At 42.2% G+C, this 71140-nt stretch overlaps 4 protein-coding genes and 1 pseudogene across 4 annotated transcripts; 2 read left to right on the top strand and 3 right to left on the bottom strand.

Annotated features, from left to right (window-relative positions):
• Window positions 1-4984, bottom strand: part of LOC132880245 (cilia- and flagella-associated protein 206-like) — a 6246-nt pseudogene extending 1262 nt beyond the window's left edge.
• Window positions 4985-17202: 12218 nt separating this feature from the next.
• On the top strand, window positions 17203-21650 carry LOC132880428 (E3 ubiquitin/ISG15 ligase TRIM25-like). Its single transcript, XM_060913785.1, has 6 exons — window positions 17203-17838; window positions 19445-19540; window positions 19695-19928; window positions 20061-20229; window positions 20377-20487; window positions 21085-21650. Exons 1-6 carry the CDS (start codon window positions 17239-17241, stop codon window positions 21624-21626), a joined length of 1752 nt encoding a protein of 583 aa, XP_060769768.1. The 5' UTR covers window positions 17203-17238; the 3' UTR covers window positions 21627-21650.
• A 13640-nt stretch (window positions 21651-35290) lies between these two features.
• On the top strand, window positions 35291-40116 carry LOC132868784 (E3 ubiquitin/ISG15 ligase TRIM25-like). The gene is made up of 4 exons (XM_060901967.1): window positions 35291-35890; window positions 38119-38290; window positions 38489-38548; window positions 39183-40116. Exons 1-4 carry the CDS (start codon window positions 35291-35293, stop codon window positions 39716-39718), a joined length of 1368 nt encoding a protein of 455 aa, XP_060757950.1. The 3' UTR covers window positions 39719-40116.
• Window positions 40117-46419: 6303 nt separating this feature from the next.
• Window positions 46420-53182, bottom strand: LOC132868779 (E3 ubiquitin-protein ligase TRIM7-like). Its single transcript, XM_060901954.1, has 5 exons — window positions 53097-53182; window positions 52717-52962; window positions 52525-52651; window positions 46699-46851; window positions 46420-46436 (listed from the first exon to the last, which is right to left on the bottom strand). Exons 1-5 carry the CDS (start codon window positions 53169-53171, stop codon window positions 46420-46422), a joined length of 618 nt encoding a protein of 205 aa, XP_060757937.1. The 5' UTR covers window positions 53172-53182.
• A 2071-nt stretch (window positions 53183-55253) lies between these two features.
• On the bottom strand, window positions 55254-70026 carry LOC132871869 (cilia- and flagella-associated protein 206-like). The gene is made up of 12 exons (XM_060906453.1): window positions 69919-70026; window positions 68810-68893; window positions 68237-68327; window positions 66789-66977; window positions 59546-59704; window positions 57918-58123; window positions 57627-57746; window positions 57350-57548; window positions 56988-57128; window positions 56040-56233; window positions 55582-55725; window positions 55254-55475 (listed from the first exon to the last, which is right to left on the bottom strand). The coding sequence occupies exons 1-12, from the start codon at window positions 70024-70026 to the stop codon at window positions 55254-55256; spliced, it is 1857 nt and encodes a 618-aa protein (XP_060762436.1).
• Between the last annotated feature and the right edge of the window lie 1114 nt (window positions 70027-71140).

Raw genomic sequence — 71140 nt, 5'->3', positions numbered from 1 at the left:
AGCAACACATTTCAAAAAAGTTGGGACAAGGGCGTGTTTACCACTGTGTATCACCTCTAATTTTAACGAAACTCTATCAATGTTTGGGAACTGAGGAGACCAACCGCTGTAGTTTTGAAAGAGAAACGTTGTCCCATTCTTGCCTGACGTACAATTTCAGTTGCTCAAGAGTTCGGAGTCTCCTTTGTCGTGTTTTGCGCTTCATAATGCACCAACTGTTTTACATGGGAGACAGATCTGGACTGAAGCAGGCCAGTTTAGCACCTGGACTCTTTTCCTACAGAGCCATGCAGTTTTAATATGTGCAGAAAGCAGTCTTGCTGAAATAAGGAAGGCCTTCCCTGAAAAAGATTTCGTCGAACACCAAAAGCAAATATGGAAACAAACAAAGTAGGTCGAATTAATGACTGAAGAACGAGGAGCTTCAACCAGAGATGTTTCACTTTCAGTGTTTTAATGCTGTAGTGTCACTTTACATCACAAATTTGTTTCTTTTGGGGAGCTGAATACGTCTTGGTCTAAACACTGTCTAGTCGTATGAACGCTCTAATATTCGGACTATAAAAAAACCAGAGTGTAAAACTGGAGAAAGAAAAGCTTCGCTATGAACCTGGGAGCAAGAGGCCGTTCTTCTCGACAAGAGTGTATCCACACACCCCTGTACTGCAGGAAGAGCTGCTCAAAGTTCGCCGTGCTCTCGGGCAGAATCCACTCGGACGATTTCATCTCCTCTGGATCAAGCCGCTCCTCTGAAAAAGAGAAAATGAGTGCTACACTACACACTACACATGATGAGTGATAATGTAGAAATGAAATGCGCTCGCTCAAAGACGTAAAGCTGTAATGCTCAAGTTTTTTCCGATGTCTTCAGGCCAGAGGAGTTTACGCTACACTTCTTGGACATAACAAGCTGCCCACTAACAAGATGCTGTTCTGTAATGAATAAAAAGCTCGTGATGTCAGAACGTACCTGAGCTCTCAGCAGCTCTCTCTGCGTCAGATTTGACGGTTTCACCGCGGAGCATCTGATCCAACTGAACGTTCTCGAGAAGTTGCGACTGAGCCGAGAGGAACGGCCTCAGGCTGAGCGCCATGCTCCGGAGCATGTTCAACAAGACCATCTCATCCTGAAGCCCCGCCCACAGCCTGGCCAACGCTGTGAAATGAGGCTAATGGGAGGGATTTAAAATGATCAGACTGAAAATGATGCTAGCAAAGAGTTTTCGACAGAGCAAAGGAACACTTACTGTACGAACAATCTGTGGTTGGTAGAAGAGAGCAACACTTGGGAGGTTGGTACGGCAGTTTTGGCGTGAACTGTGGCCTTCAGCACCTTCATCCTCGACATGAGGTCAGTGTGAAGAGCCTCCACTTGCTTTGCACATGTGATCACATCCGCCTGGTGGAGACAAATGAACTACGTTTTATTACGTTACGTGACTTTTACTCTTAATGATTATTAGCGAAAGTTAGCCATAATAAGAATAAAATAGTAACAGAAATTTAAATGTTTTCCAATAACTTTTATTCTAATCGTTGGCTTGAACATTTAGATGTCTCTGTAACTCACCAGTATGATTTTGAGGAAGGCTTCATGTTGGCGTACATTGTACAGGGCCTGTGTGAGCAGGTCCCTGTTTAGCTCGGCGTCAGTGTCGGATTCAGAGCGTCTCTCCAGCAGAGTGGTGTAGCGCCAAGCCAAACGTTGCGTCCCTTCCAGTTCACGCTCTATATCTGTGCTGACAGCAGGAAGAGCCTCGTTCAGGACGGCCAGCACTTCACGAGAGAGCCACGACGACCAGGATTGCACATCAACAATGTAACACAGAAGACATTACCACGATTACTTCAAAAAAACCTTGCTCTATAAACATGTACAGTTTCTTACAAGCCTGTATTCTGTCAATATGTGTGGATTTCTGAACATTTGTTACAATAATTAAATTAAATCCTACAGTAATTATAAATGTACAGTGTGTCACAAAAATGCATAAACCTGACCGAGTTCCTCTTAGACCTGCGGCAAACTATTAGGGGAGAGCGAGGTAAGATGAGCCACTTTTTACATTTTTCATCATAACTACATTTTAAAGCCATTTTTGCTTCCAGTCTACACACCATACCAAATTTCAAAGTGTACTGTTACTATCTGAGCAAAAAATAATTGATAAGCTCTTATGGTTAGAGTGATATTACCTCTTGAAAAAAAAATGTCAAGTGGCTCAACTTACCCCATGCACGGGGTAAGATGAGCCACTGTGTGGGGTAAATTGAGCCAACACAAAACATGTTAGGTTAACAAAGTAAACAGCTTTTATTATTTGAAGTGCAATCAATGAATCAAGTCAAGTCAAGCAAGTGGGGGATAGGGCCGTTGCATAGAGAAGTGGAGATGAAGAGAGAGGTGATAGAACGAGATGGGATAGGGAGGGATAGATAGATGGACAGAGAGAGAGATATGCGTAGATAGATAGAAAGAGGGATGGTTAGAGAGGGAATGAGAGATATACTATATTATAGAAATTACTAAAACAGTAGAGCAGTGCCAAAAAATCTTATTTCTTTCAGTAGGTTAAAACATTGCTAAAACATGCAGCAATCATTCCATCAATCATTTCATCATTATTCAATGTTCCAAGCATTCAAATTGCAAGGGAACACCATTTGCCTCTCCCTCCGTGCTGTCCCCCCAACAGTAAAGGGGCGGGGCAATTTTTTCACAATATCCTGTCTTGACAGGACAGCCTCATCTTTCTCTTTGAAGACAAAGGTTGGCTTTCTTGCAGAGCCATGGCATGACCGGCTTCTTTTGAGAAATCTTGCCTCTATTTCGAAGACATCCAATTTGATTATCTGGCCAATGAAGTAATGCACTTTCACCAACTTGGTCTCTACCTCTCCATTCTTTATCTTTTCAATGAACCTAGTCAGAGTCATCCTGTCCAAATGCATATCCCTCGCCACAGCCCGAATAGGCCTGCCTTTCCTGACTTCCTCTGCGGCTCTCTCCAAAACTGCACGGGATTGTGCGGCCCTGTCTGTTTTTCTTTTGTATGAGTGTGGCATCATGCACACCTGTAATAACAGAGGGCATTATTTTATTTATTAAAAACCTTTTAAACACATTATTTATATTAACATATTATTTATTTGTTTATTTGTTGTTGTTGTTGTCATATATGACCAGTAAATGTGAAAACTTAAGTGTCATCCATATTGGGTAAGCTCAGCCACCAATGGGGTAAGTTGAGCCAATGGCTCAACTTGCCCCATATCTAATGGCTCATCTTACCCCGTGGCCACCATTTTGTAGAAAAATGCTAATAAAGGGGATTAGGCTAATCAAAATTATTTTTATTAGCATTTATATCATAGCTTAGAAAGCCACTAACTTAACCCTAATGTGTCTAAATATTATTCTACTTTTGTCTTCTCTAAATCATCTTCACTGTGGACAAACATGGAATTGACTTAGAAAGCACAAAAACACATTTTTATAAATATCTCCCTCACCTAGTTTGACATGTGGTGCTCCTCTCCACAAGTGTAAGTAAATGGCCCCGCCCCCCTTTGAATGTGGTCACATGGTCACATTTGTTTACTGTTTCTTAGAAACAGGGGGTGGCTCATCTTACCCCCTGGCTCATCTTACCCCACTCTCCCCTACTATTAGACATGGGACTTGAGCTCAGCCAAAACTTAACCAAACACACCAAAAAAGCAACAGGGCAAAAGATTTTGTAAGGGATTAGTGGCAGGCTGCCAGGTCGCTCCGTTGTGTGTAGCTGTCGATGTTGATTTTAAAAGTAACAAAGTAAATTACACTTAAGTCTGAGTGAAAAATACTGTAGCGAGCGTGCAGCGTGGAAGAAGAGTCTGGAGACAGAAATCTTAGTTTCTCGGTTGTTAGCCTGTAGCTCTCGATAGATAGCACTGGCTTGACTGCTTTATTAGCATTCGCTAACACTACTGATGAACACTATACTGGCTGGAAGGTGACTTCACTGCTGCGCCGACTCACAGTTAAGCTTGCATTGGCCTTCGAGAAGGCTGAGGGTGATACATTTTTAGTCCCTCCAACTATAAATCAAAATCTGATTGGTTAATTGATTCATCTGTCACTTCCTACATAAACATACACTGCCATGGCCTTCTGTCCCAGCAATGAAGTCCTAACCAATGAGTGAGCAGCTCTGAACTGTTCTCAGCCTAGACACAACAAACAAAATCTCATTGGAGAACTCGATTTTAATGTTTTCAGGACAGTAACCCTTTCACTTCTGAAGCAAATGTGATAGAAAATGAGGCCAAATCAGAATTAAGAGAGAATAATTATAATGAAATTATGAAAGAAATTAAACATAACATTTGAAATGCTGATACGTTTAGGCTTCTCTGAACGCCGAGAAGGCCCTGACTGTTCCCTTCTGTCTTACACCACAGCAATTTATTGACGATTACATCAATAAATGTCTTACAGAACAATTCGCCATACTTTCCATCCATTTCTATTTACATTTTTGAACTTGTGGGAAACAAGTGAGTTCCCGTTCTCACTCACATTCCTGCCTTTGCGGTTAATGAACGTCAAAAAACATCATCGTAAACTCTTCTGTCCTGAAGATGAGCGAAAGTTGAATAAATGTCTCCTTACCTTCAAGAACTGTTCAGTGATTTTCAATTTGGTTTACGTAGAGCATCCCGTCATTTAACTGAATGTTAACGTACCAAAACGAGCATGTTAATGTAAATCTGCATGACTGTCAGAGCTGCTGTTATAAAATGAATCACGATGGCGAGCGTTAATTAGAACGCGAGGTGAGATGCACTCACGGTCCTCGATGCTCTCTCCTCCTTTCCCGCTGTCCTTGTTGAAGAGGCGAATCCCGGTGACGATCATGGTGAGCTCATTCAGCTGCTGTTCTTTATCACGCCTGAGCAGAGACATGAAGGCGGCCAGCTCTGATGGAGGGAACACACTCTGCAGTGCGGCTAGAACACACACACAGACGTACCGTAAGAAGAGGAAGGTCTTGTGCTACGGTGAAATGGTGGTCCGAGAAACCAATTTCATAGCTGCCAACATTCCGAAATTGTAAATAGTAATACAAGGTTGGGTACTGAGTCTTGGTGGGGGGTCGGGGGGCTTTGCCCCCCGCCACCAAAGCTTTCTAGCAAAACTACCCTGAAAAAAAAAAAAAAAATCACACAAACAAAATAGTTTGACAAAATTTATTCTACAAACTAAACTATCATCTTACATTAATTTGCAAAGTTCTTTTCAACAATGCATGAAAATAGTCAGTGAATCAGGCAAAAACTTCAAACAATGCAATTAGCAGATATAACTTTTGACAAAGTACACATTAGAGAAATAGACCAGAGCTTACTCAGTCAACAGTTGATGTTATTGCACCACAAACTTGGCAATATCTAACACCATTCATTCATTAGTCACAAACAAAAATGAATTAAGAATATTACATCAATGAAAGTTGATACAAAAAAATATTATGAACTTTGTCATCAAAATTAAATATACAACAAAATGTGAAAATTGGCAATGAATATGGCACTTCAAAGATAAAAAACAAGCTGAGCCCAAAGCAAATTACAGTAGCTAAAAATACTAAGTGAAACAGCTCAAAAAAGTGTCAATTTCAACTTGCTTCTTCACATGACTACAAATCAAAACTGAGCGGGAGCTAGGTTAGAGCAGTCAACGCAAGTTGGCATTTAGAGTGAGGGCACACAATTTTACCTTTCCATCCTTGCTTTAAAATTATGATTTTAGGCATACACAAATAATGATGGCACAAAATCTGGACTGCTTGAGTCAAGTGAGACCTCTCCTACAAACAAAATTGCATGCAAAGGCCAAACAAAATAATGTGTGTTTCCTGGGTTTTCAAAATAGGGTAGGTAGGTAGGGAAAAAAAAATGTGTTTATCCCAAAAGTTTACAACAAATTTTCTAGGGTAGGCAGGAAAAAGTGAGAAGTTTCCTTTGAAAACTTTTTTTTTGCAAAATACTCGTTCAAAACTAAACCTAGTCATCAGATATCGTTGATGATATAAGGATGCACTTGTATATAAATTGTTCTATTAATGATGGCATACTTTCATTTTCCAGGTAAAATGGGAATGTTTTGGTGGATGATCTATTTGGTGGTGGCCAGAGTGGTGGTTGTGGTCCAGTACCTAGATCTATCCCTTCAGTTCTGAACATTTCCAAAATATATTTTTATATACTAGTGGGGACTTTCATGCTTAAAACTGATGTCTTGTGTGTTTATCAAAATTGGGTGCATGCCTAACATCTCGGCCTTAATGACGTTATATTTGCTTCATGTTTTTTCTTATTCTGTCTATGAATGCAATGTTCACTTATGTTGTTCTAATGAATACAGCTGCTCCGTGCCATTTTCTTTTCAAATAAAGAAACTAAAATTTCCTATATTTAAGTTTCCTATTCTGTGTTTGTAAATTGTGTTGCAAAATAAATGCAAATGCTTTCATTTTTCAGCCCTGTTAGTCCATGGTATTTGCTCTAAGGTTTAAATCAGGAGGAAATCAAGGAATGTATCATTTCACTGACACAAACTCCTGCAATTTCAGATTTATCATCAATTCAGATATCTTAAGTTGAGTATAGAATAGCATTGGACGTGTTGAATACCTGATTTATACCCTGAGCAAACAGTTCTTTGTGATGTATGCATTATTTCAATCACTATCTAGCCATATCCACACTAAATTATTTTCCCCGCATGAGACCTCTGCCCTGCCCACAAAGAACCAGCGCGGGCAGGGCGGGCTAGCCCTGCGCCTCGGGACGAAGAGCCACGGTGCTCGGCTTTAGTTTCGTTTTTCTATCGGCGGCTCCTGCCCGACTTTGGACGCTCGTAACTCGGGCAGGGGAGGTCCCAGCCTCTCCAATTTACTCCTGACGGGCCTCGTGTCTTTCAGCAAATACCGAGTGGCTTATATGACATGCCCTAGCGGTTCTCGTTTGACTCGCCAGGTGGCTGCCAAGCAGGTAGGGTTGGGCGCGAGAAATAGTTTGTTTATCATGGTCATAAGCAGTTGAAGGGTCGCAGTGTTTTTACAGGGTCGGTCGGGTAACCGGAAACACATTATTTTGTTTGGCCAAAGCTAAGTTAACATGCTAACAATATTCATTACATTGTGTAACTATGACCCAGCTAATCAGACAAACGTTACCAAAGTATTTTGCTACATCAATAAACGAAGACTAGAAAGAATAAAAAAGAAAGATTTAATAAATAGCCTGATCTTACCTGTGATGAAGTGGGTGCTGCAAACCCACACATTTTTGATAGTGCTTTCATCCCAGTCTACACGTTTGATGGCTTGTAGTCATAGACGTCGGCGATTTTTTTGGAATGGGTGAGATCCTTCTGGAATTCTGTACATTTTAACCCCATCACTGCTACGATTCTGACACCCGACAACACAACAACTAGGCTTTTTTGAGTCCAGGCTGCGCGCGCAATTTCCGCTTACGTAAGAATGACGTTTACTGCGAAGGGGTCTATAGCATCATTGATTGGCTGAGAGAACAAGCAATAGCCAATGAAATTTGGCGTAGTATCTGCCGCTTGGAACGAAGCGGTGTTTTATCAAATACGAATCCCACCGGTGATAGACTTTGAAAATGACCCATGAAAATTGGCAAAATCGTATTTTATTGTAGTAAATTCGTATTTTCGTAATCAAAACGACAAATCGTAATAAATACGATTTATTCGTAGTAGTTGGCAGCTATGCCATTGTAAATACAGAATGTATGTTTACTACTGATGTTGAATAATGGGAAAAAGATCAGTGAAGCTTTTTGGACCTATAGACACTACAGGTAGCCTACAGTGCTGCTTGAAAGTTTGTGAACCCTTTACAATTTTCTATATTTCTGCATAAATATGACTGAAAACATCATCAGATTTCCACACAAGTCCTAAAAGTAGATAAAGAGAACCCACTTAAACAAATGAGACAAAAATATTATACTTGGTCATTTACTTATTGAGGAAAATGATCTAATATTACATATCTGTGAGTGGCAAAAGTATGTGAACCCCTAGGATTAGCAGTTAATTTGAAGGTGAAATTAGAGTCAGGTGTTTTCAATCAGTGGGATGACAATCAGGTGTGAGTGGGCACCCTGTTTTATTTAAAGAACAGGGATCTATCAACATCTGATCTTTACAACACATGTTTGTGGAAGTGTATCATGCCACGAACAAAGGAGAGTTCTGAGGACCTCAGAAAAAGCGTTGTTGATGCTCATCAGGCTGGAAAAGGTTACAAAACCATCTCTAAAGAGTTTGGACTCCACCCATCCACAGTCAGACACATTGTGAACAAAATGGAGGAAATTCAAGACCATTGTTACCCTCCCCAGGAGTGGTCGACCAACAAAGATCACTCCAAGAGCAAGGCGTGTAATAGTCGGCGAGGTCACAAAGGACCCCAGGGTAACTTCTAAGCAACTGAAGGCCTCTCTCACATTGGCTAATGTTAATGTCTGTAGGTACAGTTTGCCACCTACTGTCTAAGAACTACAACTCCCAGCCAACTTCCGCGTTGACCTACGTCACGCCTGGGCGGGATTGCTTGCATCACATCCTCCATGATTCCATAAAGGACCTGGAAGTCCGCCATATCTTTCTCTTTGGCGGCTGAAACCACACGGAACAGACCTAAAAGGAGGCACTCACTATCGGACCGTCCGAAACCATGACTTCTTTCTTGCAAGATCTACATTTCAGCACGTTTTCCTTTTTGTTTACCCTTGATCACGGTAGACTCCGGAAACACGCGATCTTTAACTCAAGTGAGTTATAACCGTTTTTCAGTTATTCCTTATGAGTACGTACGAAACTGCAGCCCAAGGCAGTTTAATTTGTAGTTAAGAAGCGGCTGGACCCTTCTAACTAGTGCACGTTGTTTGATCAGAGTTTTCCTTCCCACGAGCTACGAAGCCTCTTCAAGGATCCTCTGTTTCCCACAGAAGTTTTTCCGAGCTCCTGTGAACTTACCCTCTCCCAGGATTCTCTGCTTTCTACAAAAAGGCGAGATTTTTGAAGTAAGACTGGTGTTTGGGCAAGAAGACTAGTCTTAGGAATTAGTTTGTTTACTTAGTGTGAATTTACACTCAGGGATTGTTTAAGTGTGCACACTGATTTTGGTTTTCTATAATTTGTTCTCTTTTTGGTCTCAATTGTTTAATAGATAGGTTTTGCATGCCCTCTCTTTCTTCCTAACATTTTAATTTCATTATTTACCCATATTTTGACCTCATTAAGATTTCAGTAAATTGAATAATACTATAAAGCTAGTGGGTTAGCTGTCTAGGGAAACCCTTTTTTTCTCCAGGGACCAGGATGCACCACGTGGTCACACACACTAGGCCTCACAAATGCTTTAGCTAGCAAACCAGAGCTAACTCTCTTTGTTCTGTAAGGAGACACGTGGTAACCCCCTTGTTCTTTATCACGAGGTCTTTTGTCTCAACTTTAGATAATATTCTAAGTCCTGATTCAATTCAACCTTTATAGCGCACTCTCCCGTGCCCACATTCAAATCTACATATATCACGGATGACCATTTGAATGCATTTTAATTGTTAACATTTAATTTTGTTATCACACATACACACACGCTCACACACAACCACGTGGCTACTAGGCCTCAAAAGCACCACGTGGCTACTGGGCCTCAAAAGCACATGTTAGCTAGCCTTCCTTTGTCTAGTTAGCACACAAAGCTAATCATTTGTTTACACACAAACACATGCTAGCTAGCTTTCCTTTGTCTAATTAGCCTACAAAGCTAATCTTTTGTCTACACACACGCACACACACACACACACACACACACTGTTTACAGAAGATTTCATCTGCTGCTATTCAATTTTTATCTTTGTTATAATAAATTCCATTATTATTGAAACTGTGTGTGTTTGTCTGCTGTTCCGATACTTCTTGAAGTCGCCCATATCTCAAAAGAACTCTTAAGGTGTATATGAATACTATTAGCTGCAGCTTGGTAAGTGACCATAATAATTCTGAATATACCCGATAATGGTATGATTCACTAAATGATTCAATTTAAATAATTCAATTTAAACAATTCAATTTAAACAATTCAATGAGACTGATTCAATGAGACTGATTCAATGGTATGATTAAATTCAAATGATTCAAATTAAATGATTCAATGGGATTGATTCAATTTAATTATTAAAGATTGATCACTTAACACCAATCTACATACACATAAACATAATACACCTACATGTTCATGAGTCCACCATCAGGAGAACACTGAACAACAATGGTGCGCATGGCAAGGTTGCAAGGAGAAAGTCACTGCTCTCCAAAAAGAACATTGCTGCTCGTCTGCAGTTTGCTAAAGATCACGTGGACAAGCCAGAAGGCTATTGGAAATATGTTTTGTGGACAGATGAGACCAAAATAGAACTTTTTGGTTTAAATGAGAAGCGTTATGTTTGGAGAAAGGAAAACACTGCATTCCAGCATAAGAACCTTATCCCATCTGTGAAACATGATGGTGGTAGTATCATGGTTTGGGGCTGTTTTGCTGCATCTGGGCCACGACGGCTTGCCATCATTGATGGAACAATGAATTCTGAATTATACCAGCAAATTCTAAAGGAAAATGTCAGGACATCTGTCCATGAACTGAATCTCAAAAGAAGGTGGGTCATGCAGCAAGACAACGACCCTAAGCACATAAGTCGTTCTACCAAAGAATGGTTAAAGAAGAATAAAGTTAATGTTTTGGAATGGCCAAGTCAAAGTCCTGACCTTAATCCAATCGAAATATTGTGGAAGGACCTGAAGCGAGCAGTTCATGTGAGGAAACCCACCAACATCCCAGAGTTGAAGCTGTTCTGTACGGAGGAACGGGCTAAAATTCCTCCAAGCCGGTGTGCAGGACTGATCAACAGTTACCGGAAACGTTTAGTTGCAGTTATTGCTGCACAAGGGGGTCACACCAGATACTGAAAGCAAAGGTTCACATACTTTTGCCACTCACAGATATGTAATATTGGATCATTTTCCTCAATACATAAATGACCAAGTATAATATTTTTGACTCATTGTTTGACTGGGTTCTCTTTATCTACTTTTAGGACTTGTGTGAAAATCTGATGATGTTTTCAGTCATATTTATGCAGAAATATAGAAAATTCTAAAGGGTTCACAAACTTTCAAGCACCACTGTATGTTATTTTTACTGATTTTCTAACAAAAAAAAGATTTATATTGACTGATGTGAGATTTGACAACGAGCATTGTAGACTAAAAACAGGCAGCACTACAGTGCTAATCATATGACTCAAAATGTTAAAATGTCTTCTTCGTTTGTTCTCATGTTAAATAATTTTCATTAATTTGACACTCATACCATTACTGTTCCTTCACTGTATTTGCACATATATAAAATTTGTTTACTTATTTTGGACGAACACGGCTGGGATCCCTGTGTGCCCATGAAAAATCAACTCGATGGGTTTCCAGATTTTCGGCCCATGCGAAAACTCCTCTATAAACACATTTCAGAGCAATATGCTGCCATCCAGACAAAATCTTTTTCAGGGAAGGCCTTCCTTCTTTCAGCGAGACAACGCCAAACCGCTTTCTGCGCATATTAAAACTGCATGGCTCTGTAGTAAAAGTGTCTGGGTGCTAAACTGACCTGCTGCAGTCCAGACCTGTCTCCCATTGAAAACATTTGGTGCATTATGAAGCACAAAATATGACAAAGGAGAGCGCAAACTTTTGAGCAGCTGAAAGTGTATATCAGGCAAGAATGGGACAACATTTCTCTTTCAAAACTACAGCAATTGGTCTCCTCAGTTCCCAAATGTTAACAGAGAATTGTTAAAAGTAGAGGTGATGCAACACAGTAGTAAACACACCCCGTTCTTTCTTGAACTTTCTTGAACCATTTTGCTGACATCAAATTCAAAATGAGTGTATATTTTTCAAAAAACAATAAAATTTCTCAGTTTCAACATTTGAAATGTTGTCTTTGTACTATTTTCAATGAAATATCGGTTTCCATGATTTGCAAATTATCGCATTCTCTTTTTATTTCCAGTTTACACAGCGTCCCAACTTTTTTAGAATTGCCGTTGTATTTTTCAGTGTACAAAATGACACATCATACTCTTTATCCATTTATATCTACATTTAATGCTGTGGAACGTCCATGAAACGAGTTAGAGCCTGTCGTCACTATCGTTATAGAGGATGTGCAGTCACGTGACCCGCACGTGTGTACTCCGCCCACTCCGCCACATTGGACGGCATCAGGATAGTTTACCTTGCGCGAGCGTAATGGATCCAGGGAGTAATCCCCAAGAAAATTTGGAAAATACCCCATCTACATCGCACGATTACTTGTCTAAGTTTGTTCAGCATCTTGAAGGTGACATGAGGCAGCGTTACGTGGAAAAGTGTTCCAGGTTGGGGATTGCAGATCCGTACAACTTGCCGCAATCCTTGTTCAGGGAAATTCGGAGCTGGCGATTTGCCCGATCTGGCCTACCACGACATTTACAATTTTCTCGTTAATCGTGTTACACTGGCAAAGCCCTCAAAGCTTACAAGAGCCTGGAAGCTTATAAATATTTTGCTGCGGGATGGGTATCCCAACTATACCTCTGGAAGGTTCCGAAGAAAGAAGTCTACTTGATAACCTCACGGGTAAGTGGCATTAAGACGTTTATCATAAAGAGACTATGCAGGACGTTTTATCTTAAGAATGTTCGTAATCTAAACTCAGTTCCAGATAATGACAGGGTTGTAAATATGTATGTTTTTGTGTGAAAAACAGCTGCGCACGCCTGCACGGAAGCTGCGCAAATGTGCGCAGCTTTCTAACCAACTGCCTTCTTCTCATACTAATACTTCCTATGTTTCATGGACTGTAACAGCATTTGCTCATTTAGTAATTTTAATATATAATTTACTTTGATGAAATTATTCAGACACTCCAATGCCCCTCCCAAATCGGATCTGCGCGATTCAGCCGTGCAAAAGGCGCATCCGCCGTTTGCATCCCTGTTTAAACTCAAAGGTTAACCTACTTCAACCGGCTAATGAGGCTCGGTGGTCGGTCAAGATTTTTTTTAGTTTTCGCCATCCCTACTATGGATTGGCCTTTCAAAGGCATATATGAGCCAAAAAGATAAAACATTGTCATAGACTAGGCCAGGGTAGTAGGGCTAGGCATAGCCATTTTAAACGTTAGAGACTGTCTAGTTTCTAAGTATGCAGTTATCATTCAATACAAAAATCAACTTAACAGATGTACTAGGAGTATTGAATTAGAAGATTACACCTACCTGATATGAAGTGTTCACTACAAATTCGGCTGGTAGAACTGGGGTTCCAGTTTTCACTTCGCACAGCGGACACCCATTTTGCGTGTCTCTCCTCGTCTGCGGGGAATCTATAAAATGACAGGCCCTCCTTTTGGCCCTGTCTATTGGTACAACCAAATGCTGAACAAGATATAACCAGTCTCGAAAGATCTACTCCCACACACTTGATAATTAGAACGGGTTCGTCTAAGTTCTATGCGCGACCTTGCCGTCCAAAATGGCAGATAAACAAATATCACGTGACCTTGTGACATCACGTGCACGCTCTCTATAGCAGCTATAAGTGAGTTGTTCCCTCACCAGCCTCCTTTTTTCTCTCTCTTGAAGTTAACAAGACAAAAAACAGATCTTGTTGTGTATCGTGAGGATGTCACACTGCATGAATAAGCAGTGAATTGAACAATGATTCCAAAATGTTCTACATAATGTGGACTGAACATCTATTTACAGTCAGAATCGACTTGTTCAGCTCCCAAATGGCTCGTCACTGTTTGTTTGTTTTTTGCTCCTTTTTAGCCGAATTACATACAGCTGACATTGTTTCATTAAATGATTCAGAAAATGCACAATCAAGCTTCAGTTATCAAGGTGGTGCAAACATGCAGGAAGTCCAGTTAACATCGATGCACTAATGTTCTGGTGGTGATCCATTATGAAGACTTGGAGAGAAAAGAGAGAGAGAAAGAGACAGAGAGAGAGGTTGTATTGAATTGTATTAAATGCATGTTGTGTTTCATTGAATAAAATTTACTTTTTTTAGAACCTTATAAATCCAGGTTTATCTGTGAGTTTGGGATTTTTATTCAAATATTACAATCAAAGCTTTGCAGAATAAAAGATAAGAGAACAGGAGAATAAAGTTTCCCCCAGCGATGAAGTTTCTGTGCTGAACTCATTTTCAGACAGAAGCTTTTAATACTGAGGTCAGGATGTCCGCAAGCTGCTGGACAGTGTCTTGCAAAAGTATTCATCCCCCTTGGTGTTTGTCCTGTTTTGTCGCCTTACAAGCTGGAATTAAAATGGATGTTTGGAGGGTTAGCACCATTTGATTTACACAACATGCCGACCACTTTAAAGGTGAAAATTGTTGTATTATTGTAACACATACAATAATTAAGATGAAAAAAACCCAGAAATCTGGAGTGTGCATATGTATTCACCCCTTTCATATGAAACCCCTAAATAAGAGCTGGTCCAACCAATTCACTTCATAAGTCACATAATTAGTTGATTAAGAGCCACCTGTGTGCAATCACAGTGTCACATGATCTGTCACATGGTGTCTATATAAATCAACCTATTCTGGAAGGACCCTGACTCTGTAACATGACAAAACAAACAACATGAAAACCAAGGAGCCTCCAAACAGGTCAGAGACAAAGTTATGGAGAAGTATAGATCAGGGTTGGGTTATAAAAAATATCCCAAATTTTGAATATCCCATGGCATGCCATTAAATTCATTATAGCAAAATGGAAAGAATATGGCACCACTACAAACCTGACAAGAGAAGGCCCCACCCAACAAAACTCACAGACCGGGGAAGGAGGAAATTAATCAGAGATGCAACAAAGACACCAACGATAATACTGAAGGAGCTGCAAAGATCCACAGCGGAGATGGGAGTATCTGTCCATAGAACCACTTTAAGTCGTACACTTCACAGAGTGGGCAGGGCTTTATGGAAGAGTGGCCAGGAAAAAAAGCCATTACTTACAGAAAAAAAAAATAATAAAAAACATGTTTGGAGTTTGCCCAACAGCATGTGGCAGACTCCCCAAACACATGGAAGAAGATTCTCTGGTCAGATGAGACCAAAATTGATCTTTTTGGCCATCATGGGAAACACAAACCCATCACCCTGTGTGGCGCAAACCCATCACCCTGAGAACACCATTCTTACAGTGAAGCATGGTGGTGGCAGCATCATACTGTGGGGATCTTTTTCATCTGCAGGAACAGGAAAGCTGGTCAAGACTGAAGGAAAGATGGATGGCACTAAATACAGGGCAATTCTGGAGGAAAACCTGTTTGAGTCAGCCAGAGGTTTGAGACTGAGACAAAAGTTCACATTCCACCAGGACAACGATCCTAAACATACTGCTAAAGCTACACTGGAGTGGTTTAAAGGGAAACATTTAAATATCTTGGAATGGCCTCATCAAAGCCTAGACCTCAATCCAATTGAGAATCTGTGGCATAACTTGAAGATTGCTGTACACCAATGCAACCCATCTAACTTGAAGGAGTTGGAGCAGTTTTGCCTTGAGGAATGGGCAAAAATCCCAGGAGCTAGATGTGCTAAGCTAATAGAGACATACCCCAAGAGACTTGCAGCTGTAATTGCAGCAAAAGGTGTCTCTACAAAGTATTGACTTTGGGGGTGAATTCTTATGCACACTCCAGATTTCTGTCTTTTTTATCTTAAATATTGTTTGTGTCACAATAAAACAACAATTTTCACCTTTTAAGTGGTCGGCATGGTTTGTAAATCAAATGGTGCTAACCCTCCAAAACATCCATTTTAATTCCAGCTTGTAATGCGACAAAACAGGACAAACACCAAGGGGGTGAATACTTTTGCAAGACACTGTATAATGGTGCAAGGAATTGATCCAGAAGGTGGCAGTAATGCAACAATAAGGATGCTGACTGCCTTTCAACACAAGAAAGAAGAAGTTACTGTGAACCCTTCCAGTGTGTTAGTAAATCTCCTCAGTTGTGAGCCGTGTTTATTCTGGATAGATCTCCTGTTGATGATCTCGCCTCATCTCTGCCTTTCCCTTTGATTTTAATGATATTTCTGGTGGATGGGGTTTGAACCCTGCACTGACTGGGATTAGATCAAGTCTTGTGTTAACACAACTAGCAGATTTCTTTCTTCTGCCTTTCAGGAGATTCATTTCAGTCTGTTAACAATGTTAAAATGACCCAAAGAAAAAATGACCCGTGTCAGTGTGGGTTTCCTCCTGGTTCTCCAGTGTTCTCCTACTTCTCAAAGACACATCTAATGACTGATTGAGGCGACTCAGGATCTCTGATCTCAAACATATTCACCTAACAACTTCATTTCCATCTCAACAATCTGTTCATGAGAAAATTCTTCATCGACCAGGAATAATGTTCTTGATAAATCATGATGTCAGGAATAAAACAGGATGAGGCATGCTGCTCCAGGAAACTAATCTGTGATGAGGTGGTGGGATGTGACCCAACACAAAGTGGATTAGTTTCCACAAACAGCAGGTCATGAAGAGTTCAGGCTCTTGTTAAGCCTGGAGCGCTCATACTGAGTGAAAAGGAGATTATGTTGAAAAAAAGGTCCACTTTTGTGATTTCTTTTCATAATAAACAATGCGAAATCAATAAAATATGGTTTTCCTTCCTGACAGCTGCGTCCTCCTCACTTTTAAAATGGCTCCAACATTCTTTAGGGATGAAGATCAGTTTAAAGATGTCATGAGGAAAAAGCTGTTGAAGTGAAACAATTGTAATTTATCAACAAGGCTGAAAGTTGTGCTTGAGGTGTCAGTAGGTGGAAAAGTCCAGAAAATTAAGATCCATTCTGTGAGTATTTCATGAAATTAATCCTAATCAGTGCGGCTACATGGGTTAAATTTCTGCACTGAAGGGAGATGAAATGGTTAATAGAGGAGTGTTCATGATCTCTCTGTGTTTGTGCTCCTCCTCTCTCTCTCTCTCTCTCTCTCTCTCTTTCACACACAGAACCAGGAAGTAACTTGTCATTTCAGAGAAAACAAAACTGATCTCTCTCTCTCTCTGTGCGATTTCAGGAAAATGGCTGAGGCCAGTATTTCAGTAGATCAGCTTTCTGTGGACCAGTTCATGTGTCCAGTGTGTCTGGATCTCCTGAAGGATCCGGTGACTATCCTCTGTGGTCACAGTTTCTGTAAGGTGTGTATTAATGGCTGCTGGGATCAAGAGGATCAGAAGGGCGTCTACAGCTGTCCTCAGTGCAGAGACACTTTCACGACAAGGCCTGTTCTACGCAGAAACAACATGCTGGATGAAGTGGTGGAGAAACTGAAGAAGACTGAAGTCCAAGCTGCTTCTCCTGCTCACTGTTACGCTGGACCTGGAGATGTGGAGTGTGATTTCTGCACCGGGAGAAAACACAAAGCCATCAAGTCCTGTCTGATTTGTTTGACTTCATTTTGTGAAATTCATCTGAAACCTCATCTTGAACGTCCTGCTTTGAAAAAACACACATTAATTGAAGCCTCAGCAAAACTCCAAGAGAAGATCTGCTCTGAACATAACAAGCTGATTGAGATCTACTGTCGTACTGATCAAACCTGCATCTGTTATTTGTGCATGTTGGAGAAACATAAAAACCATGACGCTGTTTCAGTTGCAACAGAAAGAGCTGAAAAACAGGTGAGAACTAGAAATCTTTCCAGAATTAAATCATCTTAATTATAGTTTCCCATCTTGAAACCAAAAATAGGTGCTTTAGTCAGTGATATGATTTGAACTTTAATTTCAATGTGTGTCTCAATCAGAAGGATTCTGTAAAAGCTGATTAAAATTGTCTGTGTTCTGGTGAACAGAGTGTTAAATTTATCTTCAGTGATGGTCGTAATCTGGTTAGGGGTGGGTTTCCTGATAACGTTGCCCTTTAGACCTAAAGAGAGAGTTGAGAGACTCTCTTAAGGAATGAACGTTGTCTCTGTGTGTGGTTTTCCGGAATTCACTCATAAGAAGGAGTCTAAAGAGCAACAGGACAAAGTGCGTCTTTGCAGTTCGCGTCCCCGATATAGGCATCAGTAGCTGCTAAAGGCAATCGTATTGGACATAACTAACAGTGTCCAAGTTAACTAGCTGTGTGTAAACATTAGCCATGGACAAGACTATGGCAACTTGGCGGGCAAATCCACAGAAAATCATTTGACTAATCAGACTGCGTAGCTATTTCAACATTATCACTAACTCTAAAAGCACAGACAACTTCACTGCAAGCTAATAAAACGTTTATATCACTCAATATGCTTCCACAGGTGGGATGGCGAGTTTTTGTAGGCTGTGATGTGCTCCGTTTTAGGCAAACAAAGCAAACATTTAAAGCAAAATGACTCTTTATTCCTTTCAGAAAACTGAACCATGGGTTCTAGATATAGAACCGTGGGTGTGTGCATTCCCCAGAAGAACCGCCTCCTTCCATTCTGCCATCAACTGATCGTGTTAAATAATGCTGCGGAGAAATCATTGATCTTGATTTTATCCAGTCTATGGACGTGACGTGACCCTAGTGATTACTGATAGACTGTCTCAGTGTCACCTGCGGAAAAACCAATCACGTTTTAGAAAAGAAAAAAACATCCACTTTCAAAGCTGCTTCATAGTAATGACTAACAAGGACCTTGATAGAAATGTAGTGGAGTAAAAAGGACGATATTTGTCTTTCAAATGGAGTGAAGTTAAAGTTCCCCCAAAAAAATACTCAAGTAAAGTACAGATACTCAAAAAGTGTACTTCAGTACAGAACTCAAGTAAATGTACTTCGTTACTGTCCACCTCTGATAATTAACTCGATGTTCTTGCAATGTACAAGAAAATTAATTGAACACCACCAGCAGATTCAACCCCAGTTTCCCCCGCTGACTGTGAGAGTCCCTCAGAGCCGCATGCGCATTCTGTGGATTCGGCAGCGAGCGAGTCGCTCTTTGTTCTGAACGAGTGCTCCGGGTCTCTCGTAAATTCCGAGCAAACTAAAGGACGACTTGTGCTACGATGTTGTTCGGGAAAACCACATAAGCTTGATGATGGATCTTAAGAGGTCATTTAAAACTCTCTTGTTAAGAGGCTTTCGGGAAACCCAGCCCAGATCAGTTAGTGAACATTTCTCTCTCTCTCTCTCTCACACACACACACACAGAGTACATAACCTTCAGAGCGAAACATGAATGTACTTTGAACTGACATTAATATGGAACCAGTTCGCTCGTACTGTATAAAAAGCTGAATGTATTTTATTTGTCCTCAGAGTGAGTTAAAGGAGGAGCAGATGAAATCCCAGCAGAGAATCCAGGAGAAGCAGAAGAAGGTGCAGGAGCTGGAACAGGCTGTGAACACTATAAAGGTGAGCAGTGAGCAGAGACAGAGCTGCTCCTAGAAACACACACAACATGGACAACGAGTCATTTACAGTCCCAGTAAGAGAGGGAATGATAGATGAGCTTTAAATCTTGTGTGTGTGTGTGTGTGTGTGTGTGTGTGTGTGTGTGTCCTAACAGCTCAGTGCACAGACAGCAGTGGAGGACAGTGAGAGGATCTTTACTGAGCTGATCAGCTCCATGGAGAAAAAGCGCTGGGAGGTGACGGAGCTGATCAGAGATCAGGAGAAGGCTGAACTGAGTCGAGCTGAACGACTCCTGGAGCAACTGGAGCAGGAGATTGCTGATCTTCAGAGGAGAGTCACTGAGCTGGAGCAGCTTTCACACACACACGATCACATCCATTTCCTCCAGGTAACACTCACTGTCTGATCTACAGAGCCAGCTGTTCCTCACACACTCTCTAAAACACCTCTCATTAAGGGAACAATAAATGTCCCTGTCTGACATCACAAGTGGGTTTTACATTTCATTTGCTTTCTGTAGGTTTTAGCTTTTGGACGTCAGTCTCCTCCATGGGGCAGACCAAATTTTCACACATCCAGCGTCACTGTCCAGCATCTCTCATTTGATGGAGTGAGGAATTCTCTCTCAGATCTGAAAAAGAGACTCGAGGAATTCTGTGAGGAGGAATTCAACAAAATCCCTCCACATGGTAAGAGGAGCTGTTCCTGCTGGAGAAACACAGTGATGTGTTATTTCTTAGCGATGCTCCTGCTTTCTTTTCTGCAGACACTTTATTCACCCGACGCTTTGAACTAAAACACTGATTTAAAATGAAAAAACTGACTGGATCACTTTAAACTCTTTCCATCTTTTACACAAACTCATGTTTCTATTTTTCTCTCCACAGCTGCAGCAGTTCAGATCATTTCAGAACCAGAACCACAGAGCAGAGAAGAGTTTCTGAAATGTAAATCTAAAAAACACACACACACACACACACACACACACACTGCTAGGCTTGTCATGATACATTTTGTTGGATGATATATTGTCTCAGAAATTATTGTGATAAACGATATTATTCTTGACGTCTTTTCAAGACAATTTTATGCCACTAGTAAAATAATAATGATCATGCAAACACACCCTTTCATAGAACAGTAAACTTTTTAATTAAGTCAACTTATTCAGTTCCATGAGGCTGGCAGGGGGAGTCGCTCTCTTCTGTGGGATCTTTAACTAGTTTTAGAATGCTAGTTTAAGCTGATATGTGATTGATCTAACGGTAAAACAGCACGAGGGCTCGAGAACTTTGACAGGTTACAATTTTACTTGACAACAGAATGTATCTGAATTCTGATTGGTTGTTGTATCTGAATTCTGATTGGTTGTTATATTATTGCCCTTTTGTTGTGTTCTTGAGCCCAGAGTGGGGGGAGGGGGGAGTGACAGGGTTCTACATAGAAAAGTTTTCACTGCAACCAAACTGCTGTTTTCGTGACCACGCCCCCAGCGCAGATATTCATGTTCACATTGTTCAGTTTGTTTTTCTCTCTTATTTTAGATTTCTGTTATCTGACTCTGGATCCCAACACGGCACATCGTCGCCTCATTCTGTCTGAGAAGAACAGAGCGGTGAGAGTCAGTGAGAGAGAGCAGCGTTACTCTGATCATCCAGAGAGATTTGATTACTGGGATCAGGTGTTGTGTAAGGAGAGTGTGTGTGGACGCTGTTACTGGGAGGTGGAGTGGAGCGGTGCTGGTGGTGTTGTGGACATATCAGTCTCGTATAAAGATATCAGCAGGAAAGCACTGGGTAATGAGTGTGGGTTTGGATTCAACAATCAGTCCTGGAGTCTGCAGTGTTCTTCTTTTTCTTCTCTCTCTTTCTATCACAACAACTTTAAGACTGATCTCAGAGTTCCATCCCCCTCCAGAATAGGAGTGTATGTGGATCACAGTGCAGGAACTCTGTCCTTCTACAGCGTCTCTGACACGATGAAGCTCCTCCACAGAGTCCACACCACATTCACTCAGCCTCTATACGCTGGGTTTGGACCCTACTGGTTTTCTGGTTCTACAGTGAGATTGTGTGATCCAGAATAAAAGTGTGTAGTGTTTTCTGTAAAATTCCTGCACGTTGCCACGTTGTTGCTCAGTCGTCTGTTTCACTAGAACACAATCCAGCTGCACAAAAACACTCATTTTAATATTTAGATTATAAAATATGCCGATGTCGTGTTCATCCCATATTCAGCCTGGATGATGATTGGTCCGCAGATAGAACCTTATAAATCCAGGTTTATCTGTGAGTTTGGGATTTTTATTCAAATTATTTGGATAAAAATAAGGCCAAATGTGCGGTCGGCGCTGATCCGAGGAGAATTAAAATGACGGGTGGTTGGGTAGAGATTGGGTTATAACACTGATGTGTTGCAACACCATCAACTATCAGTAGGGTTTATTTAACTTTTTTGTTTTTGAGCCATGCTTTGTGTCGTTCATTTCCTATGTTTGATCATGTTTAAACGTTCGCTGTCTACAGTGCGGCATTAAAAAAACATGCGCTGTCAAAATTGGCAAAATACATTCCCATGTGCTTGGCGCGCTTGTGTCTGACCATTTCTGTTTTGTATTAAATTAAATCTTGCCAAAATGACTTAGTTCAAACCTGGACATATAGAAATAGAGCATGTTAAAAAAAAAACACGAAAAAATAAACCCCGGAAAGCCCGCTCCTCTGCTTCAGCCAGACTTGAAGACCCGACGGTGCAATGCTTGCAGACTGTCAGAAGTAATTAAACCTTAATTTCATCTCATCTCATTATCTCTAGCCGCTTTATCCTGTTCTACAGGGTCGCAGGCAAGCTGGAGCCTATCCCAGCTGACTACGGGCGAAAGGCGGGGTACACCCTGGACAAGTCGCCAGGTCATCACAGGGCTGACACATAGACACAGACAACCATTCACACTCACATTCACACCTACGGTCAATTTAGAGTCACCAGTTAACCTAACCTGCATGTCTTTGGACTGTGGGGGAAACCGGAGCACCCGGAGGAAACCCACGCAGACACGGGGAGAACATGCAAACTCCGCACAGAAAGGCCCTTGCCGGCCCCGGGGCTCGAACCCAGGACCTTCTTGCTGTGAGGCGACAGCGCTAACCACTACGCCACCGTGCTGCCCAGACCTAAATTTATAGCTAACAAATCAGCAGATGCCCCAACAATTATTATTTTCATTAGGCCAATGTGTAAGGTATGTTAGAACTGTGCCTTATAGCCTACGTTATATCACAATTTTAAAGGACGTTTGAGGAGTTGGAGGCTGCGAGCGCAATGATGTTCCGACATGCGGTAAACTTTATTCCCTGAAAATCATACACCAGCGTTCAGTGCCCCAAACAGTCAAAATATCTAGAAGACTACGGTTAAATAATAATCATAGCCTACTAAGTTAAATTACGTCAAAACATCTGTTTCTGGCCTATGAAATGATGGAGGAAAATGAGAACGAACGCAAAGTAGATAGCAGCCAACTTCACGCCATCTTTTAGGTAACTTAACACTCCTGTTGGCCACAATATTTCTCTTAATAAAATCTTGAATTGTTTTTGAAGTCGTATTCAACACAAAGTAAGGTCAAATCCCAATTTTAATTTAAGCGAAGATCCAAACTTTTTTCTATATTGACGTCGAGCATAGAGGAGCATGTCATTCTGCTTTCGGTTTCGGCAGCATGGATGCGCTTTACATGAAAGAAGGCACTGATGTGTCTGCCATCGATAAAGGTGTAAAAAACAAGTGGAGGTGGGCTTGGCTGTACGAAATAGGTGAAAACGGAAAGCCATTTAGTTCATGGTGCAAAAAAACTAAACATTTGTGCGGTTTGCCACAAAAAAATAATATACGGAAGCAATAGAAAGAAAGTGCTGTCGCGCCATCAACTGGAAGCCAGCCACAAGGCCAATGTAAGGGGTCTTCAGCACACCTCTTCTTTCCCAGGAGCAAGTCGCACCTCAACGGAGGTCAGTCCATCTATGGCTGATCGTGTCTGTGCACAGAAAATACGTGTCTGTGCTTTTATCTCAAAAACAAACAATGGTGAAGAATCACTCAACAATAAATTGAATATATTAATCCATTAATTAATTGATAATAAAGTTATCAGTTCTAAGTTAACCATTCTCAGAATTTCATCGAAATCCACCCATAACGCCCCCGTAAATTTTCAGTCAAATATTTTTTTTTTTGCTTTAATCCATGCAAATATTACAATCAAAGCTTTGCAGAATAAAAGATAAGAGCACAGGAGAATAAAGTTTCCCCCAGTGATGAAGTTTCTGTGCTGAACTCATTTTCAGACAGAAGCTTTTAATACTGAGGTCAGGATGTCAGCAGGCCGCTGGATTGATACGCAACGGGGTTTTTCTCCACTTTGGATGGATATTTTTAGATGATTTAATCTGTGGGAAATAACTACAGTGTCTTAAATATGTGTTTGTGAAAATCACTGTAAACCTACAACTGACTTTTTCCTCCAAAAAACATCTCTTTTAATGTTGTCATATATTGTGTGTGTGAATAATGATGATAAATCTGTCTCTGTGAACTGGATCTGTCTGTGGTCTGACTCCTGATTTAGATTCTCAACATGATTGTTGGAAAAACTTTTTTTTTTTAATCCTTTTAATTTTCAATCAAATAAAGCAAAAAAAAAAAAAAAACAATTCTGTTCCAGTTGTCTATTCTGATTGGTCAGAAGGTGTTGATTAATTTTCTATAACAGCAGCTCTGACAATAGTGCAGGTTTTTATTAATGGGCTTGCTCTAATACGTTCTTGTTTCTATAGTAACAGCTCATTGAAGTGAAATTATTTTAGACCTGTGTGTTCACAAATAAAAATAAAAGAAACGTGGATGAACACTAATATTTAACCTGGACATTTCTCCTCCAGACCACCAGAGGGCGGCTTTACACACATTTTGAATAACTTCACTTCCTCCACTCATTTCCTGTCTGTTGTTATAAAATGCACATAGATCCTACAGTAACTGTGAATCCTTCCAGTGTGTTATTAAATCTCCTCAGTTGTGAGCCGTGTTTATTCTGGCTAGATCTCCTGTTGATGATCTCGCCTCGTCTCTGTCTTTCCCTTTGATTTTAATGATATTTCTGGTGGATGGGGTTTGAACCCTGCACTGACTGGGATTAGATAAAGTCTTGTGTTAACACTACTAGCAGATTTCTTTCTTCTGCCTTTCAGGAGATTCATTTCAGTCTGTTAACAATGTTAAAATGACCCAAAGGTAAAATGACCCATGTCAGTGTGGGTTTCCTCCTGGTTCTCCAGTGTTCTCCTACTTCTCAAAGACACATCTAATGACTGATAGAGGCGACTCAGGATCTCTGATCTCAAACATATTCATCTACCAACTTCATTTCCATTTCAACAATCTGTTCATGAGAAAGTGGGACTTCTATTAGCAATAAACAATGCAAAATAAATCAAATCAGGTTTTGACTCCCCTTGTGGTAATAAAGAGTCATTTATTCCGATTCATTTTTACTCCTCACTAAATTCCAAACTGACAGAATGAGGAAAATATTTCAGCAGAGCAAATGACACTGAAGTGCAGATGACAGTGAAATATTTCTGCTTTATTTCCATCCTTAATGAACACAATGTGGTAGTTTTTAGTGCTTGTAGTAAGACACGGTCCTGCTGTAAATCCTCTTGTGTATCTTTTAGTGAAGATACAGAATTGATGTTTATAGGCTGCTGGGGTTTTTTTGTTTTGTTGTTTTTCAGTGATGCGGTGCTACTCTGTAAAACTGAGCCTCCAAATAACAACTCGATTGTATTCGCATATTATAGAATTCTATCTGGAGTTCTGATTTTAAAATGTGATTTCACCATGGACAGAAAGAAAGGACAAAATGGGAAAAGAACATAAATGACATACATGATACTTTCTATTGAAGTACAGAAATCGATCTCTGGCCACATTTACCATTTAACATTCATGTGTAGGTGACAATAAAATCAAATTCACTTTAAAGAATTCCTTTATCTCACTTTAGCCATTTATTTCTTTATAAATTTTCAGAAAATGAAAAATTGAGTGATTTATTCATTAAATTTAAATGACTGCAATTTAAACTTGTCTTATCATTTCTGACCACTAGAGGATGCTCATGGACACGTGACCCTGCAACAAAATGAACCATTTTCAATATTTTTGCTGAACTCACATCAGAACAGACTGAAAACTTGTCTTATCATAAATATAATCAACAATATTGATTCATGATGAGATGAATGGCTTATTCGGTCCCTGCTGTGTGTCATACTGTAACTGGGTTTAATGGAACAGCAGCTTTTTAGTCTCGTTAAAAAAAAAAAGACAATAAGTCCAATAAATTTCTCAGCTTCATGATGCTGGAGTTCTACGTTATTCAGTATTTCTTAGTATCTCTTGCTCTCAGTGAATAGAGAGGTTCTTTGGAGAATTCCTTGTGCCCAGATAAACTGATCACAATGATTCGTCTTCTCCATGATGGGATGACTGTTTCTGTTCTCTGTGAAGATGAAGAACTGGAACCTTTTCCTGTGAAAGTTAGTGTAATACAAAGCTGTGTAGCCACTACATTGTTTGCTCTCTTCACAGGTGCTGTCCTGCATGTAGCCAAGCCGAATCTGCATAATCTGGGCAGCACGGTGGTATAGTGGTTAGCACTGTTACTGGACTTGTACCTGGAGGACGCTCTGGACTCTTACAGTAATGCTTTTATGGCTGAGGACTAAAGTTGACTTGCTAACTTTAGGACTGCAGTTATCATGAACAGTTTTGCACTCAAGTTTCCATCAATGAAGAATTATAACATCAACGAAACTGTCCTCATGTTAAAACTGTTAATATTATAGTCATGCTGTCTGTTGTTGCCCAAATGAGGATGGGTTCCCTTTTGAGTCTGGTTCCTCTCGAGGTTTCTTCCTCATGTAGTCTGAGGGAGTTTTTCCTTGCCACCGTCGCCACAGGCGTGCTCATTAGGGATAGATTAGGGATACAATTAGCTCATGTTTTAAGTCGTTCAAATTCTGTAAAGCTGCTTTGCGACAATGTTTGTTAAAAGCGCTATACAAATAAACTTGACTTGACTGTCGCCTCACAGCAAGAAGGTTCTGGGTTTGAGCCCAGCGGCTGACGGGGGCCTTTCTGTGTGGAGTCTGTGTGGGTTTCCTCCAGGTGCTCTGGTTTCCACCAGAGCCCAAAGGCATGTCGTTAGGTTAACATGGGGTGCCCTTAGGCTGAGGTGCTCTTGAGCAAGGCACCTAACCCCTAACTGCTCCCTGGCTGCTGTAGCATGGCTGCCCACTGCTCTGAGTACGTGTTTGTGCTCATTGCTCACGTGTGCGTAAATGCAGAGAGGAATTTCACGAGTGTACATGTGATGAATAAAGTTGTTGTTCTTCTTCTTCTTATCATGGAATACAGATAGTTTATCAATACAATGGTACAACCTACATCATTTGCAAGCTAAAAGTAAGGTGTCTACAGCCTCAGTTGTGGAACTTCAGTATGCTGATGATGCTGCGCTCTGTTCATACTCAGAAGCTGGCTTGCAGAGAATCACAGATGCCTTTGCAGAAGCCTAAAAAAGACTCAGGCTATCACTGAACTGCACTAAAACAGAGGTTGTGTGTCGACCTGCCTCTGACACCTCCATCCCAATCACCACCCAACCTGAAATTTCTGTGGATGGAACTGTTCTTAAGGTAGTCCCACACTTTAAATATCTCATCAGCTATGTGTCAAGTGATATTTCCTTTGACCATGAAATTAATAACAACATTAGTGCTGGAGCAACAGCTTTTGGCAAGCTACATAAGCATGATTTTGATCATCATGAACTTGAGTTGAAAACTAAAATAAGAGTCTATAAAGCCACTATAATACCAACGCTCCTGTATGGGTCAAAAACATGGACTACATACCAATATCAAGGAAAACAACTTGAGAAATTTCACTGAAGATACCTACGATCCATCATGAACGCCCAATGGTATGATCGTGTTACCAATGCTGCAATTCTTGATAGAGCCTCCTTAACAAGCATCGAGCCTATGCTTCAGCAAAATAGGCTGAGGTGGTATGGACATGTTGTTAAAATGGGTGCAAAACAACTTCCAAAACAGCTTTTCTTCAGTCAGTGATCCACAGGAATGAGAAACATTGGTGCTCCTCAGAAGAGATACAATGATGCCCTAAAAAGAACTTTTAAAGAGTGTGGGATTATTTTTTGGGCTACAGCACCAACTGATAGACTGCTCTGGAGGCGTGTGGTCTGCAATGGAGTTGAGACCTTTGAATCCAATAGACGGAAATCAGAGGATGAGAGACACAAGAGACGAAAAACTGCTCAAGCCCTAAAACTGGCACAACCTCCTGGGCAGATGCCTGTATAGTCTTTCAGAGACCACCATGTTCATGTCGAGTGGCAGTAAGAGAGTATTTTAGGTGGAATGCTTGTGAGAAACACACACGAGCTGTTACTATAGAAACACTAATGATTTGCAGCTGCACTACTGTCAGAGCTGCTGTTATAGGGAATTAATCAACACTTTCAGACCAGAACTCCGCAGCACTCAGTACAGGATACCATACATTAATGATCCATTATTGTGGATCAGAAAACCTGACAACTGATTCAGGAGCCCACAGAGTAAACCCAGTGTATAGAGCCTCAGTGAATGTGATGTGGACTCTGTGGAGGAGCTTCATCCTGTCAGAGATGCTGTAGAAGGACAGAGTTCCTGCACTGTGATCCACATACACTCCTATTCTGGAAGGTGACGGAACTCCAAATTCGGTCTTAATGTTGTTATGATAGAAATGAAGAGGAGTCCGAGAGCACACCAGAGTCCTCGACTGATCGTTGTACCCAAATATGGTCCGTCTGGGCTGCTCTTTTTTATTGGTCCCTTTATATGAGACTGAGATGTACACACATCCCTCACTGCTCCTTTCCACCTCCCAGTAACTGCGTCCACACACACTCTCCTTACACAATACCTGAGCGATGGAGGTAAACCTCTCAGGGTGATAAGGGAACAGCTTCTCTTTATAACTGCGTCTCAACAATCTGTCCTTCTCACACAGACGGAGAGAACCATGTGCCGTGTTGGGATCCAGAGTCAGATAACAGAAATCTGAAAGAAAAGAGATGTTGCGCAATAGAGTTTATCATGTATTAAACACTGGGGTACAATGAGTCATAATTAAGCCAGTAATTCATTAGTGCCTCATATTGACACTCTCTCACACCCTCAGTTTCTTACACATTGTATCAGAGAGAGAGAGAGAGAGAGAGAGAACGCAGGAGATTACACAGTTAGATGATATTCCTTGTAGAATTGGTCATATTCAAATTAGCATGGAAGGAGAGCTTCCTGAAGTATAGAAAAGCTCTTAGTGCTGCAAGATCAATGTATCTCTCCACCCTAATCAAAGATAACAAAAATAACCCTAGATTCTTTTTTAATACTGTAGCAAAATTAACGAAGAAAAAGACCACTACAGATACACATGCACCTGCAATATGCAGCAGCAACAACTTCATGAATTTTTTCAATCACAAAATTGAAAATATCCAACAAAAAAATTCAAACTACTCATTTAAGCCCAGACAACTTAAATAACCCTGTTGTTAACAATATAACTGTATCAGCTCAGCAATTCGAATGTTTTACTCCTGTTAGGTCTTGCCCCCAACCGGAGTGATCACACTCTCGCAGATAGGTCCCTCCATGTCACCCAGAATATTCTGGGGCAATTCGTGAAACAGACAGGAACCCAGAAATTAGTTTCACCGTCTTTTATTTCATAGCTTCGCCGAAAGACAAAAGACTACAGAAGAATTTATATGCATGTGTGTGTGTGGGGAAGGGGGGAGAAAGATTATGTGCAAGTGAAGAGACCTTGGTCTGGGCAGGTCAAATTATCTACATCAATAATAAGCAGAATGTTCTGATAGGATGTTCAGACACATATCAAAGGCCATTTCTTATCAATAATAAGCAGCCTATTCTTAAGATAGAACACAGAGCAATGGAATGTTCCACATAAGATTAAACACAAAATATTTGCACGTCAGTCTTGGTTAAACTGAGATCAAGAATAAATCCTTACAATTAAGAATAAATCCTTACAGCTGCCAGTGGTTGGAGCCATCTGCGTGGAATATAGCGCCCCTCCAAGATGCAGCCTCTCGGGATGTCACAACACACACACATTAATTGGCAAGTGTAAGGACTTGGCCACTCACCTTCCCTGACCCCACTCTCCATTCACAAACTGATGCTTGGCCACGTCCCCACTGCCACATACCCCCACCGCCTGACTCAGGCCAGGGAGCCGTCCGACCTGCAGCGGATGCCCCCCCGCCCCTGACAAGATAGAAAATCTGCCACCACCATCTGTGCCCCCTGCCTGTGGACCACGTCAAATTTAAATGGCTGGAGGGCGAGATACCAATGGGTGATACTTGTGTTGGCATCCTTCATGCAGTAGAGCCACTGGAGGGGTGCGTGGTCCGAACAGAGGGTGAAAGGGCATCCCAACAGGTAGTATTGGAGGGCAAGGACCACCCAATTGATGGCCAGACACTCTTTTTCAACAGTGCTGTACTTTCTTTCATGCGTCAAGAGCTTGTGGCTGATGTACAGCATGGGACATTCCTCACCCTTGACCTTCTGGGACAGAACGGCCCCCAGCCCCCTGTCCAATGCATCCATCTGTAAAACAAAAGGGAGAGAGAAGTCAGGGGAGTGTAAAAGTGGCCCCCCACACACAGTGCAGCTTATACTTCAGTGAAGGCTTGTTGGCACTGCTCTGTCCACTGGACCAGATCTGGTGCTCCCTTTTTAGTGAGATCAGTTAGCGGGCTGGTGACATCCGAATAATTAGGTATGAACCTACGATAGTAGCCAGCAAGCCCCAGGAATTGTCTCACCCCCTTTTTGGTCTTGGGCCTCAGACAGGCTGCAATCTCTGCAGTCTTGTTAATTTGTTGACGCACCTGCCTATGACCCAAGTAAAAACCCAGATACCATACTTCTACACTTTTTTGGGTTAGCTGTGAGACCCGCATGCCTCAGCGACTTTAGGACAGCCCTAAGGTGTTCCAGGTGCCGTGGCCAATCATTGCTATAAATAATTATATCATCGAGGTATGCTGCTGTGTAGGCGGCGTAAGGGTGGAGGATCTTGTCCATGAGCCACTGGAACATAGCAGGAGCCCCAAATAACCCAAAAGGAAGCATGATAAATTGGTGTAACCCAAATGGTTTGGAAAAGGCTGCTTTCTCTTGGGATAGAGGAGTCAAGGGGATCTGCCAATATCCATTCATTAGATCCAGTGTTGAATAAAAGTGAGCAGCACCTAAACAATCGAAGCAACTCATCAATGCAAGGCATTGGGTATGTGTCAAATTTTGACACTGTGTTGACCTTTCTGTAGTCCACACAGAACCGGACCGACCCGTCGGTCTTGGGAACCAGGACCACAGGGCTGCTTCAGTCACTGTGGGACTCCTCAATTATGCCCATTTTGAGCATGGCTTTGAGTTCATCCTGAACTATCTTTTTTTTGTGTGTTCGGGTGAGCAGTTAGGGCGATTACGCACCGCCACCCTTGGGGCATCTTAGTATGGTGTTCTGTGAGGTGGGTGAGGCTGGGAAGGGGTGAGAACACATCACAAAATTCCTTTTGCAACTTGGCCACCTCCATGAGTTGGGCTGGTGAGAGGTGGTCTCCACAAGGGCTTGAGATGTTTTTTTTCCTTTGGTTGGTTGTTTTTTTTTAACTTTCAGCCTCAGTTCCACTTTTTCTGGAACTACCAATGCCAACACCAGGGGGACCCCTCATTCCAATGTTTTAACAGGTTGAAGTGATAAATTTGCAATGCCCCACCCCTATCTGTTCACCTCACCTCATAGTAGATGTCCCCGACTCACCGTGTGACCTCGAAGGGCCCTTGCCACTTGGCGATTAATTTGGAGCTTGATGTGGGCAATAATACGAGCACTTTGTCTCCCAGTGTGAACTCTCTAAGGTGCGTGCCCCTTGACATTCTTGTGCCTGCCGTAAATTCTCTTGGGTAAAGTGCATGAGGGTGTGGAGTTTTGCGTGCATGTCGAGAACGTATTGAATTTCGTTCTTGCTAGGCAAAGGTCCCTCCTCCCAGTTTTCTCGTAGCACATTGAAAATGCCATGCGGCTTATGCACATATAATAACTCAAATGGTGAAAAACTTGTGGAGGCTTGCAGGACCTCTTGTACTGCAAATAACAGGAGCTTGAGCCATTTATCCCAATTACATGCATCCTCACTTACTAATTTCGGAATTAAGCTTTTGAGTGTTTGATTAAACCATTCCACAAGCCATCCGTTTGTGGGTGATAGACACTGGTGCAGATAGACTTAATTCCCAATAACCCATACAGTTCACACAGTGTGCATGACATAAATCTAGTGCCTTGGTCCGTCAGGATTTCTTTCGGAATCCCAACCCGGGAGATAATATGGAAGAGCACTTCTGCAATACTGCATGCTGAGATATTGCAGAGAAGCACTACTTCCGGATATTGCGTTGCATAGTCCACCAGAACTACAATAAAGTGATATCCCCATGCTGACTGATCTAATGGCCCAACAAGATCCATACCAATTCTCTCAAAAGGGGTCTCAATTAGAGGGCGATAGCACAAAGGCTCTTTTGGAGTGGCTGCAGGATTTACTAATTGGCATTTGCGGCATGCCACACATCACCGACGGACATCCCCACAAATCCCTGGCCAATAGAACCGGGTCATTATTCAGGCTAGTGTTTTATCTTGCCCTAAGTGTCCAGCCATGGGATTAAAGTAAGCCATGTGGAATGAGTTCCTTACGGCTCTTTGGGATTAAAAACTGGCTTATTTGTTCACCGGTTTGAGTGTCCTGCATCACTCGGTACAACCTGTCCTTAATAATAGTGAAATATGGGAAGGCCAATGTCACACTTGACTGGAGAATTTGACCATTGATTACTCTCACTTGGTCAAACGCATGACGCAGAGTCTCATCTCATGACTGCTCTAATGGGAAATCTTCAAGGGAATCCCTGAGAGAGGGAGGAGGGGCAGGCTGCTCCTCACTCCTCGTATCACCCTGACGTGGTGCTGACATAGACAGCCCTGTGACAGCTTCCCCAGTTAATGCTACACCTGGATCTTCCCATGATGTACTAATGTAGGACTCACCTCTTACTATGTGTTCCATCAGTTCTTTAAGCCCTGGCCAATCAATCCCCAAATTCAGTGAGTGGGTGAGATGAGGATTAACTGCCACCTTGATTCTATGCTTTTCTCCCAGAAATAGAATGTGGATGGACAGTAATGGGTAGTTGTGAACATCCCCGTGCACACACAGCACCTTCACCACTTGTGGTCTCCCCAATGCCTCACCTTGCAACAGGCTTTGGTGGATTGAGGTCTGTTTATAGCTGGAATCCACCAATGTATGATACTTATCCCCTTGGACACTTACTGGTATACGATATGCTCTGGCCCAATTGAGGGCGGTCTCTGGTGCGTCGGGGATCTGGACCACCACTCCCACTTCCATTGCGGAGCACTGACTTTGAAGATGCCTCAGCTCCCCACAGCGTCAGCACACCGGCCCAGGCTTTCCCTCTGCACCGGTGTTATGGGCATCACTCACCTGAAGGAGAGAAGACACAGACACAGAAGGGAAAAATGGAAGGACACCACGGGTGCATCGGGCTGGCTGGGGGGGAAGCTGACCCATGCCTCTGCATTGGGGGAACAGGGTGGGGAAGGGAAGAAGAGAGGGAGGGGAAGGAGAGAATAAAGGAGAAGAGGTGACACATCTTCCTGCCATCGGAACTGCTGCCAAATGGTCCTCCGCCAGTTCAATGGCTTGTTCCAGCAATGCCGGGCAATGACACTGGACCCACTCTACTGTTCCTCCCTGAAGTCGAGCGATGAACTGCTCCAGTATCACCAGGTCGATGATTTCCTCTGCATCGTGGTCATCTGCCCTCAGCCACCACTGGCAGGCGTGCCGGAGCTGTTCGCCGAACGCGAAAGGCTGGCTGACCTCCTCCAACTTCAGTGTCCGGAAGCGCTGATGCTGTTGTTCCAGGGAGCGGCTGACACGCTGTAGGATGGCTCGCTTCAAGTCGACGTATATGAGCCGGCTGTTGGCGGGGAGCTGCAGCGCGGCGAGCTGCACCTTGCCAGTCAATGGAAGCAGAAGCTGCTCGAACGGCCACCGACACGCTTCGGCTGCTTGCTCAAAGAGCACTGGGAAGGCTTCCAGATTGTCATGCAGGCCCATCTTCGTTAGGGTGAGGTGGGGAGAGTCCGCTGCGGTGGTGGTCAAGGACCCTGCCGATGTGACCAAGTGCTAGAACACCTGGTGAACTTCCTGCTGGGCCAGCACCAAGGCTTCGAAGCGTTGCTCCTGCTCCTTCCAGAGGGTGGTCAGCATTTGATGCTGGTTCTGCTGAGTGGTAGCAAGGGCAGGGATGAGGTCCTTGAACGGCGAGGACTCCATGGGCTGGCTCCCTTCGGTACTCCCGGGTTTCTGCACCACTGTAATTGTTTCCCTGACATGGGTGGAGTACAGAAGTATGGCAGGAGGGAGATAATGTTCACACACACATTTATTGACAGCTTTTCAGCTTCACTTGGCTCACTCTAAGCCACGCATGTACACACACACAGTTGTGTTCTGGTCCAAGACACTCTTCTCTGCTCTCCTCCTCCTTTTATGCTCCACCATCACTGCAACAAACACACACACATTAATTGACAACAGGTATAACGACTTGGCCACTCACCTTCCCCGACCCCACCCTCCAGTCACAAACTGACGCTTGGCCACACCCCCGCAAGGACATTTTTGTTTTATAGCTGCTTGCCCCAAGCTGTCTGTTTCTCTGTAAATATGTTCTCTGCCACGCCCATTACAGTTGGGTGTTGGTTGAAATGTTCATGAACTCGTCTGACCAGATTACAAAGCTAAATGATGACAAATAGTCTTAAGCATAACACAAAACATGGAATAATTTATTACAAATGCTTTTGAGGAAGACAAATCTTGAAATAAATGTTTAAATCCAATATGGAACTGAAGCAGCGAAGTTGACAATCCCAAATCAGAAAACGTTCGGACGGTATGTAGAAGTTGAAGTCAAAACTCAAAATAGTGATTTGTAAATAATCATTGACCTGTATCACACTCAAAACAAAACAAGAGCGCACTATTTAATATTTTACTTCATGAATTTTATTGTGTTTGTTTTTTTAAATGAACAGGTATTTCACTTTTGATGCTTGAAACATGTTAGAGAAAAAAAGTTGGCACAGTAAAGAATTTACCATTTTATAATGTTTCTGTTCCTTCTCACAACACTGAAAAGATGTTTCAGGATTGAAGACACCAAGTGATGAAGCATCAACTGATTTCAACTTTCATAAAATCTCATGAAATTAATCCTAATCAGTGCAGCTACATGGGTTATATTTCTGCACTGAAGGGAGATGAAATGGTTAATACAGGAGTGTTCATGACCTTTCTGTATTTGTCCTCCTCTCTCTTTCACACATAGAACCAGGAAGTTACTCCTCATTTCGGAGAAAACAAACTGTTCTCTCTCTCTTTCTCTCTCTAGCTCAGTCTTTGATTTCAGGAAAATGACTGAGGCCAGTATTTCAGTAGATCAGCTTTCTGTGGACCAGTTCATGTGTCCAGTGTGTCTGGATCTCCTGAAGGATCCGGTGACTATCCTCTGTGGTCACAGTTTCTGTAAGGTGTGTATTAATGGCTGCTGGGATCAGGAGGATCAGAAGGGCATCTACAGCTGTCCTCAGTGCAGAGACACTTTCACGACAAGGCCTGTTCTACGCAGAAACAACATGCTGGATGAAGTGGTGGAGAAACTGAAGAAGACTGAAGTCCAAGCTGCTTGTCCTGCTCACTGTTATGCTGGACCTGGAGATGTGGAGTGTGATTTCTGCACCGGGAGAAAACACAAAGCCGTCAAGTCCTGTCTGATTTGTTTAACTTCATTTTGTGAAATTCATCTGAAACCTCATCTTGAAGTTCCTGCTTTGAAAAAACACACATTAATTGAAGCCTCAGCAAAACTCCAGGAGAAGATCTGCTCTGAACATAACAAGCTGATTGAGATCTACTGTCGTACTGATCAAACCTGCATCTGTTATTTGTGTACGATGGATCATCACAAAGGTCACGACACCGTCACAGCCGCAGCAGAAAGAGCTGAGAAACAGGTGAGAACTAGAAATCTTTCCAGAATTAAATCATCTTAATTATAGTTTCCCATCTAGAAACAGGTGCTTTAGTCAATGATATGATTTGAACTTTAATTTCAATGTGTGTCTCAATCAGAAGGATTCTGTAAAAGCTGATTAATATTGTCTGTGTTCTGGTGAACAGAGTGTTAAATTTATCTTCAGTGATGGTCGTAATCTGGTTCGGGGTGGGTTTCCTGATAACGTTGCCCTTCAGACCAAAAGAGAGAGTTGAGAGACTTTCTGAAGGAACGAACGTTGTCTCTGTACGTGGTTTTTCCGAACTCACTCGTAAGAAGGAGTCTAAAGAGCAACAGGATGAAGAGCGTCTTTGCAGTTCGCGTCCCCGATATAGGCATTAGTAGCTTCTAAAGGCAATCGTATTGGACATAACTTACAGTGTTCAAGTTAACTAGCTATGTGTAAACATTAGCCATGGACAAGACTATGGCAACTTGGCGGGCAAATCCACAGAAACTCATTTGACTAATCAGACTGCATAGCTATTTCAACACTATCGCTAACTCTAAAAGCACAGACAACTTCACTGCAAGCTAATAAAACGTTTATATCCCTCAATATGCTTCCGCAGGTGGGATGGCGAGTTTTTGTAGGCTGTGATGTGCTCCGTTTTAGACAACCAAAGCAAACATTTAAAGCAAAATGACTCTTTATTCCTTTCAGAAAACTGAATCATGGGCTCTAGCTATAGAACCGTGGGTGTGTGCATTCCCCAGAAGAACCGCCTCCTTCCATTCTGCCATCAACTGATCGTGTTAAATAATGCTGCGGAGAAATCATTGATCTTGATGTTATCCAGTCTATGGACGTGACGTGACCCTAGTGATTACTGATAGACTGTCTCAGTGTCACCTGCGGAAAAACCAATCACGTTTTAGAAAAGAAAAAAACATCCACTTTCAAAGCTGCTTCATAGTAATGACTTACGGGGACCTTGATAGAAATGTAGTGGAGTAAAAAGTACGATATTTGTCTTTCAAATGGAGTGAAGTTAAAGTTCCCCCCAAAAAATACTCAAGTAAAGTACAGATACTCAAAAAGTGTACTTCAGTACAGAACTCAAGTAAATGTACTTTGTTACTGTCCACCTCTGATAATTAACTCGATGTTCTTGCAATGTACAAGAAAATTAATTGAACACCACCAGCAGATTCAACCCCAGTTTCCCCCGCTGACTGTGAGAGTCCCTCAGAGCCGCATGCGCATTCTGTGGATTCGGCAGCGAGCGAGTCGCTCTTTGTTTTGAACGAGTGCTCCGGGTCTCTCGTAAATTCCGAGCAAACTAAAGGACGACTTGTGCTACGATGTTGTTCGGGAAAACCACGTTAGCTTGATGATGGATCTTAAGAGGTAATTTAAAACTCTCTTGGCCTTAAGAGGCTTTCGGGAAACCCAGCCCAGATCAGTTAGTGAACTTTTCTCTCTCTCTCTCTCACACACACACACACACACACACACACACACACAGAGTACATAACCTTCAGAGCGAAACATAAATGTACTTTGAACTGACATTTATATGGAACCAGTTCGCTCGTACTGTATAAAAAGCTGAATGTATTTTATTTGTCCTCAGAGTGAGTTAAAGGAGGAGCAGATGAAATCCCAGCAGAGAATCCAGGAGAAGCAGAAGAAGGTGCAGGAGCTGAAACAGGCTGTGAACACTATAAAGGTGAGCAGTGAGCAGAGACAGAGCTGCTCCTAGAAACACACACAACATGGACAACGAGTCATTTACAGTCCCAGTAAGAGAGGGAATGATAGATGAGCTTTAAACCTTGTGTGTGTGTGTGTGTGTGTGTGTGTGTGTGTCCGAACAGCTCAGTGCACAGACAGCAGTGGAGGACAGTGAGAGGATCTTTACTGAGCTGATCAGCTCCATGGAGAAAAAGCGCTGGGAGGTGACGGAGCTGATCAGAGATCAGGAGAAGGCTGAACTGAGTCGAGCTGAACGACTCCTGGAGCAACTGGAGCAGGAGATCTCTGATCTTCAGAGGAGAGTCACTGAGCTGGAGCAGCTTTCACACACACACGATCACATCCATTTCCTCCAGGTAACACTCACTGTCTGATCTACAGAGCCAGCTGTTCCTCACACACTCTCTAAAACACCTCTCATTAAGGGAACAATAAATGTCCCTGTCTGACATCACAAGTGGGTTTTACATTTCATTTGCTTTCTGTAGGTTTTAGCTTCTGGACGTCGCTCTCCTCTCTTCCCAAGACCAGATTTTCACACATCCAGCGTCACTGTCCATCAACATCTCTCATTTGATGGAGTGAGGAATTCTCTCTCAGATCTGAAAAAGAGACTCGAGGAATTCTGTGAGGAGGAATTCAACAAAATCCCTCCACATGGTAAGAGGAGCTGTTCCTGCTGGAGAAACACAGTGATGTGTTATTTCTTAGCGATGCTCCTGCTTTCTTTTCTGCAGCCACTTTATTCACCCGACACTTTGAACTAAAACACTGATTTAAAATGAATAAACTGACTGGATCACTTTAAACTCTTTCCATCTTTTACACAAACTCATGTTTCCATTTTTCTCTCCACAGCTGCAGCAGTTCAGATCATTTCAGGACCAGAACCACAGAGCAGAGAAGAGTTTCTGAAATGTACATCTAAAGCACACACACACACACACACACACACACACACACACACACGCTTCTGGGCCTGTCATGATAACAAATTTTGTTGGACGATATATTGTTTCAGAAATTATTGTGATAAACGATATTATTGTTGACGTCTTTTCAAGACAATTTTATTCCACTAGTAAAATAATAATGATCATGCAAATACACCCTTTCATAGAACAGTCAACTTTTTAATTAAGTCAACTTATTCAGTTCCATGAGGCTGGCAGGGGGAGTCGCTCTCTTCTGTGGGATCTTTAACTAGGTTTAGAATGCTAGTTTAAGCTGATATGTGATTGATCTAACGGTAAAACAGCACGAGGGCTCGAGAACTTTGACAGGTTACAATTTTACTTGGCAACTGAATGTATCTGAATTCTGATTGGTTGTTGTATCTGAATTCTGATTGGTTGTTGTATCTGAATTCTGATTGGCTGTTATATTATTGCCCTTTTGTTGTGTTCTTGAGCCCAGAGTGGGGGGAGGGGGGAGTGACAGGGTTCTACAGAGAAAAGTTTTCGCTGCAACCGAACTGCTGTTTTCGTGACCACGCCCCCAGCGCGGATATTCATGTTCACATTGTTCAGTTTGTTTTTCTCTTTTATTTTAGATTTCTGTTATCTGACTCTGGATCCCAACACGGCACATCGTCTCCTCATTCTGTCTGAGAAGAACAGAGCGGTGAGATGGAGTGAGAGAGAGCAGCGTTACTCTGATCATCCAGAGAGATTTGATTACTGGCGGCAGGTGTTGTGTAAGGAGAGTGTGTGTGGACGCTGTTACTGGGAGGTGGAGTGGAGCGGTGATGATGTTGTGTACATATCAGTCTCATATAAAGACATCAGAAGGAAAGGACAGGGTGATGAGTGTCGGTTTGGATTCAACAATCAGTCCTGGATTCTGCGGTGTTCTTCTTCTTCTCTCTTTTTCTGGCACAACAGCATTAAGACTGATCTCAGAGTTCCATCTCCCTCCAGAATAGGAGTGTATGTGGATCACAGTGCAGGAACTCTGTCCTTCTACAGCGTCTCTGACACGATGAAGCTCCTCCACAGAGTCCACACCACATTCACTCAGACTCTATACGCTGGGTTTGGGTTCGGGCTCTGGTTTCCTGGTTCAGTGAGATTGTGTGATCCAGAATAAAAGTGTGTAGTGTTTTCTGTAAAATTCCTGCACGTTGCCACGTTGTTGCTCAGTCGTCTGTTTCACTAGAACACAATCCAGCTGCACAAAAACACTCATTTTAATATTTAGATTATAAAATATGCCGATGTCGTGTTCATCCCATATTCAGCCTGGATGATGATTGGCCCGCAGATAGAACCTTATAAATCCAGGTTTATCTGTGAGTTTGGGATTTTTATTCAAATTATTTGGATAAAAATAAGGCCAAATGTGCGGTCGGCGCTGATCCGAGGAGAATTAAAATGACGGGTGGTTGGGTAGAGATTGGGTTATAACACTGATGTGTTGCAACACCATCAACTATCAGTAGGGTTTATTTAACTTTTTTGTTTTTGAGCCATGCTTTGTGTCGTTCATTTCCTATTTTTGATCATGTTTAAACGTTCGCTGTCTAGAGTGCGGCATTAAAAAAAACATGCGCTGTCAAAATTGGCAAAATACATTCCCATGTGCTTGGCGTGCTTGTGTCTGACCATTTCTGTTTTGTATTAAATTAAATCTTGCCAAAATGACTTAGTTCAAACCTGGACATATAGAAATAGAGCATGTTAAAAAAAAAAACACGAAAAAATAAACCCCGGAAAGCCCGCTCCTCTGCTTCAGCCAGACTTGAAGACCCGACGGTGCAATGCTTGCAGACTGTCAGAAGTAATTAGACCTAAATTTCATCTCATCTCATTATCTCTAGCCGCTTTATCCTGTTCTACAGGGTTGCAGGCAAGCTGGAGCCTATCCCAGCTGACTACGGGTGAAAGGCGGGGTACACCCTGGACAAGTCGCCAGGTCATCACAGGGCTGACACATAGACACAGACAACCATTCACACTCACATTCACACCTACGGTCAATTTAGAGTCACCAGTTAACCTAACCTGCATGTCTTTGGACTGTGGGGGAAACCGGAGCACCCGGAGGAAACCCACGGGGAGAACATGCAAACTCCGCACAGAAAGGCCCTCGCCGGCCCCAGGGCTCGAACCCAGGACCTTCTTGCTGTGAGGCGACAGCGCTAACCACTACACTACCGTGCCGCCCAGACCTAAGTTTATAGCTAACAAATCAGCAGATGCCCCAACAATTATTATTTTCGTTAGGCCAGTGTGTAAGGTATGTTAGAACCGTGCCTTATAGCCTACGTTATATCACAATTTAAAGGACGTTTGAGGAGTTGGAGGCTGCGAGCGCAATGATGTTCCGACATGCGGTAAACTTTATTCCCTGAAAATCATACACCAGCGTTCAATGCCCCAAACAGTCAAAATGTCTAGAAGACTACGGTTAAATAATAATCATAGCCTACTAAGTTAAATTACGTCAAAACATCTGTTTCTGGCCTATGAAATGATGGAGGAAAATGAGAACGAACGCAAAGTAGATAGCAGCCAACTTCACGCCATCTTTTAGGTAACTTAACACTTGTGTTGGCCACAATATTTCTCTTAATAAAATCTTGAATTGTTTTTGAAGTCGTATTCAACACAAAGTAAGGTCAAACCCCAATTTTAATTTAAGCGAAGATCCAGACTTTTTTCTATATTGACGTTCGGCACAGAGGAGCATGTCATTCTGCTTTCGGTTTCGGCAGCATGGATGCGCTTTGCATGAAAGAAGGCACTGATGTGTCTGCCATCGATAAAGGTGTAAAAAACAAGTGGAGGTGGGCTTGGCTGTACGAAATAGGTGAAAACGGAAAGCCATTTAGTTCATGGTGCAAAAAAACTAAACATTTGTGCGGTTTGCCACAAAAAAATAATATACGGAAGCAATAGAAAGAAAGTGCTGTCGCGCCATCAACTGGAAGCCAGCCACAAGGCCAATGTAAGGGGTCTTCAGCACACCTCTTCTTTCCCAGGAGCAAGACTCACCTCAACGGAGGTCAGTCCATCTATGACTGATCGTGTCTGTGCACAGAAAATACGTGTCTGTGCTTTTATCTCAAAAACAAACAATGGTGAAGAATCACTCAACAATAAATTGAATATATTAATCCATTAATTAATTGATAATAAAGTTATCAGTTCTAAGTTAACCATTCTCAGAATTTCATCGAAATCCACCCATAACGCCCCCGTAAATTTTCAGTCAAATATTTTTTTTTTTGCTTTAATCCATGCAAATATTACAATCAAAGCTTTGCAGAATAAAAGATAAGAGCACAGGAGAATAAAGTTTCCCCCAGTGATGGAGTTTCTGTGCTGAGCTCATTTTCAGACAGAAGCTTTTAATACTGAGGTCAGGATGTCAGCAAGCTGCTGGATTGATACGCAACGGGGTTTTTCTCCACTTTGGATGGATATTTTTTAGATTATTTAATCTGTGGGAAATAACGACAGTGTCTTAAATATGTGTTTGTGAAAATCACTGTAAACCTACAACTGACTTTTTCCTCCAAAAAACATCTCTTTTAATGTTGTCATATATTGTGTGTGTGAATAATGATGATAAATCTGTCTCTGTGAACTGGATCTGTCTGTGGTCTGACTCCTGATTTAGATTCTGAACATGATTGTTGGAAAAACTTTTTTTTTTTAATCCTTTTAATTTTCAATCAAATAAAGCAAAAAAAAAAAAAACAATTCTGTTCCAGTTGTCTATTCTGATTGGTCAGAAGGTGTTGATTAATTTTCTATAACAGCAGCTCTGACAATAGTGCAGGTTTTTATTAATGGGCTTGCTCTAATACGTTCTTGTTTCTATAGTAACAGCTCATTGAAGTGAAATTATTTTAGACCTGTGTGTTCACAAATAAAAATAAAAGACGTGGATGAACACTAATATTTAACCTGGACATTTCTCCTGCAGACCACCAGAGGGCGGCTTTACACACATTTTGAATAACTTCACTTCCTCCACTCATTTCCTGTCTGTTGTTATAAAATGCACATAGATCCTACAGTAACTGTGAACCATTCCAGTGTGCTTGTAAATCTCCTCAGTTGTGAGCCGTGTTTATTCTGGATAGATCTCCTGTTGATGATCTCGCCTCGTCTCTGCCTTTCCCTTTGATTTTAATGATATTTCTGGTGGATGGGGTTTGAACCCTGCACTGACTGGGATTAGATAAAGTCTTGTGTTAACACTACTAGCAGATTTCTTTCTTCTGCCTTTCAGGAGATTCATTTCAATCTGTTAACAATGTTAAAATGACCCAAAGGTAAAATGACCCGTGTCAGTGTGGGTTTCCTCCTGGTTCTCCAGTGTTCTCCTACTTCTCAAAGACACATCTAATGACTGATAGAGGCGACTCAGGATCTCTGATCTCAAACATATTCATCTACCAACTTCATTTCCATCTCAACAATCTGTACATGAGAAAGTGGGACTTCTATTAGCAATAAACAATGCAAAATAAATCAAATCAGGTTTTGACTCCCCTTGTGGTAATAAAGTCATTTATTTCGATTCATTTTCACTCCTCACTAAATTCCAAACTGACAAAATGAGGAAAATATTTCAGCAGAACAAATGACACTGAAGTGCTGATGACAGTGAAATATTTCTGCTTTATTTCCATCCTTAATGAACACAATGTGGTAGTTTTTAGTGCTTGTAGTACGACACGGTCTTGCTGTAAATCCTCTTGTGTGTCTTTTAGTGAAGATACAGAATTGATGTTGAAAGGCTGCTGGGGTTTTTTTTGTTTGTTTGTTTGTTTGTTTTGTTGTGTTTCAGTGATGTGGTGCTACTCTGTAAAACTGAGCCTCCAAATAACAACTCGATTGTATTCGCATATTATAGAATTCTATCTGGAGTTCTGATTTTAAAATGTGATTTAACCGCATACACTTCATGGACAGAAAGAAAGGACAAAATGGGAAAAGAACATAAATGGCATACATGATACTTTCTATTGAAGTACAGAAATCGATCTCTGGCCACATTTACCATTTAACATTCATGTGTAGGCGACAATAAAATCAAATTCACTTTAAAGAATTCCTTTATCTCACTTTAGCCATTTATTTCTTTATAAATTTTCAGAAAATGAAAAATTGAGTGATTTATTCATTAAATTTAAATGACTGCAATTTAAACTTGTCTTATCATTTCTGACCACTAGAGGACGCTCATAGACACGTGACGCTGCAAGAAATGAACCATTTTCAATATTTTTGCTGAACTCACATCAGAACAGACTGAAAACTTGTCTTATCATAAATATAATCAATAATATTGATTCATGATGAGATGAATGGTTTATTCAGTCCCTGCTGTGTGTCATACTGTAACTGGGTTTAATGGAACAGCAGCTTTTTAGTCTCGTTAAAAAAAAAAGACAGTAAGTCCAGTAAATTTCTCAGCTTCATGATGCTGGAGTTCTACATTCTTCAGTATTTCTTAGTATCTCTTGCTCTCAGTGAATAGAGAGGTTCTTTGGAGAATTCCTGGTGCCCAGATAAACTGATCACAATGATTCGTCTTCTCCATGATGGGATGACTGTTTCTGTTCTCTGTGAAGATGAAGAACTGGAACCTTTTCCTGTGAAAGTTAGTGTAATACAAAGCTGTGTAGCCACTACATTGTTTGCTCTCTTCACAGGTGCTGTCCTGCATGTAGCCAAGCTGAATCTGCATTATCTGGGCAGCACGGTGGTGTAGTGGTTAGCACTGTTACTGGACTTGTACCTGGAGGACGCTCTGGACTCTTACAGTAATGCTTTTATGGCTGAGGACTAAATTTGACTTGCTAACTTTAGGACTGCAGTTATCATGAACAGTTTTGCACTCAAGTTTCCATCAATGAAGAATTATAACATCAACGAAACTGTCCTCATGTTAAAACTGTTAATATTATAGTCATGCTGTCTGTTGTTGCCCAAATGAGGATGGGTTCCCTTTTGAGTCTGGTTCCTCTCAAGGTTTCTTCCTCATGTAGTCTGAGGGAGTTTTTCCTTGCCACCGTCGCCACAGGCTTGCTCATTGGGGATAGATTAGGGATACAATTAGCTCATGTTTTAAGTCGTTCAAATTCTGTAAAGCTGCTTTGCGACAATGTTTGTTAAAAGCGCTATACAAATAAACTTGACTTGACTTGACTGTCGCCTCACAGCAAGAAGGTTCTGGGTTTGAGCCCAGCGGCTGACGGGGGCCTTTCTGTGTGGAGTCTGCGTGGGTTTCCTCCATGTGCTCAAAGGCATGTCAATAGGTTAACATGGGGTGCCCTTAGGCTGAGGTGCTCTTGAGCGAGGCACCTAACCCCTAACTGCTCCCTGGCTGCTGTAGCACGGCTGCCCACTGCTCTGAGTAGGTGTTTGTGCTCATTGCTCACGTGTGCGTTCACTACTTCAGATGGGTTAAATGCAGAGAGGAATTTCACAAGTGTACATGTGATGAATAAAGTTGTTGTTCTTTTTCTTCTTATCATGGAATACAGATAGTTTATCAATACAATGGTACAACCTACATCATTTGCAAGCTAAAAGTAAGGTGTCTACAGCCTCAGTTGTGGAACTTCAGTATGCTGATGATGCTGTGCTCTGTTCATACTCAGAAGCTGGCTTGCAGAGAATCACAGATGCCTTTGCAGAAGCCTACAAAAGACTCAGGCTATTACTGAACTGCACTAAAACAGAGGTGTGTCGACCTGCCTCTGACACTTCCATCCCAATCACCACCCAACCTGAAATTTCTGTGGATGGAACTGTTCTTAAGGTAGTCCCACACTTTAAATATCTCATCAGCTATGTGTCAGGTGATATTTCCCTTGACCATGAAATTAATAACAACATCAGTGCTGGAGCAACAGCTTTTGGCAAGCTACGCAAGCATGATTTTGATCATCACGAACTTGACTTGAAAACTAAAATAAGAGTCTATAATGCCACTATAATACCAACGCTCCTGTATGGGTCAAAAACATGGACTACGTACCAATATCAAGTAAAACAACTTGAGAAATTTCACTGAAGATGCCTACGGTACGATCCATCATGAACGCCCAATGGTATGATCGTGTTACCAATGCTGCAATTCTTGATAGAGCCTCCTTAACAAGCATCGAGGCTATGCTTCAGCAAAATAGGCTGAGGTGGTATGGACATGTTGTTAAAATGGATGCAAAACAACTTCCAAAACAGCTTTTCTTCAGTCAGCGATCCACAGGAATGAGAAGCATTGGTGCTCCTAAGAAGAGATACAAGGATGCCCTAAAAAGAACTTTTAAAGAGTGTGGGATTATTGATTGGGCTACAGCATCAACTGATAGACTGCTCTGGAGGCGTGTGGTCTGCAATGGAGTTGAGACCTTTGAATCCAATCGACGGAAATCAAAGGATGAGAGACACAAGAGTCGAAAAACTGCTCAAGCCCTAAAACTGCCACAACCTCCTGGGCAGATGCCTGTATAGTCTTTCAGAGACCACCATGTTCATGTCAAGTGGCAGTAAGAGAGTATTTTAGGTGAAATGCTTGTGAGAAACACACACGAGCTGTTACTATAGAAACACTAATGATTTGCAGCTGCACTACTGTCAGAGCTGCTGTTATAGGGAATTAATCAACACCTTCAGACCAGAACTCCGCAGCACTCAGTACAGGATACTATACATTAATGATCCATTATTGTGGATCAGAAAACCTGACAACTGATTCAGGAGCCCACAGAGTAAACCCAGCGTATAGAGGCTGAGTGAATGTGGTGTGGACTCTGTGGAGGAGCTTCATCCTGTCAGAGACACTGTAGAAGGACAGAGTTCCTGCACTGTGATCCACATACACTCCTATTCTGGAAGGTGACGGAACTCCGAACTCGGTCTTAATGTTGTTGTGATAGAAATGAAGAGGAGTCCGAGAACACACCAGACTCCACGACTGATCGTTGTACCCAAATATGGTCCGTCTGGGCTGCTCTTTTTTATTGGTCCCTTTATATGAGACTGAGATGTACACACATCCCTCACTGCTCCTTTCCACCTCCCAGTAACTGCGTCCACACACACTCTCCTTACACAACACCTGAGCGATGGAGGTAAACCTCTCAGGGTGATAAGGGAACAGCTTCTCTTTATAACTGCGTCTCACCGCTCTGTCCTTCTCACACAGACGGAGGGAACCATGTGCCGTGTTGGGATCCAGAGTCAGATAACAGAAATCTGAAAGAAAAGAGATGTTGCGCAATAAAGTTTATCGTGTATTACAACCCCGATTCCAAAAAAGTTGGGACAAAGTACAAATTGTAACTAAAAACAGAATGCAATAATTTACAAATCTCAAAAACTGATATTGTATGCACAATAGAACATAGACAACATATCAAATGTCGAAAGTGAGACATTTTGAAATTTCATGCCAAATATTGGCTCATTTGAAATTTCATGACAGCAACACATCTCAAAAAAGTTGGGACAGGGGCAATAAAAGGCTGGAAAAGTTAAAGGTACAAAAAAGGAACAGCTGGAGGACCAAATTGCAACTCATTAGGTCAACTGGCAATAGGTCATTAACATGACTGGGTATAAAAAGAGCATCTTGGAGTGGCAGCGGCTCTCAGAAGTAAAGATGGGAAGAGGATCACCAATCCCCCTAATTCTGCACCGACAAATAGTGGAGCAATACCAGAAAGGAGTTCGACAGTGTAAAATTGCAAAGAGTTTGAACATATCATCATCTACAGTGCATAATATCATCAAAAGATTCAGAGAATCTGGAAGAATCTCTGTGCGTAAGGGTCAAGGCCGGAAAACCATACTGGGTGCCCGTGATCTTCGGGCCCTTAGACGGCACTGCATCACATACAGGCATGCTTCTGTATTGGAAATCACAAAATGGGCTCAGGAATATTTCCAGAGAACATTATCTGTGAACACAATTCACCGTGCCATCCGCCGTTGCCAGCTAAAACTCTATAGTTCAAAGAAGAAGCCGTATCTAAACATGATCCAGAAGCGCAGACGTCTTCTCTGGGCCAAGGCTCATTTAAAATGGACTGTGGCAAAGTGGAAAACTGTTCTGTGGTCAGACGAATCAAAATTTGAAGTTCTTTATGGAAATCAGGGATGCCGTGTCATTCGGACTAAAGAGGAGAAGGACGACCCAAGTTGTTATCAGCGCTCAGTTCAGAAGCCTGCATCTCTGATGGTATGGGATTGCATTAGTGCGTGTGGCATGGGCAGCTTACACATCTGGAAAGACACCATCAATGCTGAAAGGTATATCCAGGTTCTAGGGCAACATATGCTCCCATCCAGATGACGTCTCTTTCAGGGAAGACCTTGCATTTCCCAACATGACAATGCCAAACCACATACTGCATCAATTACAGCATCATGGCTGCGTAGAAGAAGGGTCCAGGTACTGAACTGGCCAGCCTGCAGTACAGATCTTTCACCCATAGAAAACATTTGGCGCATCATAAAACGGAAGATACGACAAAAAAGACCTAAGACAGTTGAGCAACTAGAATCCTACATTAGACAAGAATGGGTTAACATTCCTATCCCTAAACTTGAGCAACTTGTCTCCTCAGTCCCCAGACGTTTACAGACTGTTGTAAAGAGAAAAGGGGATGTCTCACAGTGGTAAACATGGCCTTGTCCCAACTTTTTTGAGATGTGTTGTTGTCATGAAATTTAAAATCGCCTAATTTTTCTCTTTAAATGATACATTTTCTCAGTTTAAACATTTGATATGTCATCTATGTTCTATTCTGAATAAAATATGGAATTTTGAAACTTCCACATCATTGCATTCCATTTTTATTTACAATTTGTACTTTGTCCCAACTTTTTTGGAATCAGGGTTGTAAACACAGGGGTACAATGAGTCATAATTAAACCAGTAATTCATTAGTGCCTCATATTGACACTCTCTCACACCCTCAGTTTCTTACACATTATATCAGAGAGAGAGAGAGAGAGAGAGAGAGAGCAGGAGATTACACAATTAGATGATATTCCTTGTAGAATTGGTCGTATTCAAATTAGCATGGAAGGAGAGCTTCCTGAAGTATAGAAAAGCTCCTAGTGCTGCAAGATCAATGTATCTCTCCACCCTAATCAAAGATAACAAAATAATCCTAGATTCCTTTTTAATCCTGTAGCAAAATTAACTAAGAAAAAGACCACTACAGACACACATGCACCTGCAATATGCAGCAGCAACAACGTCATAATTTTTTTCAATCTCAAAATTGAAAATATCCAACAAAAAAAATTCAAACTACTCATTTAAGCCCAGACAACTTAAATAACCCAGTCGTTAACAATAAAACTGTAGAAACTCAGCAATTCGAATGTTTTCTCCTCTTCGAGAAATCAAATTAATTTCATTAATTTCCACATCAAAATCTTCTTCTTGTGTACTAATCCCTTACCTACATGTCTCTTCAAACAGATAATACCAGAAGCAATTTAAGCTCTTCTAGAAATAATCAATTCTTCCCTTAGAATTGGCTACATACGCAAATCCTTTAAACTTGCAGTTATCAAACCCCTGATTAAAAAACCTGACCTCGACCCCTGTCAGCCCAATGAAAGGCCATTATCAAACCTCCCCTTTATCTCCAAGATCCTAGAAAAAGCTGTGGCACAGCAGTTATGCTCATATTTACATATGAATAACAACCATGAAATGTATCAGTCAGGATTTAGACCTCATCATAGCACAGAGACAGCACTGGTTAAAGTAGTAAATGACCTGTTGTTGGCATCTGATCTGGACTGTGTCTCGCTGCTTGTGTTGCTTGACCTTAGTGCAGACTCTGACACGATTGATCATTCCATTTTCCTGGGTAGACTAGAAAATGTTGTGGGAGTTAAGAGAACGGCCCTCTCCTGACTCAGCTCTTATTTAACTGATCACTATCAGTTTCTTGATGTATATGGTGATTTTTCTATGCATGCTGAGGTAAAGTTTGGTGTTCCACAAGGTTCTGTCTTAGGTCCACTGCTTTTTTCTTCATGTGCAGCAGTAAAAGACCTCAGTGTGATCATCGACTCCAGTCTTTCATTTGAAACTCATAATGATAACATTACCCAGATAGCTTTCTTTCATCTCAGAAATATTGCCAAGATAAGAAATTTAATGTCACTAAGATGCAGAAAAACTAGTTCATGCTTTTCTTACCTCCAGGTTGGATGACTGTAATGCCTTACTGTCTGGGTGTTCCAATAAGTGCATAAACAAGCTCCAGTTAGTTCAAAATGCAGCAACAACGGTCCTTACTAGAACTAGAAGATATGACCACATCACCCCTGTCTTATCCACACTACGCTGGCTCCCAATCAAATTTCGTATTGATTATACAATACTACTATTGACCTTTAAAGCACTGAATGGTCTTGCGCCACAGTACCTGAACGAACTTCTGGTCCTTTATGACCCGCCATGCCTACTTAGATCAAAAGGTGCAGGTTATTTGTTGGTACCTCATATAGTGAAGGCAACATCAGGGGGCAGAGCCTTTTCTTACAAAGCCCCACAGTTATAGAACAACCTTCCAAGTAGTGTTCAGGACTCAGACACAGTCTCAGTGTTTAAGTCTAGGCTGAAAATATATCTTTTCAGTCAAGATAGTTTTTTATTCGGTAAAGGAGTAACTCTGGTGAGTCCTCAGGCATAGAGTGTTTTGGTAAACTGGGATATATGGATGTTGTCAGTCCCCCACTCTCACTCACTCACTCAGGTTTGTTGATGGTGGAGTGGCTGCTGCTTTATGTCCCGGGGCTCCCTCATGCCTGTGTTACCTTCTGGCTCTCCCTTTTAAATATGCTGTCATAGTTAGTGTTGCGGGGCGGCACGGTGGTGTAGTGGTTAGCGCTGTCGCCTCACAGCAAGAAGGTCCTGGGTTCGAGCCCTGGGGCCGGCGAGGGCCTTTCTGTGCGGAGTTTGCATGTTTTCCCCGTGTCCACGTGGGTTTCCTCCGGGTGCTCCGGTTTCCCCCACAGTCCAAAGACATGCAGGTTAGGTTAACTGGTGACTCTAAATTGACCGTAGGTGTGAATGTGAGTGTGAATGGTTGTCTGTGTCTATGTGTCAGCCCTGTGATGACCTGGCGACTTGTCCAGGGTGTACCCCGCCTTTTGCCCGTAGTCAGCTGGGATAGGCTCCAGCTTGCCTGCGACCCTGTAGAAGGATGAAGCGGCTAGAGATAATGAGATGAGATGAGTTAGTGTTGCCAGAGTCCCTGCTTGCACTCAGCGCAAAATATATACTGTTCTTATTCATAAGGTGACACTGGGCATACCTCACAACCTTTGTTCTCTCTCTCTCTCTCTCTCTCTCTCTCATATCTTCCTTCTGTCTGTCTCTGTTGAGTTACATGTCAATCCTGAGAAGCCAATGATGCTGACCTCGTCTGCTCCTCGGACCTGCCTGATCCATCCTGATGCCCTACTTCTGGCTGGAGTCTCATCACATCACTCCTGTGGAGGATGGTCCCATATGGACAGTCGAAAGTCATACTTAGAAGACGCTCTGGACACTTACAGTAATATATTTATGTCTGAGAACTACAGTTGACTTGCTAACTTTAGGACTGCAGTTGTCTTGAACAGTTTTGCACTCAAGTTTCCATCAATGAACAGTTTATAACTTCAACAAAACAGACTGTGTTAAAACTATAATGAAGTTCCTGGTTACACAGTTATAATTTGTGGCTCTGTAGGACACAGTTATGGAAGAGAGTTATTTATAATCATGCTATCAGTTATCACCCAAATGAGGATGGGTTCCCTTTTGAGTCTGGTTCCTCAAAAGGTTTCTTCCTCGTGTCGCCTGAGGGAGTTTTTCCTTGCAAACGTCGCCATAGGCTTGCTCACTGGGATAAATTAGGGATAAAATTAGCTCATGTGGTGGCACAGTGGTACAGCACTGTCGCCTCACAGTAAGAAGGTTCTGGGTTCAAGCCCAGTGGCTGATGGGGGCCTTTATGTGTGGAGCTTGCATGTTCTCTTGGTATTCCATGCAGGTTAGGCTAATTGGTGGCTCTAAATTGACCATAGGTGTGAGTGTGAATGGTTGTTTGTCTCTATGTGTTAGCCCTGCAATAATCTGGCAAATTGTCCAGGGTGTACCCAACCTTTCACCCAGCCAGGCACCAGCTTGCCCACGACCCTGCACAGGATAAGCGGCTACAGATAATGGATGGATGGATTAGCTCATGGTCAAAGTCTTTAATTTTCTGTAAAGCTGCTTTGTGGCAATGTCTGTTGTTAAAAGTGCGATACAAATAAACTTGACTTGATTCTTGTATAAACTTCAGGAAAGAAAATGACTAGAATGTTATTAACCTTCATATACATTCATGGATCAAACATGTCGAACTTCACCAGCGCTGTGCTGTCAGCGACACTCAACATGACACCTCCATTCTTCACTTCTCTTTATTGTGGAAGGAAACGTCTCCAAAAACAACATATGTTTTTAATGATCTGGCAGCACTGTGTGTGTGTGTGTGTGTGTGTGTGTGTGTGTGTGTGTGTGTGTGTGAGAGAGAGAGAGAGAGAGAGAGAGAGAGAGAGAGAGAGTGCATACATACATTGTAGAAAATCTTCTCGAGTCTTCAGCTCTGAAGGTAAATTCATCCAAATTGCTGTGATGGAGAGAAAATGGAGGTGGAATAATATACAATGATCAGAGTGTGATTTTAGGAGACACGATGTTTGAATTTATGAATATTGGCAAAATAAATGATCTTAATATGACGGATGAACTGTATAAGTACAATATCTTTCAGATGGTAGCTGCGACAATGTTAAGTTCAAATAAGTACAATAAATCTTTTTTTATGTATATGCGTGGATTTATAACATTTTACTTCCTCTCACCATATGAAGGGATTTTGTTGAATTGCTTTTTCATCTCTGAGAGATAATTCCTCACTCCATCAAATGAAACATGTTGATGGACAGTAATGATGGATGAGTCACCACGTCCAGAAGAGACACCAAGAGACTGGAAACAGAGTGGTGTACGAGATGGACGAATATTCTCAGACCACAGTGCAAGTGATATCAGACAATGAGTGTTACCTGGAGGAAATGGATGTGATCGTGTGTGTGTGAAAGCTGCTCCAGCTCAGTGACTCTCCTCTGAAGATCAGCAATCTCCTGCTCCAGTTGCTCCAGGAGTCGTTCAGCTCGACTCAGTTCAGCCTTCTCCTGATCTCTGATCAGCTCCGTCACCTCCCAGCGCTTTTTCTCCATGGAGCTGATCAGCTCAGTAAAGATCCTCTCACTGTCCTCCACTGCTGTCTGTGCACTGAGCTGTTAGGGCACACACACACACACACGAGATTTAAAGCTAATTTATCATTCCCTCTCTTACTGGGACTGTAAATGACTCATTGTCCATGTTGTGTGTGTTTCTTGGAGCAGCTCTGTCTCTGCTCACTGCTCACCTTTATAGTGTTCACAGCCTGTTTCAGCTCCTGCACCTTCTTCTGCTTCTCCTGGATTCTCTGCTGGGATTTCATCTGCTCCTCCTTCAACTTTAACTCACTCTGACAAGAATGAATGAAATGATATTACATCCTGAGTTAATTACTAACTTTACTAACTGTAAAGTGTTCACTCAAAGACAGGTCGAAGGTGGGAGATTATTAACTGCAATTCAAGTTAAAGATCATCCATATCCTGGCTCTCTCTCTGAGTGAGGTCAAAGGTACTCAGTATGTGCTTGTAAAACTGTTCACATCTACAGGATACATGGAACATATTTATTATTTATAATCAATAGAAGTCATGAAATTTTTACACCATATGACCTGAGTAAAGCAGGATTAGAAACAAAATGTCGAAGGATTCAGTCTGAAACCATTTCTCCTTCTCACCTGTTCTTTGTCTGATGCACCTGACTCGGTGTTGTGTTCACAAAAACAGGATGAGTCTTCAGTCTTCTTCTTCAGTTTCTCCACCACTTCATCCAGCATGTTGTTTCTGCGTAGAACAGGCCTTGTAGTGAAAGTGTCTCTGCACTGAGGACAGCTGTAGACACCCTTCTGATCCTCCTGATCCCAGCAGCCATTAATACACGCCTTACAGAAACTGTGACCACAGGAGATAGTCACCGGATCCTTCAGGAGATCCAGACACACTGGACACATGAACTGGTCCTGAGCTACTGAAATACTGGCCTCAGCCATTTTTCCAGAGAGCGACACATACAGTAGAGATCGGAATTGTGTGCTTTGAAATGAGCGTCCTGCTGCACTGTGAGATACGATATCACAGAGCCAGAGTGGGTGGAGCTTTAAAAAGAGTAGGAGTGCAGACTGTCAAAGGGGTGTGGCTGTGTGACAGTGTGTGTGTGTGTGCAGAAGCTTCAATCTCATTTTATACACCTGCTACTTTTTAATAAATCAAAGATGGTAAAGTGGTAAATCCATGCTGGCGTGGATTATTTTTGTGTAACCTCACAGTCTGCTGTGTTATTCCTCAGGATAATTAAATAATATTGTCTGGCGTTGAGTGGTATATCAGATATATTCCATTCAGCTAGCATGATAATGAATGAGTCAAAGACGAGTAGCTGAGTGGAATATATCTGATAGACCACAAAAAAGCCAGTCAATATTATTATTATTATTATTATTATTATTATAATACATTCCTTCCGGGTGTTCAACGCATCTTTCTCTTTCAAAATTCTCTCAAAATCTTCTGTATTTAACGAAGCAATCGTAGAAGCTATGTTTGTTCACAAATTGTCACAGTTGCTCGCTCGCTCACGTGGAAGTTTTACGTCTCCGACGTGTGACGTCATGTTGCCTTGACAACCATGCAATATCGTAAATCATATTCAACGCTCATTCTCCAGTGGGTAGAGTGACGTAATACACGTAGGATAAGCGATACGCTAACAATATTGCATGCTACCAAACCGAATGAATGAAACCCACTAGAAGGGAATAGAACACATTTTTATTCCATTGAAAAAGTCTCCTGTATGTATAATAATATTTAATATTATTAGAGCCAATAAGATCATTTTCATAATTGTGTGCGCGCTGCTTTGACTGACATTCGGTACCAAAGTAGCATCTCCCACAATTCCTCTTTCACCACAGCAATTTGCCAACAATTACAAATTTCACATCATAGTTTTTTTTATCCATTTATAGTTACATTAACAGTCGTTCCCTCACCAGCCTGCCTATTATCCTTCTCTTAAAGTTAATAAGACAAAAAAAAATCATGTTGTAACCAAGAAACTGCGAAGCATAAACTCCTCTGTCCTGAAGGTGTCACAAAACTTTACCTCTGACTGTTACACTGGAGATTCCTTCCAGAAATGCTAAATGAACATCTCCCTTCAGTCACGAAAACATCACCGTATAAAAGATTTTTAAAATCGGTTTACGTCTAGCATCCATCGTAGAAATCCCTGGGAACGAGCTGGTACGAAGAAAACCATAAATTCGAACGAGTGCATTAATATACGCCTGCAAAACTTTCAGAGAAAATTAATCAGTATTTTCTGGCCAATCAGAAACCAGAATGCAACAATTCAATACAAACATTCAATACTAGGTCTAACTAACAAACAAACAAATTAACTATTCATGCACATCTGGAGTTAAATCGAGTTTGGTCATGGGAGTGGTTGGTCCTCCTCTCAGCCCAGCCAGGTAGACTTGAGGTCTCGGTACGTTACTCTGTCCGTCTCTCTTCGTCTGGCAGGCGGCTTCTTTTGGAAGGAACGTCTGCGTGGTGTTGTGTCTCCTCATGTGGCTCAGGTCAGTCTGCGTCGAGTGGGTTATCTTATGGCGCAGGTTCGCCTTGGAGTGCATTCAACAAAATAACGTGTTAAACTTATTTCAGGGCTTTTCGGACAGCTTGAGCATAATCTAATCATGCCAGTGTATTTCAGGTGGAGCTGCTTACCAGTTTGATGGCTTTCCGTCTCAGCTCCCACTCGTTCCACTCGTAAGATCTGACAATGCTGCTCTCCAGCAGGTGTGTGTCCGTCTGTGTGCTGCTTTCACTTTTGCTGATGGGTTTCACCAACAATTTCTCACCTGACTGCATCTGTGAAGACAAACTTTCTAAGAAACGCTGCTTTGCACTGGCTCACCGCATTGTTGTTGATTATTTTCCTGTCACTCTCAGGCTCACAGATGAGATGGACAAGGATGGGATTGCAGTTGAGCAGTTTTAATGTGCAGAGTGTGTGTGGAGTCTTCATATGCCGCAACTGATTGTGTTGGATCAGTATGTAGGTGCTGGATCAGCCATATTTGTAGGCTAAGAGTGTTCATGGGGAATGGAGTTTGTGGTGGAGATCAGCGAGTAGGTCAAGTATGTGAAGGAGAAGATGCAAGTAAGTCACACGTCCATGATACCTGAGAGTACGGAGTGACGCTGGCAAACTGTTGATGAAGCTCGAGCAGCTGGATCAGCTCCGGAGATCTCTTCGCTCTTTCCGCGATCAGTTCGATGTACTCGTCTGCGTTTGAGGCGAACTGATATGCAGCCTGCTTGGAGCTGAAGCTGTAATATTTCTCCCTGTGCTTCAGGATGCCGATGTTCGGATTGCCTTTGGAAAGGAACAGCAGCAGACTGAGCTTCAGAAATATGGACGTCATTCATTGAAAATAGTACAAAGACAACATATCAAATGCTGAAACTGAGAAATTGTATTGTTTTTTGAAAAATCTATGCTCATTTTGAATTTGATGTCAGCAACACATTTCAAAAAAGTTGGGACAAGGGCGTGTTTACCACTGTGTATCACCTCTAATTTTAACGAAACTCTATCAACGTTTGGGAACTGAGGAGACCAACCGCTGTAGTTTTGAAAGAGAAACGTTGTCCCATTCTTGCCTGACGTACAATTTCAGTTGCTCAAGAGTTCGGAGTCTCCTTTGTCGTATTTTGTGCTTCATAATGCACCAACTGTTTTACATGGGAGACAGATCTGGACTGCAGCAGGCCAGTTTAGCACCTGGACTCTTTTCCTACAGAGCCATGCAGTTTTAATATGTGCAGAAAGCGGTCTTGCTGAAATAAGGAAGGCCTTCCCTGAAAAAGATTTCGTCGAACACCAAAAGCAAATATGGAAACAAACAAAGTAGGTCGAATTAATGACTGAAGAACGAGGAGCTTCAGCCAGAGATGTTTCACTTTCAGTGTTTTAATGCTGTAGTGTCACTTTACATCACAAATTTGTTTCTTTTGGGGAGCTGAATACGTCTTGGTCTAAACACTGTCTAGTCGTATGAACGCTCTAATATTCGGACTCTAAAAAAAGCAGAGTGTAAAACTGGAGAAAGAAAAGCTTCACTATGAACCTGGGAGCAAGAGGCCGTTCTTCTCGACAAGAGTGTATCCACACACACCCCTGTACTGCAGGAAGAGCTGCTCAAAGTTCGCCGTGGTCTCGGGCAGAATCCACTCGGACGATTTCATCTCCTCTGGATCAAGCCGCTCCTCTGAAAAAGAAAAAATGAGTGCTACACTTCACACTACACATGATGAGTGATAATGTAGAAATTAAATGCGCTCGCTCAAAGACGTAAAGCTGTAATGCTCAAGTTTTTTCCAACGTCTTCAGGCCAGAGGAGTTTATGCTACACTTCTTGGACATAACAAGCTGCCCACTAACAAGATGCTGTTCTGTAATGAATAAAAAGCTCGTGATGTCAGAACGTACCTGAGCTCTCAGCAGCTCTCTCTGCGTCAGATTTGACGGTTTCACCGCGGAGCATCTGATCCAACTGAACGTTCTCGAGAAGTTGCGACTGAGCCGAGAGGAATGGCCTCAGGCTGAGCGCCATGCTCCGCAGCATGTTCAACAAGACCATCTCATCCTGAAGCCCCGCCCACAGCCTGGCCAATGCTGTGAAATGAGGCTAATGGGAGGGATTTAAAATGATCAGACTGAAAATGATGCTAGCAAAGAGTTTTCGACAGAGCAAAGGAACACTTACGAACACTTGGGAGGTTGGTACTGCAGTTTTGGCGTGAACTGTGGCCTTCAGCACCTTCATCCTCGACATGAGGTCAGTGTGAAGAGCCTCCACTTGCTTTGCACATGTGATCACATCCGCCTGGCGGAGACAAACGAACTACGTTTTATTACGTTACGTGACTTTTACTCTTAATGATTATTAGCGAAAGTTAGCCATAATAAGAATAAAATAGTAACAGAAATTTAAATGTTTTCCAATAACTTTTATTCTAATCGTTGGCTTGAACATTTAGATGTCTCTGTAACGCACCAGTATGATTTTGAGGAAGGCTTCGTGTTGGCGTACGTTGTACAGGGCCTGCGTGAGCAGGTCCCTGTTTAGCTCGGCGTCAGTGTCGGATTCAGAGCGTCTCTCCAGCAGAGTAGTGTAGCGCCAAGCCAAACGTTGCGTCCCTTCCAGTTCACGCTCTATATCTGTGCTGACAGCAGGAAGAGCCTCGTTCAGGACGGCCAGCACTTCACGAGAGAGCCACGATAACCAGGATTGCACATCAACAATGTAACACAGAAGATATTACCACGATTACTTCAAAAAAACCTTGCTCTATAAACATGTATAGTTTCTTACAAGCCTGTATTCTGTCAATATGTGTGGATTTCTGAACATTTGTTACAATAATTAAGTTAAATCCTAATTATAAATGTACAGTGTGTCACAAAAATGCATAAACCTGACCGAGTTCCTCTTAGACCAGCGGCGAACTATTACTATTAGACATAGGACTTGAGCTCAGCCAAAACTTAACCAAACACACCAAAAAAGCAACAGGGCAAAAGATTTTGTAAGGGATTAGTGGCAGGCTGCCAGGTCGCTCCGTTGTGTGTAGCTGTCGATGTTGATTTTAAAAGTAACAAAGTAAATTACACTTAAGTCTGAGTGAAAAATACTGTAGCGAGCATGCAGCGTGGAAGAAGAGTCTGGAGACAGAAATCTTAGTTTCTCGGTTGTTAGCCTGTAGCTCTCGATAGATAGCACCGGCTTGACTGTTTTATTAGCATTCGCTAACACTACTGATGAATGCTACACTGGCTGGAAGGTGACTTCACTGCTGCGCCGACTCACAGTTAAGCTCGCGTTGGCCTTCGAGAAGGCTGAGGGTGATAAATTTTTAGTCCCTCCAGCTATAAATCAAAATCTGATTGGTTAATTAATTCATCTGTCACTTCCTACATAAACATACACTGCCATGGCCTTCTGTCCCGGCAATGAAGTCCTAACCAATGAGTGAGCAGCTCTGAACTGTTCTCAGCCTAGACACAACAAGCAAAACAATCTCATTGGAGAACTCGATTTTAATGTTTTCAGGACAGTAACCCTTTCACTTCTGAAGCAAATGTGATAGAAAATGAGGCCAAATCAGAATTAAGAGAGAATAATTATAATGAAGTTATGAAAGAAATTAAACATAACATTTGAAATGCTGATACGTTTGGGCTTCTCTGAACGCCGAGAAGGCCCTGACGGTTCCCTTCTGTCTTACACCACAGCAATTTATTGACGATTACATCAATAAATGTCTTACAGAGCAATTCGCCATACTTTCTATCCATTTCTATTTACATTTTTGAACTTATGGGAAACAAGTGAGTTCCCGTTCTCACTCACATTCCTGCCTTTGCGGTTAATGAACGTCAAAAAACATCATCGTAAACTCTTCTGTCCTGAAGATGAGTGAAAGCTGAATAAACGTCTCCTTACCTTCGAGAACCGTTCAGTGATTTTCAATTCGGTTTACGTAGAGCATCCCGTCATTTAACAGAATGTTAACGTACCAAAACGAACATGTTAATGTAAATCTGCATGACTGTCAGAGCTGCTGTTATAAAATGAATCACGATGGCGAGCGTTAATTAGAACGCGAGGTGAGATGCACTCACGGTCCTCGATGCTCTCTCCTCCTTTCCCGCTGTCCTTGTTGAAGAGGCGAATCCCGGTGACGATCATGGTGAGCTCGTTCAGCTGCTGTTCTTTATCACGCCTGAGCAGAGACATGAAGGCGGCCAGCTCTGATGGAGGGAACACACTCTGCAGTGCGGCTAGAACACACACAGATGTACCGTAAGAAGAGGAAGATCTTGTGCTATGGTGAATGGTGGTCCGAGAAACCAATTTGGCTGCCGTTCTGCAAAAAAGATAGTAAAACTGTCTGACTATTTTCACAGTTTAGAGGCCAACGCATGGTCAAGACACCTTCAGAAAGTTGATCTTTGCGATGGGATTAGATCCTTTAATGCTAGTAAAGAAGGATTTTCCGTATGAGTTGGAAAATTATCCATCTGTTGAGTTCCCTGACATCTCAAACTACCTGGTGCTACAGACATCATTCAAGACAGACAAATAAATGAAAACCTGGAAGATCATGGAGGCGTACAACTTTTTATATGCGGCTGGGTTAAAGATCTGGGTTCAGTTGTTCAAAACAGTTATTTCCGTTAAAATTTTAACTTACCGTTCGTTAAAAAATCATTTCTTGAAGCTAATTGAACCATACCATAAGCAAACCAATTGGTTTAGCCCTAACCAACATCACACCGTGTCAAAATCAATCCCACAATGCCACGCCCACCAAGTCTCCTGACTTGGAAAAAAAACTGCTGCTTGCATAAAATCTAAGGGCAATGAGCACCTCAACGGACAATGCACGGCTTGTTCACGTTGGGCGTTCCAAATCTTCTTGAAACAAATCAAATATATAACAGAGAGATTCTCTATCAAATCAGTACCGATGTCGAAGTTCTGCCTCACTGTATAAAAGTAGCTCGTTTGGCCCTCGTCTGAATTGTTTTGGACGGCGCGCATTAACAATCGGGAACATGCGTGTTTGCCTTTTGAGCTGTACGTAACCACTTGGGTAAAAGATAACAGAGGCTGGGAGGTGTGGTAACTTTAACGGAGTTTTGAACAACAGTTTAACAGCAGGTTATATTTAACATCATGTTAAATAGTGATTGAACCATTGGTTAAAAGATAACCATGTTTTGAACAACCGGACCCAGGGGATCAGGACACTACAAGATAAATCCTGTATCATTTTTTCCTGGGTAAGGAGGCAGTTTCAGGCTTTTTGTATGTGTCTTTGCAATGATCGCTAGGACGCTACACAGTTTAGTATCGTCCGAAAGCAAACCACAGCCACTCGATTCGCAATCTTCCCTGCTCTTCTCTTCCAGATAAATCAATCACAATGATCCACAGAAATCCCTTTAAAGGAGAACTGAAGTCATTTTTCAACTTGCTTTATTTCTTAATTAATGTGCTATTCAATGACGTTTTCGGTTTTAGTAACCTTATATCGTGACCCGTATTGGCAGCTAATCGCAATTAAATATGATACTTATCAGCCTATTCGGTTTTTAGCCATGTTGAATGTAATTCGTTTTGTTCCACGGCAGGCGTCGCTTATCCGCGCGATCTTCACGAGACTTGTGCGAGACTTGAAGCTTCAACCAGGTGTCAGTGCCGCCATTTTGAAAACTGTTTTCCAAACGAGTTGAAATGACGATTACTGCCTACTTTTTTCAAACTTTCCTGATTGCTCTCAAAGCAAACAAAACTTCCGGCTTGATTACGTCAGCATTCGAAAGAGGGCGTGTGTGTCTTTTGACAACCCCTGTGTCTGAAATCGCTCCCTACTCACTATACAGGGCACGATATAGTGAGGACGCCATTTTGTAGTGCTGTCCGAAACCTTAGTGAGGATTATTCACACCCTATACAGTGCACTCAAAGTATCCCACAATGCATCACGAAAAGTAGCGTACAACGATGGGGACTAACCAAAGCAATATATCCCATCATGCATTGCGGTCGCGCTGAAAGAAATCAAATTAAAAGTCTCAAATTTGATTTAATAAAAGGCAGCGGCGAAGAAGAAACAAAAGTATTCAGCCTTGATTTAAAAGAACTGAAAGCTGCAGGGACTTTGTATTGATTAATGTGTGAAATGCGCTCAGTATAATATGGATTTATCACAAAAACACAAGCGTGTGTTTATATTTTGAAACCCAGCAGCCGACTGATCTGGCACATTTTAATTGTGCGACAGGAATGACGTAAATACCAGCGTGACGGAGTAGTGTCCGAAAGTGGTTTTTCATTTTACGCATGAGCTCACGATATAGTCCTCTATACAGCAATTCCCTACAGTGGTGCTTGAAAGTTTGTGAACCCTTTAGAATTTTCTATATTTCTGCATAAATATGACCTAAAACATCATCAGATTTTCACACAAGTCCTAAAAGTAGATAAAGAGAACCCACTTAAACAAATGAGACAAAAAAATTATACTTGGTAATTTATTTATTGAGGAAAATGAGCCAATATTACATATCTGTGAGTGGCAAAAGTATGTGAACCTCTAGGATTAGCAGTTAATTTGAAGGTGAAATTAGAGTCAGGTGTTTTCAATCATTGGGATGACAATCAGGTGTGAGTGGGCATCCTGTTTTATTTAAAGAACAGGGATCTATCAAATTCTGATCTTCACAACACATGTTTGTGGAAGTGTATCATGGCACAAACAAAGGAGATTTCTGAGGACCTCAGAAAAAGCGTTGTTGATGCTCATCAGGCTGGAAAAGGTTACAAAACCATCTCTAAAGAGTTTGGACTCCACCAATCCACAGTTAGACAGATTGTGTACAAATGGAGGAAATTCAAGACCATTGTTACCCTCCCCAGGAGTGGTCGACCAACAAAGATCACTCCAAGAGCAAAGCGTGTAATAGTTGGTGAGGTCACAAAGGACCCCAGGGTAACTTCTAAGCAACTGAAGGCCTCTCTCACATTGGCTAATGTTAAATGTTCATGAGTCCACCATCAGGAGAACACTGAACAACAATGGTGTGCATGGCAAGGTTGCAAGGAGAAAGCCACTGCTCTCCAAAAAGAACATTGCAGCTCATCTGCAGTTTGTTAAAGATCACGTGGACAAGCCAGAAGGCTACTGGAAAAACGTTTTGTGGATGGATGAGACCAAAATAGAACTTTTTGGTTTAAATGAGAAGTGCTATGTTTGGAGAAAGGAAGCCACTGCATTCCAGCATAAGAACCTTATCCCATCTGTGAAACATGGTGGTGGTAGTATCATGGTTTGGGCCTGTTTTGCTGCATCTGGGCCAGAATGGCTTGCCATCATTGATGGAACAATGAATTCTGAATTATGCCAGCAAATTCTAAAGGAGAATGTCAGGACATCTGTCCATGAACTGAATCTCAAGAGAAGGTGGGTCATGCAGCAAGACAACGACCCTAAGCACACAAGTCGTTCTACCAAAGAATGGTTAAAGAAGAATAACGTTAATGTTTTGGAATGGCCAAGTCAAAGTCCTGACCTTAATCCAATCGAAATGTTGTGGAAGGACCTGAAGCGAGCAGTTCATGTGAGGAAACCCACCAACATCCTAGAGTTGAAGCTGTTCTGTACATTGGAATGGGCTAAAATTCCTCCAAGCCGGTGTGCAGGACTCATCAACAGTTACCAGAAACGTTTAGTTCCAGTTATTGCTGCACAAGGGGGTCACACCAGATACTGAAAGCAAAGGTTCACATACTTTTGCCACCCATAGATAAGTAATATTGGATCATTTTCCTCAATGAATAAATGACCAAGTATAATATTTTTGTTTCATTTGTTTAACTGGGTTCTCTTTATCTACTTTTAGGACTTGTGTGAAAATCTGATGATGTTTTAGGTCATATTTATGCAGAAATATAGAAAATTCTGAAGGGTTCACAAACTTTCAAGCACCACTGTATATAGGGAGTTGTGACCGAGTCAGCGATTTCGGACACAGGGAACATTGGCAGATGTTGGTCACTTTGATTTCCGCTGTACGTTTTACTTCCATCCTACGATATCTCACACAGGTCTCAACGAATCTCGTTGCTTTGACATATGGACTGATATATTACATAGCATATTTCAAACACTCATAACTTGCTATAGCAGTGACAAAATAGCGATCAAAAATGCATTCCTATATTTAATAAAATGAGAAATAGAATTTTGATAATAAAAAATTTGCCTTCAGTTCTCCTTTAAAGTCCTGGGTAGTGGTGAAACAGGACGGAGAAGTTATCACGGCTCGCTGTAACTGCCACGCTCACTCTTAACTCGTGAGCTCTGCTTTTGTGTTTCCGTGGATCGTTTCAATTATCTTATCTCTCTAGTTCAGTGTAGGAGCCCAATCCACATCATCCTTTACGTCCTTGTAAAGATTGCTGGGACATCGTGATAAATAAAGTGAAAATATATGCGTTAGTTTACAATATGGTGACCACGATCAACCAGTAAACAAAAACACATCTGAAGACTGAAGCGTCTCCTGAACTTCAAAACGTCACGAAATAACGCGAGAAAAGTTGGTGAGTTGCGAATCCAAACCAAACAAATCAGAGGAATTTACAAAGATTTCACAAAGTGATCACTGCAAACTCGCACGTTCTTCAACTCAGCTCCCTTCCGCACCTTTCTTGTCATCTTTTGGTAAAATCCTTTGCCGTTTCACACTTTATCACTTCGCAAGGAACCCGGAAGAAACTTTTATGAGTTTCACGCTTTGTTTGATTCAAGCAGCCCAAAAGAACACAAGCATAGGGCATTTTAATGACTAGCAAAGCGCCCCAGCGATAGTAACGCTTTGTGGACAGTGAGCTCAGCTGACCACCACTTCATGTCTTACAGTACATACACTATCTAATGAGGCGGTTGTGACGTCGGATGCAACCCACCTACAGGAATCCTATGGGTGCTAATAATTTTGCTATAATATCTAAATACTATCCCACAACATCACCTTCAGCGAATTCTCAAAAGGAAACTTTTTTACGCCAAGTAATTAGCAAGGAGTATGACTTGGGACGTTCTGTATTATCTATCGTGGGCTTGAGCTAAAACGTCGCACGTTATGAGTTGAGGTCGAAGGCCTTAGAAAGGGTTTGGTTAAAATCTCAGAGTGAGCACTGCTACGACCCTCGTCTCAAATCCACCAGTAGGAGGACAGCAAACTTGCATCGCAGATACAAATACGGTATAAATAAACGCTACGTTGATGACCTGAAGCGATAAACATGAACAAGTGTGAATTAAAGCCGCAAGCGGCCTCGACGGGCCCTCGCGCCAGCGGCCAAGGGGGGCGGGGGCATGCGTCCCCGCGAAATACCTCCCACAGCTTCTTCGGCAAGAGACATTACTCCCACAATGGCGACAAAGCACAGAATTGGACACATGGCAACAATAGGGTCTCGCACTGTACGGTGCTCGGGGGGCGCTATAGAGGCCCTGAGGCCCGCCTGGATCTGGGCTTCTGGTCCTCAGTAGCGGTGGCAGTCTAAGAAAAAGGAGCCAAATTTCGTGCGTTGTCGACCATGGCAAGCGCCCCAGTAAGGGTCTTGTAAAGAGTTTCCCTGCCAAGTTTGACAAATCAGAAGCTGCAATATCATTTTTGCCATAACCAGCACCCCCAGGGGCGAAAGTGCACAAAATTTGGCGTATATGTCAGGTGACCTATGAAGAGCTTGCGTATGAAGTTTGATGACAATTGAGTAAATAGAAGATGAGATATAGATTTTTGAAGAATAAATTTTTTGGTTTTTCCCATGTCAGTAGGTGGCGCTATGCTGTACATGAGCGATTATGAGTTGGCAAAATAAGTGTCTACAACAGCAACGTACTATCACAAGGTAGTGGTGTGAAGGAAAAGCATTATGGAAATATTTACCAAAAACCCGTTTTGGAGCAATTGCGTCGGCCAAAAACAGCGCCCCCCATGGACGAAAATTCCCAAAGTGTGGTATACATGACATGGGAGGTAGTAAGAGGGTGGCCGTGAAGTTTGACCAAACTTGAGGAAAGATTGGATTTTTTGCCCAAAAATAGCGCCCCCAGTGGCGAAAGTGCACAAAATTTGGCGTATATGTCAGGTGAGCTATGAAGAGTTTGCGTATAAAGTTTGATGACAATTGAGTAAATAGAAGATGAGATATAGATTTTTGAAGAATAAATTTTTTGGTTTTTCCCATGTCAGTAGGTGGCGCCACGCTGTACATGAGTGATTATGAGTTGGAAAAATAAGTGTCCACAACAGCAACGTACTATCACAAGGTAGTGGTGTGAAGGAAAAGCATTATGGAATTATTTTCCAGAAACCCGTTTTGGAGCAATTGCGTCGGCCAAAAACAGCGCCCCCCATGGACGAAAATTTCCGAAACGTGGTATACATGACATGGGAGGTAGTAAGAGGGTGGCCGTGAAGTTTGACCAAATTTGATGAAAGATTGGAAATTTTGCCCAAAAATAGCGCCCCCAGTGGCGAAATATCACAGAACTTGGATAACATGTCAGAAGCCCAATGAGTGATTAGCGTGTGAAGTATGAGCAGTTTTGAGCAATCAGAAGATTTGTTATGAATTTTTAAGCATGTAAAATTTTGCATCGAAAATTGATTGACGCATAACTTCTGAACGGTGTATCCTACGTGAAACGTATTTAGTAACTTTTGTCAGCCATGTCTGTAGATGATGTGTATCAATTTTGGTGACATTCCTACGAACGGTCTAGGAGGAGTTGCGCCGTCTTCGTGGCCATGCATTTCGCACAAAAGTGAAATTACCTCACCTCCTGTTGGGCGTGGCTAATGCATTGGCATTACATTTTTGGCCGGCTTAGTGAGATACATATGCGTACCAAATGGCATGCCACTACTACAAACTACATGGCACCCAGGCACCTTAATGCGGGAGGCCAAAATCACAACGACTTAGGGGGCGCTATAGAGGCCCGGAGCCCCGGCCAAGTTTGGGCTTCTGGTTCTGAGTAGCGGTGGCAATTCTCGGAACTGGTGCCAAATTTCGTGCGTTTTCGCCCATGGCAAGCGCCCCGAAAATGGCCCAACAGCGGAGAAAAATAAAGAAGAAGAAGAAGAAGAAGACGGAAGAAGAAGAAGAAGAAGACGGAAGAAGAAGACGGAAGAAGAATAATAATAGTGAACTCTTACAAGAACAATAGGGCCTTCGCCCATAGGGCTCGGGCCCTAACAAGCAGCACACAGGCTCCTCTAGTTAGCAGGCAATGGTGACAACAGATGTTTCAGGTGTTTTCTGTCTCTCTTGCTTTCTCACCTGTGGCTTCTTGTACGTTGGTGACGTCGGAGTCTGAGCCGAGGCCGGAGCGTAAAATCACATAGGTGACCATCCTGTAGTAAAGAGCGTCCAGCTCATCTCGGCTCTTGGCCCTGCTGTCCGTGATTTCCCGGCACGTGGGCAGGAGACGCATCTGCGCCACCTTCTGGTGCTCCTCCACAAACTCACCTGCTCAAAGGTGAACACGATTTACACTGTACACAATCATAGGATGTCCACCAAAACACAGTCCTGATTTCCTAAAATCTCAGATAAAGACGTGAAATCAAGTAAACGTAGACTTAAGCTAGTATCTCACTGGGCTGCGACAGCTTGCGACAAATTGCGTACGTCATTCGCGAGAGAGTTTCAAAAGTGTCTTGAAACATTCGCGGGGCTTCTCAATTTCCTCGCATGAGTCGCAAAGTGTCACTCCTTCGTCGCTGAAATTTTGAACATGCTCAAAAAAATCGTGCGACAAAATTTATCTCGGGCAGCACGGTGGTGTAGTGGTTAGCGCTGTCGCCTCACAGCAAGAAGGTCCTGGGTTCAAGCCCCGTGGCCGGCGAGGGCCTTTCTGTGTGGAGTTTGCATGTTCTCCCCGTGTCCGCGTGGGTTTCCTCCGGGTGCTCCAGTTTCCCCCACAGTCCAAAGACATGCAGGTTAGGTTAACTGGTGACTCTAAATTGACTGTAGGTGTGAATGTGAGTGTGAATGGTTGTCTGTGTCTATGTGTCAGCCCTGTGATGACCTGGCGACTTGTCCAGGGTGTACCCCGCCTTTCGCCCGTAGTCAGCTGGGATAGGCTCCAGCTTGCCTGCGACCCTGTAGAACAGGATAAAGTGGCTAGAGATGATGAGATGAATGAGAAAATTTCTCTCAAAATAGCCGCGAATGCGTAGCTGGTGTCGCAAAGCCGTCGTGAACCCTTCTCAAGTCAGTTTCCATGAGGCTTCCTCTACTTTCCTGCCTGCCGAGGGAAAGCTGGGCTGCGACAGCCTGTGACTAGTTGGAGACACAACAATTGCGGTAAAACATGCGAATATCAATTCAGTGTGATTCCAAGTGAAAATTGTCGCTAATTTGCATATTTTATCACAATTGTTGTGTCTCCAACTAGTCGCGGGCTGTCGCAGCCCAGTGAGATACTACCCTTAGTGGGACATGTTTCAAGTGATTTGCGAGGAATAACTTCATTTGGAGATTTAGTTCTTGAGATACTGAGACGTCATTTGAAAAACTTTAAGAAAATAATAGGATAATTGGTAGAGCTCAGATTTACGCATGGACAAAAAAACAAAACACAGAACAGGTGAACACAGTAGGATAACAAATCAGTGACCGAATCAGAAACTCAGAAGAGTGTGAGAATTCATGCTCATACACATCACACACTTGAACACACACGTTACTACACTACTGATAGCAGGAATAGAAACGGCACTTACGTCGAGACGTGTAATTCATATCGAAGTGAACCTGCATTTTAATGGTGTCCAAAGCAGGACTCTTCTGCTCCATCAATCTGTTTACACACAGCTGAACAGCAAAACACACACCATACACCATTCTACACTCAACGCTCACGTGTAACATCATGCACCGTGTCTAAGTAAAGAATAACACACTCCATGACATGCTGTTCAGGGAAACTAATCTACAACATGCAAGGAAGCAGCGTTTCTGCGACCATCTTGTTTTCCTCACAGCACTTTCTTGACCTGTGATGGTTCCATTTGTTACAGAGAAACTGCAAAGCGTAAGATATCAGAAACCTTACAGCTTTACTTCTGACTGTTAAAAAAGCACTGACGCCGGAGACTCCGTCCGTAAACGTGACACGGTGATTATGTACGCTTTTAATTCCGTCTGTTGTTATCGACTCGTCTGCTGGAGGAGTCCCTGTGAATGATCTGTTACTATAGAAACCGTGACATATTACAACAAGTGCATTGATATAAACCTGTGATTTAAGAAAATGAATCAGTGCCTTCTGACCAATCAGAATCCAGAATAAATACCTCGATTAGTTTTTCCACATCCTGCTTAGTCAGTGTCCGGTCAACGTTAAAGAGGTTCCTGGGGTCTAAAACGACAGCTTTTACCTGAGAGAGAGAGACAGACAGACAGACAGACAGACAGACAGATGCACAGAGAAAAAGAGCAAGACAAAGAGACAGATGGATAGAGAGAGACAGACAGATGGAGAGACAGACAGAGAGAGACAGAGAGAAGGAGACAGAAACAGAGACAGACAGAGAGACAGAGACAGAGAGAAGGAGACAGAAACAGAGAGAGAGAGAGACAGAGACAGAGAGAAGGAGACAAAAACAGAGAGAGAGAGACAGACACACAGACAGAGAGAAAGACAGAGAGAGACAGACAGAGACAGACAGTAAGAGAGACAAACAGAGGGACAGAGACACAGATAGAGACAGAAAAGAGAGACAGCGAGAGAGAGAGAGAGAGAGAGAGAGAGAAATGAGTATTAAACTATTTCTTGATTTATTAACTCAGCATTGCTGTATAAGATCTGTCCTGTGATTAAAGCTTTCGAAAGGTAAAATGGGATGAAAGTGGAGGGATGAAGATGGAGGGATGAAAGTGAAGGGAAGAAGATGGAGGGATGAAAGTGGAGGGCTGAAGATGGAGGGATGAAGATGGAGGGATGAAAGTGGAGGGATGAAGATGGAGGGATAAAAGTGGAGGGATGAAGGTGGAGGGATGAAAGTGGAGGGATGAAGCAGGTGGAGGGATGAAAGTGGAGGGATGAAGGTGGAGGGAAGAAGGTGGAGGGATGAAAGTGGAGGGATGAAAGTGGAGGGATGAAAGTGGAGGGATGAAGCAGGTGGAGGGATGAAGGTGGAGGGATGAAGGTGGAGGGATGAAGCAGGTGGAGGGATGAAGATGGAGGGATGAAAGTGAAGGGAAGAAGATGGAGGGATGAAAGTGGAGGGATGAAGGTGGAGGGATGAAGGTGGAGGGATGAAGGTGAAGGGAAGAAGATGAAGGGATGAAAGTGGAGGGATGAAGCAGGTGGAGGGATGAAGCAGGTGGAGGGATGAAAGTGAAGGGAAGAAGATGGAGGGATGAAAGTGGAGGGATGAAGGTGGAGGGATGTGCGACTCACCATGAAGGCAGTGAGGGTCTCAGACACAGCTGGGCCCCGCCTGCAGCACCGCTCTGTTATTTCCCGGATTATATTCTTAATCACACTCTCAGCCTGAGCTCGGGACATGCTGCAGATTATTACACCTCACATACTCACTTATACTAAAACTTATTAAATATTATTTTTGCTCTAATAAACGATAAATTATCAAACGCCTGCACTGTGGACTGTTTACTCTCAGACAGTAGCAACGCCACGCTGGTTCCCATGGAGACGGAAATACAGGCGTGCTGTAGTTCCATAAACCGCCACAGGGGGCGACAAATCCCGTTCTGTGCATCAGTTTAATGTAGAACAGCTGCATATATTTTTGTAATGTCTGTTTACACGTCTGTAAGTTTCTATGTATGTGTAATTGTAGTTTATAGTTGTACTTTATTTTTTATTCTGTGTTGCGTACAGCCCATCCACAAAATTGTAAACTAACGTATAAGCACTGAATAATGTTATAGAAAGTATTTGAATATCAATTTCATATATCTCATCTCATTATCTCTAGCCGCTTTATCCTTCTACAGGGTCGCAGGCAAGCTGGAGCCTATCCCAGCTGACTACGGGCGAAAGGCGGGGTACACCCTGGACAAGTCGCCAGGTCATCACAGGGCTGACACATAGACACAGACAACCATTCACACTCACATTCACACCTACGGTCAATTTAGAGTCACCAGTTAACCTAACCTGCATGTCTTTGGACTGTGGGGGAAACCGGAGCACCCGGAGGAAACCCACGCGGACACGGGGAGAACATGCAAACTCCACACAGAAAGGCCCTCGCCGGCCCCGGGGCTCGAACCCAGGACCTTCTTGCTGTGAGGCGACAGCGCTAACCACTACACCACCGTGCCGCCCCTCAATTTCATATATTTTATCTAAAATAGTTAAACTCTTTTTAAGCACCTAACTTTTATTAGCAAGTCCATGTTAGCATAACTTAACTCGTGAGAACGTGACCAAAATAGTTACGCTTATGAACCTTGCTATTTGTTTTAAACATATAAACAGGCTTCTACTTTCCCCTTAAAAGCTCTTATTTTTCCCCTGGGCATTCCAGAAACTTCACATTTGACCTAATTTACATAAAATCTGCATTCTGTAAACAAAGAAAGAACAAGAAAAACAAAAGAAAGAAGGAAGGAAGGTAAATAAAGGAACAAAGAAGCTGCAGCTTTTCCCTTTT

This window comes from Neoarius graeffei, chromosome 2 (assembly GCF_027579695.1).
Source record: "Neoarius graeffei isolate fNeoGra1 chromosome 2, fNeoGra1.pri, whole genome shotgun sequence".
NCBI classification, from domain to species: Eukaryota; Metazoa; Chordata; class Actinopteri; order Siluriformes; family Ariidae; genus Neoarius; species Neoarius graeffei.
This window is presented reverse-complemented; position numbering and strand designations above follow the sequence as displayed.

What these genes read in the sequence shown, in the direction of transcription:
- LOC132868779 (XM_060901954.1), bottom strand. Translation starts at nt 53,171, where the DNA reads ATGAAATCCCAGCAGAGAATCCAGGAGAAGCAGAAGAAGGTGCAGGAG. An exon ending in TCCTCCAGGTAACACTCATT is followed by an intron (nt 52,652 to 52,716) that starts GTCTGATATCAC and finishes CTCTGTTTCCAG; the next exon opens with TCTCTTGGTGTCTCTTCTGG. An exon ending in CAACAAAATCCCTTCATATG is followed by an intron (nt 46,852 to 52,524) that starts GTGAGAGGAAGT and finishes CTTTTCTTTCAG; the next exon opens with ATTTCTGTTATCTGACTCTG.
- LOC132868784 (XM_060901967.1), top strand. Translation starts at nt 35,291, where the DNA reads ATGACTGAGGCCAGTATTTCAGTAGATCAGCTTTCTGTGGACCAGTTC. An exon ending in CAACAAAATCCCTCCACATG is followed by an intron (nt 38,291 to 38,488) that starts GTAAGAGGAGCT and finishes TTCTCTCCACAG; the next exon opens with CTGCAGCAGTTCAGATCATT. An exon ending in CAGAGAAGAGTTTCTGAAAT is followed by an intron (nt 38,549 to 39,182) that starts GTACATCTAAAG and finishes CTTTTATTTTAG; the next exon opens with ATTTCTGTTATCTGACTCTG.
- LOC132871869 (XM_060906453.1), bottom strand. Translation starts at nt 70,026, where the DNA reads ATGTCCCGAGCTCAGGCTGAGAGTGTGATTAAGAATATAATCCGGGAA. An exon ending in AGGAGAGAGCATCGAGGACC is followed by an intron (nt 58,124 to 59,545) that starts GTGAGTGCATCT and finishes TCTCTCGTGAAG; the next exon opens with TGCTGGCCGTCCTGAACGAG. An exon ending in GACGGAAAGCCATCAAACTG is followed by an intron (nt 55,476 to 55,581) that starts GTAAGCAGCTCC and finishes ATGCACTCCAAG; the next exon opens with GCGAACCTGCGCCATAAGAT.
- LOC132880428 (XM_060913785.1), top strand. Translation starts at nt 17,239, where the DNA reads ATGGCTGAGGCCAGTATTTCAGTAGATCAGCTTTCTGTGGACCAGTTC. An exon ending in CAGAAAGAGCTGAAAAACAG is followed by an intron (nt 17,839 to 19,444) that starts GTGAGAACTAGA and finishes ATTTGTCCTCAG; the next exon opens with AGTGAGTTAAAGGAGGAGCA. An exon ending in AGGCTGTGAACACTATAAAG is followed by an intron (nt 19,541 to 19,694) that starts GTGAGCAGTGAG and finishes GTGTCCTAACAG; the next exon opens with CTCAGTGCACAGACAGCAGT.